The sequence below is a fragment of the Mirounga leonina genome, unplaced genomic scaffold (genome assembly GCF_011800145.1).
Source record: "Mirounga leonina isolate KUSES-001 unplaced genomic scaffold, KU_Mleo_1.0 Mir_94, whole genome shotgun sequence".
Lineage (NCBI taxonomy): Eukaryota > Metazoa > Chordata > Mammalia > Carnivora > Phocidae > Mirounga > Mirounga leonina.
In genome coordinates, this window is record NW_023270855.1 from 48,122,112 (window position 1) to 48,191,641 (window position 69,530).

Here is a 69,530-nt window from a genome sequence, read left to right on the forward strand (position 1 = left end):
CAGGCTAAGGGCTCTGAAAGCAAAGCCAGGGGTGGGATGGGGGCTTGGATTTCCTCCTGGGGTGATGGGCATGGGGAGGGACTGAAGCTGCACCTGCCCTAGGGCCTATTGACTCAGCACACTCACTGTGAATCAGGCTGCGCCCCTTCTTGTGCAACTTTTGTCTTTTTCGCTGCCCAATCCCCAGCCCCACCCCACCCCACCCCTCACACTCCGTGTGGCCTGGAGTCACTCAGACCTGGGTTCTTCCTCTAGAAAGCCTCCAGCAAGTCACCAGAAGATGGGCAGCTTCTCCCTCCCCGTGGGAGCTGCATCCAGATGCTGGGAGGGGCAGAACATCCTCAGTTCCTGTCCCCAGGGGCTGGCCTATTTATACCCGCCACGCCAGGCTCTGGCCAATCGTTCAACTTGCACCCTTGGCTCTTCATGCTTCTTCTTTCTTGCTAACAGTACTTCTCTGCCTCCTTCCCCTCTTCTTCCAGCATTTAAAAATCATCTAACCTATGAATGGATGGACAAGCAAAATATGGTATAACCATTCAATGGAATATTAGTTAGCTATGAGAAAATATGATGCTACATGGGGGAACCTTAAAAGCATTATGCTGAGTGAAAAAAAGCCAGACACAAAAGGCCCTACACTGTCTGATTCCATGTACACAAAATGTTTAGAACAGGCAAATCCGGGGTGCCTGGGTGGCTCAGTCAATTAAGCGGCTGCCTTTGGCTCAGGTCATGATCTTGGAGTCCCGGGATCGAGACCCACGTTAGGCTCCCTACTCAGTAGAGAGCTTGCTTCTCCCTCTGCTCCTCACCTCACTCACTCTCTCACTCGCTCTCTCGCACTCTCTCAAATAAATAAATAAAATCTTAAAAAAAAAAAAAAAAAGAAGAACAGGCAAATCCTTAAAGGCAGAAAGCAGATTGGTGGCTGACAGGGGCTGGGAGAGGGGCTGGGGAGTGACTGCCCTTGGGGATGCGGCTTCCTTTAGGGGTGATGGAAGTGTCTGGGAAGTAGATAGAGGTGATGCTTGCACTAAATGTCTCTAAGCTGTACACTTTAAATGGTAAGTGGTTAATTTTATGGTATGTGAATTTTATCTCAGTTTAAAAAAAACCTCAGGGGCACCTGGGTGGCTCAGTCGGTTAAGCGGCTGCCTTCGGCTTGGGTCATGATCCCAGGGTCCTGGGATCGAGCCCCACGTCGGGCTCCCTGCTCGGTGGGGAGCCTGCTTCTCCCTCTCCCTCTGCCTGCCTCTCTGCCTACTTGTGCTCTCTATCTCTCTGTCAAATAAGTGAATAAAATCTTAAAAATAAATAAATAAATAAAAAAAACCTCAGAGGAAATCATCAGTCCATGCCAAAACCAGTGGGTGAAAGTGTGATGGACACCAGGATATTCACATCGTCTAAGTATCTCCCCACATGATATTGATATTGATTTATTATGCGAGGAGGGATGGGAAGAGAATGGTACCTCAACTGTAGGAAAACCTGGCCAACTTCACTCAGGTGATCAAATTCTAATATCACCAATGTTGGGAACTGACATCAGGTACCTCCGGATACAAGGCACCGGAGAGGACCATCATCACCTCTGTGGTTCCAGACAAAGACACACACCCTGAACCGGGTCAGGAGGAACCAGCAGATCAGCCTGCTGGGGGACATTCTGTGAAACAGGTGATGTCCACTCTCCAAAAATGTTAATATCACAAAAGACGAGGAAAAGCTGAGGAACTGATTCAGATTACAGGACACCAAGAGACATGACCATTTCATGAAACATATGGTCAGGGATTAGATCCTGGACCAGTGAAGAAACATGCTATAGAAGATGCTACTGGGGCAACAGAAAACTTGGAACACAGACTAAGGGGGACAGCTGTGGTCTGGGTAAGAGAATGCACTTTTGCTCAGGAAACACACAGTGGTGTATTAGGGGGTAAAGGAACATCACATCCATAATTTGCTCTCAAAAATAAAAAGGCACATTGGGGCACCTGGGTGGCTCAGTAGGTTAAGCGTCTGACTCTTGGTTTCTGCTCTCGGGTCATGATCTCTGGGTGGTGATGTGCTCAGCAGGGAGTCTGCTTGGGATTCTCTCCCTCTCCCTCTGCCCCTCTCCCTGCTTGCAGAGGCTCTTCCACTCTCTCAAAATAAATAAAACCTTAAAAAAATAAAAAGGCACATGGATAGATAGATATGTTTGTGTGTCCATATATATATGATTATAAAGCAAATGTGACAAAGTGTGGAAAGAGTTGGTGAATCTGGACAAAGGGCATATGGAAATTACGTTATTCTACATTTGAAATTATTTTATTATTTTTATTTATTTATTTATTTATTTAAATAGCAACTCTCTCTCTCTCTCTTTTTTTTAAGATTTCATTTGTTTATTTGACAGAGAGAGACAGAGAGAGAGGGAACACAAGCAGGCAGAGTGGGAGAGGGAGAAGCAGGCTTCCCGCTGAGCAGAGAGCCCGATGCGGGGCTCGATCCCAGGACCTTGGGTTCATGACCTGAGCTGAAGGCAGACGCCTAACGACTGAGCCACCCAGGCGCCCCTGAAATTATTTTAAAATAAAAAGGTTAAAAGTTGCCTGAAGATCTCGGGGTGCCCTTGTGACTATCTCCCATTATGGCTTCCCCATTCTCAGTCCCAGTGTTCAGCTGCACATAGGTGACCCCCAGGCTCCACGGATTCATCACCTCACCTCCAAACCATTTCTCCCCCCTGTAGCCTCACCACCAAGCCAAATACCAGGGAGGCAGCCTGGCTTCCTCTTCTTCCTCCTCATTCCAGCCACTGTGACCCCTGGCCTGTCCACTCCTTCTCCTTTTTTTGCTCCCTCCTGTGGGTGCAGGCCTGTGTCTCTGCTGGGATGTTTCCCCTCTAGTTCATCCTTCCTGGCTGAGCTCCACTGGACCCTCCTCTGGGAAGCCCTCTCTGGGGGAGGAAGGTATACCCCCAGCCCCTGGAACAAAGTCAGACATAGAGCTGGAGTTTCATACCTATTTGTTGAATAAATGAATGAACAAATAAGTAACTACCCTCAGGCAGAGCCCTCACCAACCCCCCTATATACTCTTCCCAGACTCTGTCCCTCCCTCTGGCCCAGCTCTGAACCCATAGTGCTGGGGGTGAGGGACGGGGGTCTGTGTCCAGCTTTTTCTTCCCCAGACTGAGGGCTCCTCGGGCCTGGGCTTGGGGCCTTTTGGGGGTCCCCATTATCATCACAGGGACAGAGTGGGCTGCTCCGTGGCTTTGCAGCATGTCTGCTTTTGGAAAAGGCAGTTGATGAAATTGAGCAAGGCTGAGCTGCAAAGCTGGGTAGGGTATGGGTGGGGCTGGGGGCTGGGATGGACCTTCGGAGTTCACACAGGGTAGTAAGGAGCTTTCTAGGAGAGCTGAGAGTAAGAAGGTGTGTTTGTGTGTCTGTGTGTGTTTGCCCATATGCATGAGGCTCCTTCCTAATGTGTGTCTGAGGTCTGAGGCTGCAATGCTGCCCGGCTCAAGGCCTGACTGGGCCTGAGCTTTGGGTCTGTGTTTTGTATTTTAAGTCCCCATGAAGCTCTGTGCATACGTCTGCGTCTGTGCATGGTAGCTGTGTGTGCATGAGCTTCTCAGGACTCCCCCCAGGCTCCTGCTCAGGACGTGCTTGGCCTCAGTTTCAGGGTATCTGGAGGTCTGTATTTGTGCCCTGGCTCTGTGTGTGTCCCCTGCTCTGAGCGTGTACTGGGAGCTGGGGTGTTCACGAAGCCGGTGTGTCTGTCACTGAGGGTTCAGCCCACGCTTCACTGCATGGTCGGCCTGAATTTCCTAGGGTCTGCGGGTCCCAGGCTGTGTGGGTGGAGGGTGGGCAGAGACCCCGGGAGGCCGGGAGGTGGGGTGTGGGGGGGAGTGCGGGGGAGCGCAGGGCCGGCCCCGGGGCGGGGCGAGCCGCCCAGGGCTGGGGGCGGGGCGGCCCGGCAGCCTCACTTTGGCGAAGTTGGCGGCGCGGAGGCTGGCCCGGGACGCGCCCGGAGCCCAGGGAAGGAGGGAGGAGGGAGGAGGGAGGGTCGCGGCCGGCCGCCATGGGGCCGGGGACCCGGGGCCGCCGCTGCCGCCGCCCGATGTCGCCGCCGCCACCACTGCCGCCCGTGCGGGCGCTGCCCCTGTTGCTACTGCTAGCGGGGCCCGGGGCTGCAGGTGAGGGGCTGGGACCTAGCGGGCGGGACTGGGTGGGTGGGTTGGGGGAGGGTAAGAGCGGAGTTTAAGGACCCCCGAGTCTGGGGCTGGGGGGCTGGCCTAGGAGCCAAGGACCATAACGGGGGCAGGGAGCAGGAGCCCGGGGGCTACGTGCCAGTCCCGGGGGGGGGGGGGGGGGGGCTCAAGGGGGGGAAGGAGTAGGGCCCCAGAGGTCCGCAGAATAGGGGCTCAGGAGCGATTAGAGTTGGGGATGAAGGGACCCAGGAATGAGGGAGTGGGAGCTTGAGGTGCGGGGATCAGGGACGCAAGATCGGGGGGACCAAGAGTCTGGGGCTCGCTCCCAATGCCCGTCGGTCTGGAGTCCTGGGAAGGTCACGATTGGAGCCCAATGCCCCCAGGTTGGGAACCCCTCGCACAAAAGCCCCCCTACACACCCAGGGCTGGCCTGGCCGGGTGGGGGACGGGGAGGGGGCGCGAAGTTCTCGGAGCTCCGAACTCGGGGAAAAACTTCTCAGGCCGGAGCGCCGCAAGACCCGGAGCCGGAGTAGGAGCTGGAGCCACAGCGGCGCCCGCGCCCCTTTCCCCGCCCGCGGCCCCGCTCCCTCCCTTGGCCGCCGGGACCGGGCGGCCACGGGACCCCGCCCCCGTGAGGGGAGGGAAAGGGAGGGCGGGGGGCGCGAGCCCACGTGCTCCTCTCCAGCTCCAGAGCCCCGTCTCCGCAGCCCGAGCCCCTCCCCAGCCGGCCGGGGCCCCCCGCCCCTCCCCCTGCCCGTTCTCCCTTCCCCCGCTTGGGACAATGGCCGCGCCGTCTAGACACCCCCTCCCCCCCGGGCCGGCCTCGCGCTTTCTTTGCCAGACAAAGCGGGACGGGCGGCGGGGCCTGGGCGGGGGCTGCGGGGGCGCACACCCCCAAGGGAGGCCTGGCCGGCGGAAGAGGGGCGCGGGCCGAGAGGCCCTGGCCCGGGGTCCCGGGGAGCCGCTGTGGGCCTCGGCGCTGGGAAGGAAGGGCCTGCACCGCCCAGCCCGGTGCCCGACCGACCGGTGCCCGACCGACCGGGCAGGATCGGGCAGGAGCTGCCGCCCCCGCGGGGCCGGCGCGCACACACGCGGCCTATCACACACTCGCAGGCACACACAGCCCTGGGTCACACATGCAGATGGGGACGTGCGCACACACACGCACACGCACTACACCCGCAGAATGGATACGCAGCTCACACACTAACATACTGGTACGTACAATTACACATGTTCATACGTATCAGGGATCACCAGCCCAAGGCCCTGTACACGCTGCCTGCACACATTCAGACACATGCAGACAGACCCAGGGCATGCCTGCACCCAGTTTATACCCGCAGACAGGCGCATCTAACCCATACGCAGACACACCTGGGAATACACTGGTCCCGCAGAGACACACAGCTGTATACCAGACGAACAGTTCACATGCACGGGCACTCACGACAGATCCAGCATGCACACACACACCCGCGTCCTTCAAGCACACACACATGTCGCTCACATGGCCCACAGTTTGGCGAGGCCCACAGTCTGCATCACGTGGCTCCTAGTGTGAGTTCACAAACCCCCACAGGCCCCTCTCTGGGTGGTAGTGTCCTGTCTGCCTGTCCCCTGAGGAAGGGGACACATGCCATGTTGTCCTATTCTCATGTCCAGCTCAACTTCTGTCTCTCCCTCTCTGTCTCTGTACATCTCAGCCTCTCTGTGTCAGCCTGCGTCTGGTTTCCTTCTTTGTGTCTCCGTTTTTCTCTATCTCCCTCCATCTCTCTCTTTCCATCTCTATCTGTGACACACACACACACACAGTAGCCCCACACCTGCCGGCACACAGTTCTCCACTAGCTCACACCCAGCCGCACCCCAGACCAGTCTGACAGGACAGTTAGACTGCCACACCCCAGAGGGACACAGCCCTCAGGGATGGGGATGCTGGACAGGGCAGCACATGCCTAGTGCAAGATGCTCCTCCCTTCAACCCACACCCTATCCCTGCACCACCCAGTGCTGGCTGTGCATGGGGTACAGGCCTTGGCCCCTCTCACCAGAGCACCATGCAGCTCTGCCCAGCTGGAGTAGATGCCCGACATCAGGGCAAGAAAGACCCATGGCCCCAGGCCTCCTTGCCCCTGCCCTCTCCATTACCCTGGGATTTGGGCACACAGCCCCAGACCTCCCTTTAACACTCAGCACCCTCACTTCCTGCCTCTGCACCCCCCATTCTGGCAGCTTCCTGAGTCCCCACATCTGGCACAAGTCAGCACCTCCTCCTGCCCGCCCTTGCCTTGTGGTTCCCAGGGCTTGAGCTGGCAGGGACAGCTGCAGCCCTAACAGCTGGGGCCGGGGCGGGGGGCCGTGGGAACTGTGGATGCGGGGGCTCCATGCACCCACAGAGACACCCCCAGCCCATTGCAGCTGTTGCCTGGGGGAGGGAAGGATGGGCTCTGTCACTCTGAGCTAGGGTTCCTGGGTGCCTGGTTGACCCCCCACTTTCCTTTGTCCCTACACAGCACCCCCTTGCCTGGACGGGAGCCCGTGTATGAATGGAGGTCGCTGCACCCAGCTGCCCTCCCGGGAGGCTGCCTGCCTGTGAGTGCCTGGCTCTGAGCCATCAGTGGGTCCTGTGTGGGGAGGTTGTCTGTCTTCTCCCGTTGCCTCTGTGTCCACCATGGATGCCTTTACCACATCCTACATGTGTATGGCTTGGGTAACCTCTTGTTTCCCCCCTGGAATCGAGCAGGGTTAAGAACTGAGGAAGGTTAAGAGCAGGGGCTCTGCAATTTGTCTGGCCTGGGTTCAGATCCCACATTGTGTTGCTGACTGCCTGGGACCTAAACCCTTTAAGCTTTTGGTGTCCTGGTCTGGAAAACAGGCACACTAACCCCCACTTCACAGAGTTCTTGGCTGCCTGAGGTCACGTGTAGAGGCCTCTGATGGAGGCAGTTATTATTCAATCAACAGATCTTCAGGGAGCAATGGCTTGGCAGTAATGGGTACACCAATTGCATCCTCCCATGTCTCATCATTTAGTGGTGGGGGTACAGGGGACCTGTAATACAGCCCTGCTCTGTCACTTTCTTGCTCTCTGACCTTGGGTTAGTCACTTCTCTCTGGATCTCATTGCATCTGTGAAATAGAGGTGCTTCTCCCTGGCTTGTGAGCATGAAGGGGTTCAAGAATTCAGTTGTTGGATAACACAGGGAAAGGCAGAGGGTTGGAGTTGCTGAGTGGAGGCTGGGAAAGAACTGAGCAGAGGGAGACAGAACTCAATTTGAATTCTGGGCTCTGGGATACCTTGAGCAAGTGCTTTGAGCTCTCCGAACCTCAGTTTTTGCAACTGGAAAATGGGGCAATCATAGTTCCTCCTTTATGGGGTTGATTGTAAAGATTAAGAGACACTTCATATGATGAACTCAGCATAGTGCTCAGCGTATAGTCTCAAGGTTTTGGGGAAATGCTTGGTTCCTTTTATAATATCGTCATTAGTAATAGTAGCCATTGATTGATTCATTAATGTATTCGTTTATTCAACTACATGTGTGCCATGCTGGGCGGGTCTGGGGTGAATTTTGATCCCGGAGAGCCCCTTCGAAGTTACACACGCACTTTGACTGGAGCCCCACTTGGGCTTACCCAGGTGGGGGCTTAGCCTGGCCGAGCGGGTTCCTCGGGTTGGGAGTCTGCGATGGTGCGGGGTGGGGGAAAGTGTGACTTTATCTGGAGCCACTCACCTGCGAGGCGGAGCCGCCGGGCCCGGCGCCTGCGCAGTGGAGCTCTGCACCTGGAATACAGCCGACAGGTGAATGCTGCCACGGCTGCCCCGCCCCTCAACAGGTGAATCACCAGCGCGCGCGGCTGCCCGGAGCCCGGATTCCCCGGAGTGGAGCGGGCTGTTCCCAGAGCTGGGCCGTGGGAACCACTCCCCACGGGCCCCTCAATCGCCTTCAAGGTTCTAAATACTCGTGTCTTTTCAGGAACGCCCCAGTATGTCACCCCTCCTCGGATCCCCCTTAGCCTCTTCCGTCGTCTCTGTCTCCTAGTCCTCGCCGCAGCCCCTCCCCTCCCGCTGACCCCCAACCAAGTGTGCTCTCCCCCCTGTCGGTTTCCCCCGAAGCCCTGGCTGTGAGGCGGGGCGCGGGCGGAGGCTGGAACCGGCCCGACCGGTCGGCAGGGGAGCGGGGCGCAGAGCGTGGGAACCCGCCCGGGGCGTCGGGAGGGGGCCGCGCGGCCGCGCCCTGCCTGGCGGTGGGACCCGCAGTCCCCGGCGCCCGGCGCAGCGCGCCCCCTCTCGGCGCGCAGTCGTGACGGACGTCCTCGCCCAGCGGGTCTTTGGGGAGGGGGCTGGGAGCCTGGCCTTCCTTTCTTAACACCGTGGGCACCCCTGCCCTGCCGTGTCCTGGCCTGTTTTGCTGGGGGCCGGGGTGGTGGGGGGATTTTGTGGGTGACGCTAGGGACTGAGTCAGCTGCCTGAGGTTAGCCCCAAGCGGCTGGGGCGAGCCAGAGGGAGGAACCGCGCGAGGGGTGGGCAGCGTCGGGGGCGGGGCCTTGGACCCTCTTGCCAGTCCAAACCCTTCCCTCCCACCCCGCCAGTGTCCCTCTGGAGGTTTCCAGTCTCAAGGCCAACCGCCTTATTTCCCTCCTACTCAAGGTTGCCTTGGTGGGTTTGGGGAAGGGTCTGCAGGCCGAAGGACTCTCCACCTCCTCCTCCCGGTGGCAGGAAGGGTTGTATGTGCCTCCAGGAAAGGAGTGGAGGATTTGTGAGAGTTACCCTGTCTGTCCACATGAGAGCTACCCATCTGTGAACTGCGCTGTGGATTTGGGTCTGAATGTTCGCCAGGCCAGTATGTCGAATTGGCTGTCCCGCTGTGTTATCTGTGTATGTTTCTGAGTCTGTCTGTCTGTCTGTGTGTGCCTGAGTGGTTGTCTTCTGGAGTCTGAGACTTTGCATTTGCTAATTCCCTCTGCCTGGAAGGCTCTTCCTCACACAGCCCCATGGCCCCCTCCCTCACCTTCTTCAGTCTGAAAATATCCTGTTTGCCTTTCTTCCTTGCTCATCTCCCTCATCCTGTGTCCTAGTTTCCTGGCTACCATAACAAACCATCAAAAACTGGGTGGTTTACAACAACAGAAATTTATTCTCACAGTTCTGGGGGCCAGAAGTCTGAAATCCAGGTGTTGGCAGCCATGCTGTCTCCAGTGGCCTCTTCCACCTCCTGGCAGCTCCAGGCACTCCTTGCCTTGTGGGGGAAGCACTCCAGGGTCTGCTTCTGTCTTCCACATGGCCTTCTCCTCTTTCTCCCAAATCTCCCTCTGCCAATGGATTTAGGGGCCCATTTGGAAAATTCAGGATGATCTCATCTTGCTATCTGTCACTTAGTTACATCCGCAAAGACTCTTTTTCCAAATAAGGTCAGAATCACAGGTTCTGGGACATGGGCATTTCTTTTCTGGGGCCATCACTCAAAACCCACTGAACTCTTCATGGCCCTTACCGTCCCATGCTGGCATGTTATATAATTCATTATTAGTGTATCTTCTCTTTGCCCAACTTGGCTGTGAGCATAAAGAGGGTGGGGATGACTTTTAATGTATTTGCAACTGTATTCCTATTGCTAAAAACATAGTAGGTACTCAGTGAATATTGGTTGCACGAATGAGCGGGTGTGCCTGTTTGTTGGGCTGTTTGCTTGTGTGTTTCTTGCCTGTCACGTGTGTGTCTGGGATGCACCTGCCCGGTACCACCCTGGTACCGCCCTGTACTAAGCTATCTCTGCCCACAGGTGCCCACCAGGATGGGTGGGCGAGCGGTGCCAGCTGGAAGACCCCTGCCATTCGGGCCCCTGTGCTGGCCGTGGCATCTGCCAGAGCTCCGTGGTGGCAGGCACCGCCCGGTTCTCCTGCCGCTGCCCCCGTGGCTTCCGAGGTAAGGGACGATCTGGAGGGGAGCCCAAGACAGGCAAGGGTGTGAACAGCCTAAGCTCACCCTCTCCTGGTCCCTCTAGGTCCCGACTGCTCCCTGCCGGACCCCTGCCTCAGCAGTCCCTGTACCCATGGTGCCCGCTGCTCGGTGGGGCCCGATGGCCGCTACATCTGCTCCTGCCCACCTGGCTACCAGGGCCGCAGCTGCCGAAGCGACGTGGATGAGTGCCGGGTGGGAGGGCCCTGCCGCCATGGTGGCACCTGCCTCAACACGCCTGGTTCCTTCCGCTGCCAGTGCCCAGCTGGCTACACGGGGCCACTGTGTGAGAACGCTGCGGTGCCCTGCGCCCCCTCGCCGTGCCGCAATGGGGGCACATGTAGACAGAGTGGCGATCTCACCTATGACTGCGCCTGCCTTCCTGGTGAGGGAGCTGTGCCCTGGGGAGGTGGCAGGAGTGCAGGGACCGCGGGCCAGCCTGGCAGTGACCATCTTTGCGTCCCCCTCCCATGCTAGGGTTCGAGGGCCAGAACTGTGAAGTGAATGTGGACGACTGTCCAGGACACCGATGTCTAAATGGGGGGACATGTGTGGATGGCGTCAACACCTACAACTGCCAGTGCCCTCCTGAATGGACAGGTGAGCAGCAGGGCCGGCGACAGCCAGGTGGCAGGCCCTGGGTGGGCAAGCAGCGGGTGTGGACTGGTGCGTCTGTGTGCCACAGGCCAATTCTGCACGGAGGATGTGGACGAATGTCAGCTGCAGCCCAACGCTTGCCACAATGGGGGCACCTGCTTCAACACTCTGGGTGGCCACAGCTGTGTGTGTGTCAATGGCTGGACAGGCGAGAGCTGCAGTCAGAATATCGATGACTGTGCCACGGCTGTGTGCTTCCATGGGGCCACCTGCCATGACCGTGTGGCCTCGTTCTACTGTGCCTGTCCCATGGGCAAGACTGGTGAGTGGCTGTTTTCCTTATAGGCAGCAGGGCGCCGTCGATGGTTCTGCAATGGGGGCAGGGATGGGGTCTGACTCGAGTGTTAGAATGATTATGCTGGAGGCCAGGTTTGGGGTGCAGGGTGAGCCTAGGAGGGGCCTAAGCAGAGGCTGGCCCACAGTCCAGGGCAGTAGCCGTGGGAACAGAGAGCTATCCTGTGACTGAGAAGGAGACGGGACCTCTGCAAGTGGCAGAGGTCAGGGAAAGTGTTTGGGAGGGGGACTTGGCTATGGAGGGCAGGGCATGTCAGGCAGAGGATACTGCAGAAGCAAAGGCTTGAGGGTCTATAATCAGAAAAGGAGTCTACAGATTTTAAAACAATATGTGGCTGTTCCCAACTCATTTACAAATGGTTCAGAAAAATAAAAAATAGGTAAGGCTTTTTTTTTTTTAAAGATTTTATTTATTTATTTGAGACAGAATGAGAGAGAGAGAGAGCACATGAGAGGGGGGAGGGTCAGAGGGAGAAGCAGGCTCCCCGCTGAGCAGGGAGCCCGATGCGGGACTCGATCCCGGGACTCCAGGACCATGACCTGAGCCGAAGGCAGTCGCTTAACCGACTGAGCCACCCAGGCGCCCCAGAAAATAGGTAAAGCTTAACAAGAGTTGAATCTAGGTGGTGGGCGTATGAATCAACTTTGCAGTACGTTTGACAGTTTTCATCGTAAATTGTTGGGGAAGATAGCTACTAAATGCACTGCAGGTTAATAAAGACAAAACACAAAACGATATGTGGGGCATGTGGGACATTTGGGCAGAGCTGGAGGGTCCACCCTTGGACTCTGCCTACCCCTTTTCAGGGCTTCTGTGTCATCTGGATGACGCTTGCGTCAGCAACCCCTGTCACGAGGATGCTATCTGCGACACGAACCCCGTGAATGGCCGGGCCATCTGCACCTGTCCACCAGGCTTCACCGGCGGGGCATGTGACCAGGATGTGGATGAGTGCTCCATTGGTGAGGGGGGTGCGGTCCGAGAGTTGGGAGGGAGGGGAGAGGCAGGTCCTTAGCCACCCACACTCACACTGGCGATGCCCACTCCTGCAGGTGCCAACCCATGTGAGCACCTGGGCCGGTGCGTGAACACACAGGGCTCGTTCCTGTGCCAGTGCGGCCGTGGCTACACTGGCCCGCGCTGTGAGACCGACGTCAACGAGTGCCTATCCGGGCCCTGCCGCAACCAGGCCACGTGCCTCGACCGCATAGGCCAGTTCACCTGCATCTGCATGGCAGGTGCGTGGTGGGTGTGGCCGGGGCGGTGGGCGAGGCTGGGGCGGAGCCGAAGCTGGGGGCGAGGCAAGGGAAGCCTGCAGGCCACACACCCCCACCTCCCTTCTGGGTGAAACTGTGTCTGGAACGGGACCCTGAGACGAGGTGGAGGCTGGGCCATAGCAGAATCTTTGTGCGAGGCTGGGGCCATGGTCAAATGGAGTCTGTAGAACCTCAGATGGGCTGGGAGTGGAGTCTGTGCCTTAGGACCCACTGGGGCGGGGGGAGATGATATGAGGGTGGGACCAGGAGCTGCAGTGGGTCAAGGTGGAGCCTGCAGACCATCTTTCCCTAACGCTGGGGTGGGATTGAGGCTGGGCCCAAGGTTATAGTGGGCCCTGGGGCTGGTAGCTGAGGACCTGGTAGAGTGTGAGGACTACAGAGGGAGGAAGGTGGTCTGAAGGCAAGGCCCATATGGAATCACATAAGCCTTGGACCAGTTGGATCCACAGCGGGGTGAGGATGAGGCCACTCATGAGGCCAAAAGCTGAATCTGGGATTGGGCTGGTGGGTGGGGGGCAAGGCCAAGCAAGGCTCAGGGGAGCTCTCTATGGGTGGGAAAGGGAGTACCTTCCCATTTGCTCTCCCTTTATAGAAGAGGCTAAGCCCCACTGCTCTAATCCTCCTCCCTCACTCCCTAGGCTTTACAGGCACCTATTGTGAGGTGGACATGGATGAGTGTCAAAGCAGCCCGTGTGTCAATGGTGGGGTCTGCAAGGACAGAGTCAACGGCTTCAGCTGCACCTGCCCCTCAGGTGAGGATGCTGGGCCAGAGAGCCTGAAAAAGACAGGTCCCTGCAGAGGCAAAGGCTCTAGGGGAGCCTGTAAGACCATGCTAGTGGATAACTGTCATAACAGAAACCACATACTATGAAAGACATTGAAATTAATTTAAAACTAAGTTGGGGCGCCTGGGTGGCTCAGTTGGTTAAGCATCTGATTCTTGATCTCAGCTCAGGTCTTGATCTCAGGGTTGTGATTTCAAGCCCTGCGTTGGGCTCCACGCTGGGCATGGAGCCTATTTAAAACACAAACAGACAAAAAAACACACATACAAAAAACTAAGTAAATGATCATCCCACTCATCCCACCCAAACAAGGCAGGGCTGGCAGGGGGTGACTTCTCTGACCCTATCCGGGCCTCTGCCCATCCCACTCCCCGCCCTAAGGCTTCAGTGGGGCCATGTGTCAGCTGGATGTGGATGAGTGCGCAAGCACACCCTGCCGGAATGGAGCCAAGTGCGTGGACCAGCCCGATGGCTACGAATGCCGCTGTGCAGAGGGTGAGAGAGGGCCAGTGACAGGCCAGCAAGAGTCTGGAGACGGGGCAAGGGAGGGGGAAGGCAAATAACAGCCTTGGGGAAAATTTGGGGGCGGGGCTGCAGCAAGGCACGAGTAGAGCCAATGACAGAGCCATGGGAGGGAGCCAATGATGGATGTAAGCCCTGGTAAGACTAGGGGTGGGGCCAGTGGGGTGCACCTTGGTAGAGGGGGCGTGTCCAAATCCCTCTATCTCCAGGCACTTCCCATGTGTCCCCATTTCCAGTCCAGAGTGGAGAGTGAGGCGGAACAGGGCTGATAATGTAAGGATTGGAGGCGGGGTTACGGTTGGGGATGGGATTTATCTGTGAAAGTGTCTTGGCCAGGGGCGAGTCCTGGAGCTTGTGGCTGGATGGAGTTAGGGGGCGGGGCCTGAATTGAGCCCACCTCCTGCTGGCTAGGTGGGCGGGGCCTGAGGTAGAGCTGGGCCAGGATTGGGCTGAGGCCACGGCTGTGGGCAGGACCTTGGCACGTGGGTGGAGCCTGACCCTTTGGTCCTCCAGGCTTCGAGGGCACGCTGTGTGAGCGCAACGTGGACGACTGCTCCCCGGACCCGTGCCACCATGGGCGCTGTGTGGACGGCATTGCCAGCTTCTCGTGTGCCTGCGCCCCGGGATACACAGGCACGCGCTGTGAGAGCCAGGTGGACGAGTGCCGCAGCCAGCCCTGCCGCCACGGGGGCAAATGTCTAGACTTGGTGGACAAATATCTCTGCCGCTGCCCTCCTGGCACCACAGGTGGGGCTGGAGGCTGGGCTGGGGCAGAAACAGTACATCTGGAAGGGCACAGAGGGCTTGGGAATGGTGCTCCTGGTGGGGCTCACTGGTGGCTTCCCCTGCGGTGTTCCCCCTCCCCAGGAGTGAACTGCGAGGTGAACATTGATGACTGTGCCAGCAACCCCTGCACCTTTGGAGTCTGCCGGGATGGCATCAACCGCTATGACTGTGTCTGCCAGCCTGGCTTCACAGGTGGGCAAGTGGCTGCCATGGGGAGAGGGTCTTTATTGGGTGAGAGGGTGAGGGTGAAATCACCCTATTCTTGGCTGAGTTTGCCCCTCTCTTTGCATTCGCTTGTCCAATGAGATTGTCCACACTTAGCCCTGCGGTTGTGCTCTCTCCCACTGGCCTGAGGTCGTCCCCATATCAGCTCAAGGTTATCTTGGAACACACATGAGGGTGTCCAGTCTCAGGGATGGGGGTGTTTCTGCAGGGGGCCAAAGTAATCCTTGGTGAAAATGAAGGTGACTTCATGTAAGTTTGGGCACGAGTATGATCTGGGGCAAGGCAGCTCTGGGTTGAGGAGGTGGCTGTCTTAATTTGTACAAGAGCTGATGTGTTATGAAATGAGGTTGTTCTTGCTCAAGGGCCATGCTAAATTCAGCAAGGTTGCCTTTCCCTGTTGGCACCATCGCCCTTGTCCAGGGATGAAGTTGCCTTCGTGCTCTCCAGGGCCCCTTTGCAACGTGGAGATCAACGAGTGTGCGTCCAGTCCGTGCGGTGATGGAGGTTCCTGTATGGATGGGGAAAATGGCTTCCACTGCCTCTGCCCTCCCGGCTCCCTGCCCCCACTCTGCCTCCCCCCGAGCCATCCCTGTGCCCAAGAACCTTGCAGTCATGGTGTCTGCCACGATGCACCCGGAGGGTGAGGCTCCTCCCCAGCCCCTGACCCCCTGCTGCCTCCCTGCCCACGGGCATTCCCTGACTGCCTTCCCCTCCAGGTTCCGCTGTGTGTGTGAGCCTGGCTGGAGTGGTCCCCGATGCAGCCAGAGCCTTGCTCGAGATGCCTGCGAATCGCAGCCCTGCCAGTCCGGCGGCACCTGCACCAGTGATGGAATGGGCTTCCATTGTACCTGTCCCCCTGGTGTCCAGGGTGTGTTCCCACCCCAGGCTCTCCCTCCCCACTTCTTCCTGCTCATTTCCTTTCTGCTCCACTCTCCCTCCTCTACATTTGCCTTTTTTTTTCCCTTTCCCTCTGCCGGCCCCCCTCCCCCGCCCCAGGAGCCTTGGAGGTGGGTATCAAGGTGGGGACCCTGGAGGGAGATGGGGACAAGGAATCTGTCAAGACCGTCTCACTCTGCCTGCCCACCACAGGCCGTCAGTGTGAGCTGCCATCCCCCTGTGCCCCGAACCCCTGTGAGCACGGGGGCCACTGTGAGTCTGCCCCGGGCCAGCTGCCTGTCTGCTCCTGCCCCCCTGGCTGGCAAGGTACACCACTTGCTCCTTCCTCCTCCTCCTCTCCTTCACCTCCTCTGCACCCCGCTGCATACTGGGTGGTGCTGGGGACCCAGAGGGAAACGTACCCTTGGCTCTGTCTTTTGAGGGGGCTTCTTTTTAGGAAGGGACCGAGCTGGACACGGACACCTGCAGCCTGTGTGGTCAGTTCTGGAGAAGACGAACGGATATGGTGGTGGGGAAGCTAGGACTCAGGCGGAGGGTTTGGGGACAGCTTCCTGGAGGGGCAGACCTCATCAGAATGCATTCACTACTCACTTAAATAAGGGGAAGGCAGTTTGGGAACCGCATGTGCAAAACACCCAGAGGCAAATGACCGCATATCTTGTATTCACCCACCTCAGCCTTCTTACCCACCTCAGGTTCTTCCTGAGTGCCAGGTACTCTCAGGCCCTACCCTGCACCCTCTAACCCTAGATGTTACCTTGCTCCCCATCCCCAGGCCCACGATGCCAGCAGGATGTGGATGAATGTGCTGGCCCCTCACCCTGTGGCTCCCACGGTACCTGCACCAACCTGGAGGGGAGTTTCAGCTGTACCTGCCATAGGGGGTATAGTGGCCCTTCCTGTGATCAGGACATCGATGACTGTGACCCCAGTGAGTTCAGGGGAGCCCCCAGGGGTGCTGCTCTAGAGAACATGTTCCTCAAGCCCATACTGTGTACCCAGAACTGAGCTTTCATCTTCATACTTCTCTTAACTTTTCCCATTTTATTCTTGAAAACCGAGGCCCCAAAGAGGTTAGGTGACTTGCCCAAGGTTGTGAAGCAAGAGGGATGAGGTGGGATTGGAGCCCAGGTCTGTCTGAAGCCCGTAGACTGCCTCTGGCAACAAGCAAGTTAACATTATGTGTCAAGTATGACATAATAGGCCCCCAGTGAGTCCTCCTGGAGCATTAATAGACCAGTAACGCAAGCCACATAGATACTTAAAATTTTTCTAGTAGCCACGTTGAAAAAGTAAAAAAAAAAAAAAAAAAAAAAATTAAATTTAATAATATTTTTTTATTTAAACTAATATATAAAAATGTTATCTTGACATGTAATCAATATAAAATTATTGAGATATTTTACATTCATTTTTTTTCATACTAAATCTTCAAAATCAGAAATCGAGGGTTTATTTTTCACTTATAGCACATCCCAATTTGGGCCAGCCACATGTCAAGGGCTTAGTAGCCACACATGGCCAATGGCCACCATACTGGCGGGCATAGGTCTGGAGGAGGCCTTCTGTGCTGTGCCCAGCAATTAAATAGACACAATAGCAGCATGTGCTTGGCAGCTCAAAGGGACCTTTTGGCTCCCCTATCTCTCTCCTCCTTGCACATAGGTGAGGTTTCCAGATAAGGGAGGAGATGAGGCCACAGAGGGGACAGAATTTGATCCCTCTGATCAAACGTGCCCCTCCCAGTTAAGCCTGGTTTCCTCCTGATTCCCTGCTATGAAAGGCATGGTTGGGTCAGGTTGGGCTGATGGGGGGTGAAGGGTATGACCAGACCTTCTCCCTTTGGACCTTAGACCCCTGCCTGAATGGTGGCTCCTGTCAGGATGGCGTGGGCTCCTTTTCGTGCTCCTGCCTCCCTGGCTTCGCTGGTCCCCGTTGTGCCCGAGATGTGGACGAGTGTCTCAGCAGCCCCTGTGGCCCGGGCACCTGCACCGACCATGTGGCCTCCTTTACCTGCACGTGCCCACCTGGTTATGGAGGTTTCCACTGTGAAAAGGACCTACCGGACTGCAGCCCCAGGTGTGTGGGGCCTCTACCGGGAGCTTAGGGACCCTGGCATCGGATGGGGTGTGGAACATGAGAAGGGGTGGGGACAGGAAGGGGGTTCTCGGCGTGGCACCCACCTCACAGCTCTGATTCGTGATGGAGCAATGTCCGGGAAGGGTCAGAGCATCTGTTTGGAGGTCACCTTAGAGATGCTGGTTCCTAAGGGAGTGAGGCCAGGCCAGGCCAGAGCCTCCACGTGTCTCCCACCTTAGGTCTGAAGTACTTGGTAAATTGGGGCTAAGGGAGAGGAAGGGGCGGGACCTCTGCTGGGGCTGCGGCTTCTTGTGGCAGGTAGGGGTCAGAGAGGAGTGCCCTCTCCACGCGGGGAGGGGCCGGGAAGGCGGGGCCTGCATGGGGGCGGAGCCTGACCCCTCCCTCCCTTCCCCTCCAGCTCCTGCTTCCATGGCGGGACCTGCGTGGACGGCGTGAGCTCGTTCAGCTGCCAGTGCCGCCCGGGCTACACTGGCGCACACTGCCAGCACGAGGCCGACCCCTGCCTCTCTCGGCCCTGTCTGCACGGGGGCGTCTGCACTGCTGCCCACCCTGGCTTCCGCTGCACCTGCCCGGAGGGCTTCACTGGCACGCAGTGCCAGGTGGGCGGGGTCACCGGGGGCCCCGAGGAGGAATTTGGAGGGCTGTTCTGGGGTAGGGGCCTGCCCGAGACCCTGGAGAAGCTGGGGTGCGGCTCCTCGGGAGTCCTCGAGTGCTGACGCTGACAACTTGCCCTCCAGACGCTGGTAGACTGGTGCAGCCGCGCGCCCTGTCAGAACGGGGGTCGCTGCGCCCCGACCGGGGCCACCTTCTACTGCCTTTGCCCTCCGGGGTGGAGCGGCCGCCTCTGTGACATCCGGAGTGTGCCCTGCAGGGAGGCCGCAGCCCAGCTCGGTGAGGGGGAGCACAGAGGCGGGGTGTGGGGCTCCGGAGGGGGCGTGTGCACACCTTGCTAATGTGAATACAGTAAGGTATGGCAGAGCGTGCGGGCGGGATGGGGTGTGTGGCTGAGTGTTGGTGGATGTGTAACGTGGCACAGCTGGTCAGGGCCAGGATGGTGTATGCCTCGGTCACCACGAGGTAGCGGGATGATGTCGGTGATGCCATGTGTGACCGAGCTAGTGCGCGCAGCAGAGGTGTGGGTATGTGTCGGTGACTGAGCCCGTGCCAGTTTGGGGGGTGGCTGTATGACAACCCGATGGGGTGTGCGTGAGACCCTGGTGACTGATGGCCGCAGGGATGTTCAGTGATGCTGGGAGCGATGCCGGCAGGGAGGGGCAAACCCGTGCCTGATCCGGCTCTCCTCTGCGCAGGGGTACGGCTGGAAGAGCTGTGTCAGACAGGTGGGCGGTGTGTGGATAAGGACAATTCCCACTACTGCGTGTGCCCAGAAGGCCGCACGGGCAGCCACTGTGAGCAGGAGGTGGACCCCTGCTTGGCCCAGCCCTGCCAACATGGGGGCACCTGCCGAGGCTACGTGGGGGGTTATGTGTGTGAGGTAAGGGGCACCCAGAGTCGGGGAGAGGGGAGCTCGTCATGCTGGGTGTGTCTGCACACACATTGCCGTGTATCTGTGACCTGGTGTGGGTGTGTCTCTCTAGGCATGTCTGGGTTTTTGCTTTTGTGTCTCTGGGTATAATCTTGTGGGTGTATTTCTTGGTTGATCTGAGGGACTTTCTGTGTGTCTGGGTGTGCCTCTGTCTTTGGTTGTTTCCTGGATGTATCTATCCCTCTGTGCGCCCCGTCTTTGGGGTATGAATGCACGTGCCGGTGTCCGAGTGCATCTCTGGTTGTATGTGCATGGGGAACATCTGGGCCTCTGGATGGTTCTCCTGTGTGTCCCTTTGCACTGGCTGTGTCTCCAGCCCTCTGTGTCTGGGTGTCCTCTGTGAGTGGGTGTGTTTCCTTGTACTTGTGTGTGTGTGTTTCTGCGCACAGGGCAGTCCTCTGTGTGTTGGATGAGACTGTATGTCCTTTTGTCCTGTGATCTCTGTGTCTTCATGGGGAGTATCGGTGTCCCTCTGGGCTTAGAGGTCCCTGTCTCACATCACTGCAGTGTCCAGCTGGCTACACGGGGGACAACTGTGAGGATGATGTAGACGAGTGTGCCTCCCAGCCCTGCCAGCACGGTGGCTTCTGCATTGACCTTGTGGCCCGCTATCTCTGCTCCTGCCCCCCAGGAACACTGGGTATGCCAGGGCCAGGGTTGGGGCACAGGGTGGGAGGCTGGGTCTCCATCCCCTCCTGACTGCTCCCCCACCCTCCCTTCCCCAAGGCGTGCTCTGTGAGATTAATGAGGACGACTGTGGCCCAGGCCCACCCCTGGACCAGGGCCCCCGGTGCCTGCACAATGGTACCTGTGTGGACCTGGTGGGTGGCTTCCGCTGCACCTGCCCCCCCGGGTACACTGGCTTGCGCTGTGAGGCGGACATCAATGAGTGTCACCCGGGTGCCTGCCATGATGCACACACTCGGGATTGTCTGCAGGACCTAGGTGGGGGCTTCCGCTGCATTTGCCGAGCAGGCTTCACAGGTAAGCATGGGAGAGGCGGCTGCCCTGGGACCCTGCCTGTGTGCCTACGCTGTGGCTGATCCGCTAGCTCCTGCTTGTCTAGGTCCCCGCTGTCAGACTGTCCTGTCTCCCTGCGAGTCCCAGCCGTGCCAGCACGGAGGCCAGTGCCGTCCCAGCCCAGGCCCTGGGGGTGTGCTGACATTTACCTGTCACTGCATTCCGGTAGGTCACATCGGTGTCTCTGGGGGAGGAGTGCGAGCATGGCCTCGCTGGAGGGCGTGGCTTTAGGGGAGAAGAGGTGGAAGGGAAGGGGGTTCCTGAGAAATACTGAAAATACCTGGAGAGAGAGAGAGTGTGTGTGTCTTTGGGGGCAGGGAGGCACTGGGGTTTGGAGACCTGGCCTCCTGGGGAAGGCGGGGCTTTTCTGCAAGGTGGGGCCTCCAGTGGGCAAGGGAGAGGTTGGGCGGGACCGGGGAGATTGGAGGCTCAACCTTCTCAAGCCTTGACCCCCTATCCTCCCCCCTCTCTCTTCTCCTCCCTTCCAAATCCCTCCCTGCCCTCTCTTTCCCCAACCGGATCCCATCTCCAGCCGTTCTGGGGCCCGCGTTGCGAGCGGGTGGCGCGCTCCTGCCGGGAGCTGCAGTGTCCGGCGGGCGTCCCGTGCCAGCAGACGGTCCGTGGGCCGCGCTGCGCCTGTCCCCCCGGGCTGTCGGGGCCCGCCTGCCGGGGCGTGCGGGGGTCGCCGCCGGGGGCCGCCAACGCCAGCTGCGTGGCCTCCCCGTGCCTCCACGGTGGCTCCTGCCGCCCAGCGCCGCTCGCCCCCTTCTTCCGCTGCGCGTGCGCGCCGGGCTGGGCCGGAGCGCGCTGCGAGGCGCCCGCGGCGGCGCCCGAGGCCCCGGAGGAGCCTCTGTGCCCGAGCGCAGCCTGCGAGGCCAAGAGCGGGGACAAGCGCTGTGACCGCGAGTGCAACAGCCCGGGCTGCGGCTGGGACGGCGGCGACTGCTCGCTGAGCGTGGGCGACCCCTGGCGGCAGTGCGCGGCGCTGCAGTGCTGGCGCCTCTTCAACAACAGTCGCTGTGACCCCGCCTGCAGCTCGCCCGCCTGCCTCTATGACAACTTCGATTGCCGCGCGGGCGGCCGCGAGCGCGCCTGCAAGTGAGCCCCTCCGTCTGTCTGTCGTCCCTTTGACCGGTCCTCGGTCTGCGTCTTCTCCGTCCTGTGTCTTCTCCGTCCGTGTGCCACACCTGCCCATCCGTGGGTCCCGCCCCTCTATCCGCCCCTTCACTGACCTGTTCAGTCCACCCTTAGACTGTCTGTTGGATGTCCACTCATTGGCCCCCTCGGTTTCTTCGTGTACCCTGTCTGCCTGGCTGAGTGCTGTTTGTCTGTCTCTGCGGCTCATCTGCCCACCCATGTGCCACTGTTGTCTGTCCCTCCGTCCACACACGACATGACCTTCTCAGTGAGCTTCTCCCTGGCCTCCCCCAGTACTTCCCCTGCTTTATTTTTCTCCTTAGCATTTAATTCCATGTAGCACCGTGTGTGTATGTGTGTGTTTATATTTAGCTTCGACTGATGTGTAATTGAAATGCTGTGTGTTCAGCTGCTCATTCATCTCTCTTAATGTCTGTCTCTGCCCACTGGAATTCCTCCTCTTCCTGGGCAAGGATTTGTGTCTGAGCCATATCCTGGAGGCCTACAGCAGCATCCAACAGACAGCGGGCATCTGTCAGTATTTATTTATGACTAGTTCCTGAAGGAACGGCCGGATTTGCAGAAGGCCTGACACCTGTCGGATGCCTTCTAGCTCTCTGTGCTCTCACCGTCTGTCCCCCTTGTGTCTCCGGAGTCTGGGTGCTCTCCGGTGTGTGTGCAGGGGTGTTGGATGACCCTGACCCCACTCCTCCGCTCCCTCAGCCCAGTGTACGAGAAGTACTGTGCGGACCACTTTGCCGATGGCCGCTGCGACCAGGGCTGCAACACGGAGGAGTGCGGCTGGGACGGGCTGGACTGTGCGGGCGAGGTGCCGGCCCTGCTGGCCCGCGGCGTGCTGGTGCTCACCGTGCTGCTCCCGCCCGAGGAGCTGCTGCGCTCCAGCGCCGACTTCCTGCAGCGGCTCAGCGGCATCCTGCGCACCTCGCTGCGCTTCCGCCTGGACGAACACGGCCAGGCCATGGTCTTCCCTTACCACCGGCCCGGTCCTGGCTCCGAATCCCGGAACCGGCGGGAGCTGGCCCCCGAGGTGATCGGGTGAGTGCTCCACCCTGGAGGAGCCGTGAGGTTCCTTGGGGTGCTGAGCGGGGAGGGGAGGGTCCCTGCTCATCAGGTCTTGTGTGTTTCACTTCCCTTAACATCTTGGGGAGCCTTCCTGTGATGTGACCAGCGCGTCCCACCTTCGGCGCCTCTGTCATTTGGGGTTGGGTCATTCTTTGCTGTGGGGGGTTGTCTTGTGTGCCCCAGGATGCTCAGCAGCAGCGTGCTTGGCCTCCACCCACTCACTACGTGCGGGTGGCAGCCCCCCCCCCCCCCCCCCCCCCCCCCCCCCGCAAGATGTGACAACCAGAAGTGCCTCCGGGTACCGGCAAGGGTCCTCTGGGGAGCAGAGTGGTTAAGGGCATGTGTAGTTTTTGCTTTTTTTTTTTTTTTTTAGAAATGGAAAACAGAATTGTCCTGGTGGTGGCCTGGGAGAGAGGCCAGAAGGGAGGTGTGGCCTCTGAGCGGGGGTGCGGGGGGGGGGGGCGCCTGACAGAGGAGGGCTGGATTCTAGAGATGGAGGACAGGGGCTCTGACAGGGACAGCTGGAAGGGAGGAGTGGATGGAGTCGGGTGGCTGACCTACCAGTCCCTGGATGTTCCCTGGGTGTGGGGATAGGGTATCTGGGGGCGGTGGGGCCGGGGGGGGGGGGGGCGTGTCTCATCAAGATAAGGACACAGGATGTTAAACAGGGGTCACATTCAGGCTTGCAGAATCTGAGGAGTCTGGGGGTATCGTGGAGCCTCCCCCCCCCAGGAGACAGCCAGAGGCTGAAGACATGGACAAGAAAGATAAAAGGGTGTTGAAGCCATGGGAGGAACTCAGAGAAGTGGAGACAGAAGAATGATCTGGGGACATTGAGACCTAAGGATTGGTTGAGGGAAATCAGCTCAAAAAAGAGGAGAAGGAGTAGCCAGAGAGATAGGAGGAGAACTGAGCCATGCGGCACTAGGGATCTCAAGGCAAGAGGGAGTTTGGAGAGTCTGAGATGGGGATTCAGATGTATGTGCCGCATGGAAGGGGTGCTCTCAGGAGAGAGGGGATGAGGGACGCAGGATGGGGCAGGAAGGGGTCTCAGTCTGGCCTCAGTGTGATCCCTCAGGGAGCTCTAGAGTGTGAATAGCACCCCAGAGTCAGTCCCCCCTTGAGACAGAAGGGCCACTTTGTATACCCTGTACCCGCCAGTCATGCGCTGAGGGCTGCCCTAAGGGGTGTCACCTCCCAAGTGAAGAGGTCCCCACTTTGCTGAGGTCAGTTTTCTGGAGAAGAGCGGCTGTCAGCTGTTAGAAGCTGCAGACCTGGGTGGGCGCCAACGGCATCCACTAGAGGTGCTGACATGAAAACAATGCCCACTGGGTTCATGGCCAAGGGGACACTGGTGGCCACAGCAAGACTGGTTTCGGGGTGTGGTGGGTTGGATGCCAGACTGGGGGCAGGTGGGCCCTGGCAGCATGGTGAGAGGAGAGGACTCCTCTGAGCCCCTGGGATGGGGCTCCGTGCCTGGCTTACAGCAGGTGCCCCATGGAACCTGCCTGTCCTTCCCTCGTGTCCCTGCAGCTCTGTGGTGATGCTGGAGATTGACAACCGGCTGTGCCTGCAGTCGCCCGAGAATGACCACTGCTTCCCCGATGCGCAGAGCGCGGCCGACTACCTGGGAGCGCTGTCGGCCGTGGAGCGCCTTGACTTCCCGTACCCGCTGCGCGCCGTGCGGGGTGAGGCCCGGCCCGGTGGGTGGCGGGGGTGGAGCCGGGGCTCCGCGGGGGGGCGGGCCCTGGCCTGTGGTTGAAGCCCCGCCCCCCTGTTCCCGCCCACAGGGGAGCCGCTGGAGCTGCCAGAGCCAAGCGTGCCCTTGCTTCCCCTGCTGGCCGCCAGCGCCGTCTTCCTGCTGGTCATCCTCGTCCTGGGTGTCATGGTGGCCCGGCGCAAGCGCGAGCACAGCACCCTCTGGTTCCCCGAGGGCTTCGCGCTCCACAAGGATGTGGCTGCCGGCCACAAGGGCCGGCGGGAGCCCGTGGGCCAAGACGCGCTGGGCATGAAGTAAGGACCCTGCCCACTCCCCATGCCTGTGTGTGGGGGGCGGTTCTCGGGAGCCCTTGAGCCCACTTTGACCTGATTCTGACCTCTCATCCCCAGCAGACCCTAACTTCAGACTCCGGCCCAGACCCCTGTGCTCATCCCCTTGACCACTGACTGACTCCATGATCCCTGGGGATCACCCCGACTCATGACCTCCCTCACCCCATTTCCTGTATCTCAGTTCCCTTGACTCAAATCCTACTCTGACCCCACCGTGACCCTGCCCTGATCCTGGCCTCTCTGACTTCACCCTAATACTCAAATTTGTTCCCACATGACTGCTGGCCTCATGATCCCTGTTTGCACCTCAACGCCTCACTGACCCCTGACCCTATCCTCTGTGACCCCCCGGTACCACCTCTAACTCTAACTCACTCTGACCTTTGACCCCATTCTGACCCTCTTTCCACCCCCAACTCAGTGTTCATTCTCCATGATCCTCAATCCTGGCCTTGGCCCTGGGCCTTGCCTCCAACTCCCTGATGTGTCCCTCAAGACCCACAACCCCACCCTACCTAACCCCTGAATTTACCCCTCTCCTGTGACCCCATGACCTCCTTACTCCTCAATACAGCCTCCTTGATCCTGGCTGCATCTCTCACCTGTGGTGAGGACAACTGCATTCTCATGTCATCTTCTATAATCCCTGCTACATGCTTGTCACCCTCACCTATCCCATAGCCTACTGTTCTGACCCCTGACCCCACTCCTGTCCCTTCCCCAATTCTACTTTAAGACCCTGGCTGCCACCCATCATAACCTCTGACTGTGACCTTGACTTCATCCTGCGTCCCCTCTTTGGACCCTGTATCTTGACCCTGTCTCCTGTGCCTACTGACCCAGGACCCCAGAACCCAACCCCAGACCCAGACCTGGCCTCTGGGAGCTCTTCTCTGACCCCACCCCAAATCCTCCTATCAGGTTGCACATCTCCATTTTCTCTTTTCCCCTGCCCCCTTCCCATTGTCCCCACAGGAACATGGCCAAGAGCGAGAGTCTGATGGGGGAGGTGGCCACAGACTGGATGGACACGGAGTGCCCAGAGGCTAAGCGACTGAAGGTTGTGCCCCTTTCTCTGACCCCTGCCCTCAGGGTCCTGGGTGGAGGCCCCAATTGCCAGGGGGAGAGTCAGGGGAAATCTCTGCTCTCCTCGGCTCTGGGGAACAGTCATGGCATCCGCCCCATCCTGCCCCTCTCTAACCAGGCCCCTGCTCCCAGGCCAGGGTGGGGGTCTTCCTTGAGGGGAGCCCCTGGCCCAGACAGCGACTCTGCTTTCTCTCTGCTGGGTCCAACTTTGTCCAGTGTGCCCGGGCTGAAAGTGCTCCTAGCTGGTTTTAAACACCATGTCCTCTGCTGGGACCACACCCATGGACTCTGTCTTAGTCAGCTTGGGCTGCCATTATGAAATACCACAGACTGTGGGGCTTAAACAACAGATCCCTATTTTCTCACAGTTCTGCGGGCTGGAAGTCCAAGATCAGGGTGCTGGCAGGGTTGGTTCTTGGTTAGGGCTCTCTTCTGGCCTTGCAGACAGCTGCCTTCTCCATGTGTCCTCACACGGCATTCCTCCGTGTGCCTGGAGGGGGAGAGCCCTGGTGTTTCTGCCTTTTCTTACAAGGATGTCAGTCCTATTGCATTAGGGCCCCACCCTTATGCCCTTGTTTCAGCTTAATTACCTCCTTAAAGTCCTACGTCCAAATATAATCATGTTGGAGGTTAGGGCTTCAACATATGACTTTTGGGGAAGCACTGTTCTGTCTGTAACAGGTTCCTGCTAGCATTTCTTTCTACTTGCTGAATGTCTTGAATATACACACGAGCATCTTATTTCATCTTTATGAGGACCCTATAAAGCAGCTATTAATATACACCTCAGTTCTCAGCTGCCTCTCCCTGCCTAGAGGCAGTTCTCAGCCTGCCTCTCCCCTTTATTTATGAGAGAGAGAGAGGGAGAGAGAGAGCGCCAGTGAGCGAGAGTGCACGCACAAGCAGGGGAGGGGCAGAGGAAGAGGGAGAGAGAATCCAAGCAGACTGTGCTGAGCTTGGAGCCCGATCTGAGGCTCAATCTCACCACCCTGAGGTCGTGACCTGAGCCAAAACCAAGAGTCTGATGCTTAACTGATGGAGCCACCGGGGCACCCCCTGCCTAGATTTTAATGTTTGTGAAATGGAGACATCTATTACAGTTGACACCTGAAGAAATCTGTTCACCTTAGGCTTTTCTTTTTCTTTCTCATCCCAAAGTGGGTATTAAGTAGATAGTGCAATATGTTTTTGATGGCATTTTTGGATTGCAGAATGACAGCATTATCCAGATTTTGCTAATGAGAAGCTCAGAGCTCTAGTGTGATTTGCCAGCTGATGGACAGCTAACCAGAAAGGGTGAGGGAGGATGGGACAGCTGTCCATCACCTGGCTCTCCCCTTCCATGAAATTAAACTCTCTAGCTGGGTCCTTAAGCTTAGGTCTGGCTTGATCAGGCTGTGTTTGGTGCCTGAAGGCTCTTAAATGTCCTGGCAGGCTAGTTAAGAATACTCTGTCCTGTTTTCATAACATCATTATGCCTTTTGGACCCTGAGCCTGAAATTTGTCAAGCCCCCGCCGGGGCCCAGGTGCTCTGCTTGTGAAGGTAAATCGATACATTTGTGTATGACTGTTCTGACCTGATACCTCATGTTCATGTTCATGGTACTGGGTAGGAGCCCCACAAGGTATCCAGAACTTCCCCCTGCTTCTCTCTTTCCCTCCCACCCAATCACCCTTTTCTCAGATTAAAATTGATCCATAAAGGATCACCCCTCCACCCCCACATTTCTTTTACCAGTGTGATTTATAGTTTCCAGAATACAAGTTTTGCATTTCTTCTGTTAAATTTAATTCTAAGTATTTTGTTCTCCTTGATACAGTTGTCATGGGATTGTTCTCTTGTGGATAGACAAGTGTGTGCTGACAGGTGCTATGCTCTGGGTCTCTTCCTTGATCACCTCCTTGGGTTCCTAGCCCTCCCCACTTCCAACCCAGAGTAGAATCCCAGTTCTTCCTTTTACGAGTTTTGTGACCTCCAGTATGTCAATTTCCTGTTTCCGTATGTATAAGAGAAGCAGGATATTCAGGGTTTCTTGGGGCTGTGAATGCGCACCTCCATGAGAGGAACCTGTGAGGGCGCCCAGACTGTCCCTCTGACTGTCTCTCTCCCAACTCTTTGTGAGAGCCCTGGTCCTTGTTCCTCCAGGTAGAGGAGCCCTGTGTGGGGGCTGAGGATGCTGTGGATTGCCGCCAGTGGACCCAACACCACCTGGTTGCCGCAGACATCCGTGTGGCACCAGCCATGGCGCTGACACCCCCGCAGGGCGATGTGGATGCTGATGGCATGGATGTCAATGTGCGAGGCCCAGGTCAGCCATGGGGCCTCCCCGCCAAGGATGCCCCTTCCCCATCCTACTTCTGAAAAGTTGCATCAGGGTCTGGGTTCTGGGGAGAGTAGGGTGTGTCCAGCATCCGTCTGTGGGGGTGTGTGTTAATCAGGACTCCGGGTTGTGATGATAGCCCAACTCAAACTAGTTTACTGGCTCGGGTAACTGGAAGCATCATGGATATTTGGGTCCAGGACTCACGGCCTCGTGGCTCCAGCCTGGGGAGGCTTTCTCCTGGGGGTACTGTAGCGGCAGGCCAGACCAGTAGGGGCACCAGCAGACGTCCCAGATGACTTCTGATTGGATGGGCTGCAGTCACATGCCCATCCCTCAACTAATCAGTGCGCCCTGGGGGCTGGAATATGCAGATTGACTGCAGGGGGCGGGGCTAAGAACTCTCCTCGAGCCAAGGACTGGGTTTAGCGCTACCCAGGGCTTGAAGATGGGGAATGGGGTGCACGTGGCTCCCTAAGGGAAACAGGTGCAAATGCTCATGCGGAGGGTAGCAGATCACATTATTTGGATCCTCTTGGATCCGTCTTTGCCACATTTCAAGGTAGTCCTCCCCCAGCTCATTTTGCTTTTGTTCCAAACGGCCTGCATCTATGGCTCTCTTTTGAAATTCCTCAGGCTACCAGGGTCTGAGGTGCCTGGGATTTTATGTCCCTGGGGTGGCTCTTAACCAGTGGGTGGGGGCGTGTGAAAGGCACAGCTCCTATGCCTGGAGCCAGATTACAGCTTGAGGTACAGTTCAGCCTCCAGAGTCCCCCTTCAGGATCAGGCTGAAGTAACCCCTGGAAATTTGCCTGAGACTGAATGCTTGCTCCTCCCTCCCTCCCTCCTGGATCCTCTACTGTGACAAATCACGGAAGGGCTGCCTGTGAATCCTCATCCTGGGTTGGTTTCTGGGGTACCTGACACAGGTGTGTGTATGTGTGTGTGTGTGCCCACGCGCATGCCATTCCCTCTTGTGTTCCCATGTGTCCCACTTCCTCCTAATGCAGTGCCCTCAGTAGTAGTCCCTGGAAAGGCCCCTGTGCCCACCTCCCTTGTGACATACTCCTGGTCCCCGCAGATGGCTTCACTCCACTGATGCTGGCCTCCTTCTGTGGGGGGGCCCTGGAGCCAATGCCCACTGAGGAGGATGAGGCAGAAGACACATCAGCCAGCATCATCTCAGACTTGATCTGCCAGGGAGCCCAGCTTGGGGCACGGACTGACCGCACAGGCGAGACAGCCCTGCACCTGGCTGCCCGCTACGCCCGGGCTGATGCAGCCAAGCGGTTGCTGGATGCTGGGGCAGACACCAATGCCCAGGACCACTCAGGGCGCACTCCTTTGCACACTGCAGTCACCGCGGATGCCCAGGGCGTGTTCCAGGTGAAATGCACCTGCCCCTTTGGACTTTGGAGCTTGCACAGGCATCAGGCAGACCTGGGTTTGAGCCCTGGTCCTGCAAAATAGAGCTTTGTTTTTCTCATTTGTTAAGTGGTGATATACGGTGGCTGGCAGGTAGCTGCTTCCCGAACTTCATGGAGTCTAGGGGATGGGGGGGTCGGGGAACTCAGAGGACTTTCAGATGCTCCTGGTCCCTCTGTTTCTGCCATGACCCTCCCTTCTGCATGCTTTCTCTTCTAGATTCTCATCCGGAACCGCTCCACAGACCTGGATGCCCGCATGGCGGATGGCTCTACGGCACTAATTCTGGCCGCCCGCCTGGCGGTGGAGGGCATGGTGGAAGAGCTCATTGCCAGCCATGCTGATGTCAATGCTGTGGATGAGCTTGGTAAGCTGTGGGGAGTAGCAGTGGGTGGAGGCTGAGAGGGTATCACCTGGGCCCCGACTGTCTTGTATGGTATGTGAATTATGTGAATTATCTTGAGACCCGATCACTGAAACTCATGCACATATAATAGGGCTTCGACACGGACTTAAACTCACATGCTTTTTTTTTTCTTTTTTTATGGCATCCCCTAGCCCATATGACACCTCAGTGACTTAGAAAAAGGTGGCCTTCCCCAAGACACTTCATTTCCATCTGCTTTGTCAGAAGAACTTACTCTGCTGCCCTCTGCTGGACAGCTGGCATACTACGTTTGCACATTGGCCAAATCCCCACGTGATGTAACTACCTCTGTGGAGGCGGCTTGCCGGCCCAGGTCCCCGCTGGTGCAGATTCATAACCTGCCCTCATGACCACAGCACCTCACATAGCTGCAGACACACCCAGATGCTCATAAACATCCTTTGAAGCAGGTGTTCTCAACCTCTACACCATTTACACTTTGGGTTGGATGATTCTCTGCGCGGAGGGCTGTCCTTGCAATGTAGGGTATTAAGCCGGCATCCCTGGCCTTGACCCGCTAGATGCTAGCAGCACCCCACTCCCTAGTTGTGACAACCCAAAATGTCTTCAGACATTGGCAAATGCCCCTGGGTGGGGGGATCACCCCGGTTGAGAACTGGGGCTCTGGAGGACCGCTGTCCAATAGAACTTCCTGTGAAGATGGAACTATTCTTGGTCTCTGCTGTCCAGTGTGGTGGTTTTGGGCCCTTGAAATGTGGCTAGGGTCAAGGAAGAGCCAAATGTCTTATTTCATTTAGTTTTTTTTTTTTTTAAGATTTTATTTATTTATTTGAGAGAGAGAGAGAGCGTTGGGGGTAGGGGCAGAGGCAGAGGGAGAAGCAGACTCCTCGCTGAGCAGGGAACCCGACACGGGGGCTCGATCCCAGGACCCCGGGATCATGACCTGAGCCGAAGGCAGACGCTTAACCGACTGAGCCACCCAGGCGCCCTCATTTAATTTTTTAACCTTTCTTTTGCCTGCCTTTTTTTTTTTAAGGCTTTATTTAGATATAATCCACATACCATACAATTCAGCCATTGAAAGTATAACATCCAGTGGCTTTTAGTATAATCACATAGTTGTGCTACTATCCTCATAATACATTTTATAACATTTTCATCACCTGGAAAACAAGCTCTCACCGTTAGCTGACCCCCTCCAATCTTGTCTTCCTAGCTCTGGGCAACCACTAACGAACGTACTTTCTCTCTCGATGGATTTGCCTACTTTGAATATTTCCTCTAAGTGGAATCAAATAATATGTGGTCTTTTTTGACTGGCTTCTTTCGCTCAGCATATTGTTTTTAAGGTTTACAAAGTGCGGTAGCAGGGACCAGTACTTTTAATTTGTAATTTTTTAATGATCAAATAATATTCCGTTGTATGGATATACATTTTGTTTATCAGTTTATCCGTTGATGGACACTAGGGGAGTTTCTACTTTTTGGCTATTGCTGCTATGAACATTTGTGTACAAGTTTCGGTGTAGACATGTGGTTTTCATTTCTCTTGGGTAAACATCCAGGAGCAGAATTGCTGGGTCTGGGTTGTATCGTATGGTCATGTGATCACTCTGTGTTGAACCTTGTGAGGAGTGGCCTGACTGTTTTCCATAACTCCTGCCCCTGTTTGATGTCCCTGCCAGCAGTGTATGAGGGTTCCAGTTGTTCCAGTTTCTTCACATCCTCCCAAACAGATGTTATTGTCTGTCGTTTGTGCTAGCCTTCCTCGTGGGTGTGAATTGGTATCTCATTGTGTTTTTGATTTTTATTTCCCTGATGGCTAGTGATATCGAGTGTGTTTCCCTGTGCTTATTGGCCATTTGTAGATCTTCTTTGGAGAAATGTCTATTCTGATCCTTTGACATTTTTAAATTGGGTTTTTGCCATTTTTTGGGTCTTTTTATTTTATTTTTATTTTTATTTATTTATTTATTTTTAAAGATTTTATTTATTTTTTTTGACAGAGAGAGACACAGCGAGAGCAGGAACACAAGCAGGGGGAGTGGGAGAGGGAGAAGCAGGCTTCCCGCCGAGCAGGGAGCCCGATGCGGGGCTTGATCCCAGGACCCTGGGATCATGACCCGAGCTGAAGGCAGACGCTCAACAACTGAGCCACCCAGGCGCCCTATTTTATTTTATTTTATTTATTTATTTTTTTAAAGGTTTTATTTATTTATTTGAGAGAGAGAGAATGAGAGAGAGCACATGAGAGGGGGGAGGGTCAGAGGGAGAAGCACACTCCCTGCCGAGCAGGGAGCCCTATGTGGGACTCGATCCAGGGACTCCAGGATCATGACCTGAGCTGAAGGCAGTCGCTTAACCAACTGAGCCACCCAGGCGCCCCGCCCTATTTTATTTTAAAAAAATTTTTAATTCCAGTATAGTTAACATAGTGGGTTTTTGTCTTTTTATTATTGAGTTATGAGTTCTTTATATGTTCTAGGTGTAAGTCTCTTATTAGGTACGTGGTTTATAACTATTTTTCCCATTTTGTAGGGTTTCTTTTCACTTAGAAGCACAAACATTTTAATTTTGGTGGTGTCCAATTTATCTATTTCTCTTGTTATTGCTGCTTGTTTTTTGTTATCATATCTGAGAATCCTTTGCCTAATTCAAGGTCATGAAGTTTTACTCCTATGTTTTCCTCTGAATGTTTTGTAGTTTGAGCTCTTACGTTTAGGTCTTTGATTCATTTTGAGTTAGTTTTTGTATTTGGTGTGAGGTAGGGATCCAACTTCATTCTTTTGCATGTGGAGAGCCAGGTGTCCCAGACCATTTGTTGAGAAGGCTCTCCTATTCTCATTAAATGGTCTTGGCACCTATGCTGTTTAGTTGTAATTAATTTAAATCTAAGGAGCAGTATGTGCCTGGTGGCTACTGCACTGGACAAGCACAGCTCTAGCTACAACCAGCACCCCCATAGTACTCCCCTGTGTATGGACAGTCACACGCTGTAGGTCCCTTGGAGAGAGTCACTCCACATACATGGACACAAACGCATGTTCAGACACTCTGTGGCAGGTCTTCTCCCCCGCCCCCCCCCCCGGCTATATTCTAGATACTTCCTTTTCCTCTGCCATGGGATTCTAGCAAATGAACCCAGTTCTTTTTATTTATTTATTTATTTATTTATTTATTTATTTATTTATTTATTTGAGAGAGAGAGAATGAGAGACAGAGAGCATGAGAGGGAGGAGGGTCAGAGGGAGAAGCAGACTCCCTGCTGAGCAGGGAGCCCGATGCGGGACTCGATCCCAGGACTCCAGGATCACGACCCGAGCCGAAGGCAGTCACCCAACCAACTGAGCCACCCAGGCGCCCAAATGAACCCAGTTCTAACTCTGACCTCTCCCCCCACCCCCCAGGGAAATCAGCCTTACACTGGGCAGCAGCCGTCAACAATGTGGAGGCCACCTTGGCCCTGCTCAAAAATGGAGCCAACAAGGACATGCAGGATAGCAAGGTGAGCCCCAGCCCTTGACTCACCAGGCAGTTAGCCCTGGCACAACCCCCTAAATGTGGCAAAGAGCAGGGTGGGGTAGGTTAGTGGGGGTATTCATCCTGCCTGCAGCCAGGTTTCGGGGATAGGATTTGGACCTACCAGCCTCCAACAGTGAATCAGAGGAGAAAGCGTCTGGCAGTTGCTTTGTGACCTTGGGCAAATTGCTTAACATCTCTGAACTTTATTGTCCTCATCTGTGAAGTGGGGAAGCACCAGTACCCACCTCACTTTTGTCTCCTGAGGATTCAGTGAAATTTGTAAAATGCTTAGCAGATCCTCAGTAAAACATAACTGTTATGATCATTGTTTTAAAACCCTTGCAAGGTGGAATTACTCTCCTCATTTTATAAATGGGAAGAGTGAAGGTCAGAGGGGCACAGGGTAGATTCTGTCCTCATCTGACATTTTGATATTTTATTCATTATGGATTTTTTTGCAATAATCTTAATTTAAAAAGTAATGCATTAAAATATCATTTATTTTGATGATTGGTTTTTGACACCCCTTAAATTTTGTGCCTAAAGCAAGTGTCTCACTTTCCTTGCCCTAGTCCTGGCTCTGGGGCATGGTGCTTAGTAGGTCCTGGATGAAAGTGCTTTAAAAGAAAGAACTTGCCCAGTTTTCCCTTAGCAGAGCTGGGATTCCAACCAACCCTGTTGGGCTGGAGAGTGTGAATTCTTCGCTTTTAGTGTCCACCAGGGGCTAGTGTCCACCTGAGACCTTAGCCAGGGGTTAATCCTGGCTCTTGCAATGCTGACATTTCGGGGGTTCTGCACCCCACCCCGCTTAGGAGGAAACTCCACTGTTTCTGGCCGCCCGTGAGGGCAGCTATGAGGCTGCCAAACTGCTGCTGGACCACTTTGCCAACCGTGAGATCACAGACCACCTGGACAGGCTGCCGCGGGATGTGGCCCAGGAGCGGCTACACCAGGACATCGTGCGTCTGCTGGACCAGCCCAGTGGGCCCCGCAGCCCTCACGGTCCTCATGGCCTGGGGCCCCTCCTCTGTCCACCCGGGGCCTTCCTCCCTGGCCTCAAGGTGGCACAGTCGGGGGGCAAGAAGAGCCGGAGGCCACCGGGGAAGACGGGTCTGGGGCCACAGGGCACCCGGGGGCGGGGCAAGAAGCTGACACTGGCCTGCCCGGGTCCCCTGGCTGAGAGCTCAGTCACGCTGTCGCCCGTGGACTCGCTGGACTCCCCGCGGCCCTTCGGTGGGCCCCCTGCGTCCCCTGGTGGCTTCTCCCTCGAGGGGCCCTATGCAGCAGCCACCGCCACGGCCGTGTCCCTGGCTCAGATTGGTGGCGCGGGCCGGGCGGGTTTAGGGCGCCAGCCCCCTGGGGGCTGCGTGCTCAGCTTGGGTTTGCTGAACCCCGTGGCTGTTCCCCTCGACTGGGCCCGGCTGCCTCCACCTGCCCCGCCAGGCCCCTCATTCCTGCTGCCGCTGGCGCCGGGACCCCAGCTGCTGAATCCCGGGACCCCCGTGTCCCCCCAGGAGCGGCCCCCGCCATATCTGGCAGCCCCGGGACACGCCGAGGAGTACCCGGCAGCCGGCGCCCACGGCAGCCCCCCCAAGGCCCGCTTCCTGAGGGTTCCGAGTGAGCACCCTTACCTGACCCCATCCCCCGAGTCCCCCGAGCACTGGGCCAGCCCCTCACCTCCCTCCCTCTCGGACTGGTCAGACTCCACGCCCAGCCCAGCCACTGCCACCGGGCCTACGGCCACAGCCGCTGGGGCGTTGCCTGCCCAGCCGCTCCCCCTTTCCGTCCCAGGCCCCCTAGCTCAGGCCCAGACCCAGCTGGGGCCCCAACCGGAAGTCACCCCCAAGAGGCAGGTGTTGGCCTGAAGGCTCTTCAGTTCCTGGATTTTGGGGGGCTGAACAGATATCCCATCCTGACTCTCTCCCTTTCTTTTTAGACCTTTCCATTCTCTTCTCTCTCTCCCAGCCCTCCTGTATGCCTCCCACCCCCCTTGAAGCTGACTGAGATAGGTCACCAGCCTAGGCTTTTTCAGTCCTCCTTATTTATAGGGGGTGCGGGCTGACCCCCGCCCTCTGAGCCTTGTGATGAGCCTGGGACCTCCTCCTGCACTCCCCTTCCCCATTCTTCCTTCCCTCCTTCCCTTCCTGCCTCCTCTGGTCTCTCTCCTTACACTCTGACACGAGTGGATTATTATTATTTTTTTTTTACATTTTGTATAGAAACAAATTCATTTAAGCAAACTTATTATTATTATTATTTTTTACAAAATATATATATGGAGACACTCCCTGCCCCTGCAAACCCCCCAGTGCCCCCGTGGGGCTGAGTCTGTGGGCCCATTCGGCCAAGCTGGATTCTGTGTACCGAGTACACAGGCATGACCAGGATCCTGTGTACCGAGTACACAACCCTGGTGTGTACCAAGTAGGCACCCTTGGGCGCACCCTCCGGGGCAGGGGTCGGGTGAGACTTGGGAGCCTCTTTCCTATCCCACCTCCCTCACTTCACTGCATTCCAGATGGAACTTGTTCGATAGCTTTGCGGGGGGAAGGGCCCTTCTGGCCCGGAGAGCCTGCCCCCGGTCCCCCAACCCTGGAGCCTGGGCCACTCCCTTGGTGAACTGGGTGGGGGAGGCTGGTGAGAACACGAGGACCAGGGGAGATGTGTGCGTTTCACTTTGTTTCCCTGTAAATATGGGACGGCAGGGAGGGAAGGAGCCGCCTGGGTGGCGCCCCCCTCCTCCTGGCACTCCCCTGGCCCAGCCCCGGGGCAGAATAGAAGTATTTTTAGGCTATTTTCGTAATGTGGCTTCGGGTCACAATCCCCGTGTAGCTAAATTCCCGGGCCTTGCATTGTACAGCCCCCACTCCCCTCACCACCTAATAAAGGAATAGTTAACACTCCGTGTCACTGGTCTGCGTCCAGGTAAAGTGGGGGGTGGTACTGGTGGGCCTTCCGTATCTCCAGGGCCAGCGTGTGAGCTCCCCCCCGCCTTGGGGTGAACCTATTTGGCTTGTGAGCTTGCTCCGGCTTCCGCCTTTGGCAGATGACTCCACTGATTGGCTCAGAGGTGGTCACCTGACTCAAGGTGAGCCAATCAGAGTCCCTTGCCCCGGAAGTTCTTTAATGGAGATGCTAAGCAAGCCGTCAGTTGTTGGAACTTCTACGGCCAAGGGCAGATGGAGAAATATGGGTGGCCAGTTTGGGTGGTGAGTACAGATGAGCAAACAGAGCAGAAGAGTGGGGCTGCAGTGCAGGGAAAAGGTGAGATGAGCTCCAGGGAGTTGGAGGCGGTATCTCAGTTCCAGAGGGAGCGTCAATTCCGGTTAATTCAGCATGTATCCCATTGACATCCACAGGTACTTATTCATTGCCTCCTAAATGCCCGATGCTGGTTCTGCAGGGATCTCACCTCTACCTCATGCTCCCTTGGGTTCTGGAGACAACGCTGCACCGCGGAATAGAGATTCTCCCTTACATATACCAGCGTGGGTGGGTTTCCGTGTCTTGCAATCATTCGTGCCCCCAAACGAGGTTGTGTTTACACCGGGACCCTCCAGGAAAGGAGGATGGGATAACGTTCATTGATTCCTCCTGTCATTTTGTCATTGGCCGGGTCCCTTCCCTGCCTCTCCACGCTGACCTCGGTTCTTGGTTCTTGAGTTTGGCTGAGAAAGGATTCAGAGCTAAATTCTCAAGCAAGAGTTTGACAGCAGTTAAAGAGGAAGTATACTCTCAAGAAGGGAGAGCGGGCAGGTCCAGAGGGGGCAGCTGTGCCAGGGGTCAGGGTTGTCTTGCTTTTGTACTTGCATGGGTCATAGGTCATAGCTGGGGCGGTCTCCCTCCCTCTCTCGTTTTCTGGTTTCCGGAGTTTGGCTTTATTTTGCAGTATAAAATCATTTGGAACCATTTTGAGACAGACATCCCTGAATTGGAGGTTCCGTCAAATCAATACTACATTACAGCTTGGTCGGTTGAGGAAGACACACTTGGGATACAAAAGAAGCCTCTCCATTTACCTGCTTTATAATAGGTTTCTTTCCCTTTTGCTCTCATCAATTTTATAAGGTTAAAACATGGCACACAGCTAGGGAAGTCTCTGCCGGGGGCTGCCTCCCACCATCTAAGTGACTCCTACTTGTCAGGTGGGGGGACTCGGGGCCCCCCCCCCCATGATCCTTGTGGAACCGTCCTGGCAGCTCTCCCCTGCAGAGGGTGTCAAAACCGCAAGGTAAATGTATTTTTTTTTTAAAAAGATTTATTTATTTGACAGAGAGAGAGCGAGAGAGGGAACACAAACAGGGGGAGTGGGAGAGGGAGAAGCAGGCTCCCCGCGGAGCAAGGAGCCTGATGCGGGACTCGATCGCAGGACCCTGGGATCATGACCTGAGCCGAAGGCAGACGCTTAACCGACTGAGCCACCCAGGCACCCCTCATCTGCTAATTCTATGTTTAATTTTTTTGAGGAATTTCCATCCTGTTTTCCACCACAGCTGAACCATTTCACATTCTCATCAGCAATGCACAAGGGTATTAGTTTCTCTACAACTTTGCCAACATTTGTTATTTTCTCTCTCTTTCTTTTTTTTTTTTTAAGATTTTATTTATTTATTTGACAGAGAGAGAGACAGCGAGAGCAGGAACACAAGCAGGGGGAGTGGGAGAGGGAGAAGCAGGCTTCCCGCCGAGCAGGGAGCCTGATGCGGAACTCGATCCCAGGACTCTGGGATCATGACCTGAGCTGAAGGCAGTCGCTTAACCGACTGAGCCACCCAGGCACCCCAAGGTAAATGTATTACTAGGAAGCTAGAGGTTACCGGAGGGCAGCAGTTGTAGGGGAGAATGCATGCGTATCCCCTCTGCCCCCCACCAGGCTTTCTCTGCTGCTTGGAACTTGGTTTCGCCCTTTTGATCAGTTGGAAAGCATTTGTTCCCCTCCCACATCTAGCTGACTGCTTACTCTGTCCATTTGGAGTGCTCTTGGTTGCAAGGGACACAAAAGCCAACTCAATTGGCTTAAGCAGAAAAGGAATTTATTAGCTCATATAGCTAAAGAGGCGCAGCTTCAGGGGAGATTTGATCTAGTGGCTCCAATGAGGTGAACAAGGGCTGAATTTCTCTTGATCTCTGGGCCTCAGTTTCACCCTCAGGCTCCACATAAGACCCAACCTAACATCTCTTCCCACCCACACAATTCTAACCCTCCTTGTGTGTTAGCAAAATAAGTGCAAAGAACATAGACCCTGTTGCACTTTCCAGAGAATCAAGAAGCTTCTAGGTTTTTTTTTTTTTAAGATTTTATTTATTTATTTGAGAGAGAGAGAGAGAGCGAGAGAGCGAGAGCACAAGTGGGGGTGGGAGGGGCAGAGGGAGAGGGAGAAGCAATCTCCTTGCTGAGCAGGGAGCCCAACATGGGGCTCAATCCCAGGATCCCAGGATCATGGCCTGAGCTGAAGGCAGATGCTTAACCAACTGAGCCACCCAGGTGCCCTGAGAAGCTTTTAGTTTTGAGGTTGATTTTGTTTTGGCCCCAATTGGATCATGTATCTGTCCTCTGACTTAGGGTTTCTCAACATTGACAGTATTGACATTTGGGGCCAGATCATTCTTTGCTATGGGTGCTGTCCTGTGCATTGTAAAACTTTAACAGCACCCCTGGCCTCCACCCACTAGATGCCAGCAGCACCCTCCTCTTCCATTGTGACAACGGAAAATGTCTCTGGACGTGGCCAATTGTCCCCTGGGAGGGGGGGGGTATGGCTTTTGAGCACCACGGCACTAACCAGTTACTATGGCAATGGGATGTGGGATGTGCTGATTTCTTAAAGCAATCAGTCTCTGCTCTGAAACTGGAGTGGGGCGTGGTAAATTTAGGGACAATCAGGTTTGCAGAAGTAGGCATTCTGTTGAAGCAACTAATACATGTTTACTCTACCTCCCTCCCTTTGGCTAAATCTTTGGAGATTTGGAGATGAAAGACAATCTCTTTCATCGTTGTCTTAAGTGTAGTTTATGTATGTTCATCTATCCTCTGCTTGCTTGTTGGGCACCTACTGCATGCCAAATTCTGGACTAGTTGTTGGGAGTAGAATGGTGAATTATATGGCCCACTCTCTGCTCTTATGGAATTTCAGGCGAGTTAGGGGATGTATAGTGAGCATGCCAATATGTCCCTTTGGATCTTACCATTCCAGATGTTGACTGAGTTTCAGGACCCCTAAAACTCTCTACCTGGGAGCTTTCTCTTGTGTGGGGCAGGAATTGCCCTCAAGAATGTGGGGTGGATGGGAGTTAATGGATAAATACCCCAGTTTCCTTGCTCCTCTGTGGGGGGCAATTCAGAGGTATGTTCTATAGACTCAGAGGATGTCCATTGGGATTGAGCCCCATGGCCCATGGCAGCAACTAATTCTTCCTCACTGGGACTTTCTGGGATGTTCCTTTTTGGAATGTTCATACTGGATATTTCTGGAATAATTTTTCAAATAAATTCTTTGCACTTGAATCCTTGGCTCAAGAGAGGTCCATCTTAGCTGTGTGTATGAGTTGACTCAGGGGGAGAAACAAAAATATCTGTTGGGGTGCAAGCAAGTTTGGGGATCCTTCTTCCTGAGTGCTACTCAAAGGAGGAGAAAGTCATTCTCTTCACCCACTTTGCTTACTTTATCATGCAACCCTGACTTTATATAAACAGGGCATTGGAGATGCTTGTCCCACAAGGGGGAACCTACTTGCATGTCTGGTGGAGCCAACTTTTTGTAAGTACACGTGAGACTTCTCTGCTCTGGGGGCCCGCTGGAATGGTTAGGGGAGCGATATCAGGTGGGAGAACAGGAAGCCTGCTCACTGCCTCAATGAGCTGGTGAGATTCAAAGATTCATGTGCATGTGACTTTACTGGTACCCACCAAGTTCAGAGACATTTGGATTCATTATCCTAGTTGATTTCTTCTTCTTCTTCTTTTTTTTTAAGGTTTACTTATTTATTTTAGGGAGAGAGCGAGCGAGCATGTCTGTGTACGGGGGTAGGGGCAGAGGGAGAGAGAGAGAATCTCAAGCAGACTCCTTGCTGGGCATGGAGCTTGATGAGAGACTTGATCCTATGACCCTGAGATTGTGACCCGAGCTGAAATTAAGAGTCGGACGCTTAACCAACTAAGCCTCCCAGGCACCCCTGTCCTAATTGACTTCTTGAATGAAAAGACAGTGATAGAACAGCTGTGTGTCTGCTGTTTGCCCCTCCAGATCTATCCTCACCCTTCACTCTGTTCTGTGCTTGGGAGGATGATTCAAGTAGGTGGCATCATTGGGCTCCTTTATCCGCTGGCTTCTGCTTGGGTTTGGCCAATGAGATGGAAGATTAGAGAATAGAATGTATTTCTGGCTCCTCTCCTGTAGGGTGGCTGTGGTGCTCTCCATCTAGCTGCCCTCTGTGAGTCTGGGTATTTATTCCCTCTCCCTCTCCTTGGCCCTTCTGGCCTAGGGGTGGTAAAGTCTCTCTACCATTGCAAGTTCCAAGGTCCAGCAGCAGCCTTGCCTACATCCTGCTCGCTTGCTTGCTTGCTTGCTTGCTTGCTTGCTTGCTTTCTTTCTTTCTTTCTTTCTTTCTTTCTTTCTTTCTTTCTTTCTTTCTTTCTTTCTTTCTTTTCTTTCTTTCTTTCTTTCTTTCTTTCTTTCTTTCTTTCTTTCTTTCTTTTCTTTCTTTCTTTCTTTCTTTCTTTCTTTTCTTTCTTTTTCTTTCTTTCTTTCTCTTTCTTCTTTCTTCTTTCTTCTTCTTTCTTTCTTTTCTGTCTTTTTTTCTCTATCATCTATCTATCTATCTATCTATCTATCTATCTATCTATCTATGTATCATCTATTTATCATTTATCCATTCATTCATTTTTGTTCAGCTTTATGAGTTATAACTAACATATAATAAATATATTTTTAAAGGTTATTATTATTTTTATTTTATTTATTTCTTTTTTAAAAGATTTTATTTATTTATTTGTCAGAGAGAAAAAGAACAAGCAGGGGGAGTGACAGGCAGAGGGAGAAGCAGGCCCCCTACCGAGCAAGGAGCCTGACCCAGGACTCAATCCCAGGACCCTGGGATCATGACCCGAGCCGAAGGCAGATGCTCAACTGACTGAGCCATCCAGGCATCCCAAGATTTTTATTTATTTATTTGGGAGAGAGAGAGAGAAAGAAAGAGAGGGAGAGAACAAGCAGGGTAGGGGCAATGGAAGAAGCAGACTCTCTGTTGAGCAGGGAGCCCAATGCAGAGCTCGATCCCAGGACCCTGAGATCATGACCTAAGCAGAAGGCAGACGCTTAACTGACTGAGCCACCCAGGCTCATATAATAAAGTTAATCAATTTTAAGTGTAAAGCGTGATGAGTTTTGACAAATGCATACAGTCATAAAACCACTACCACAATCACGTTTTCTCACATCCTTGTGTAGTCAATCCCCTCCCACACCTCTGGCTCTAGCAATCATGGATCCGCTGTCTGTCACTACAGTTTTGCCTTTTGTAGAGTTTCATACACATGGAATCATGTAGTGTGTTGCCTTTTGAATCTGGCTTTTAAAACTCAATGCTGGGGCACCTGGGTGGCTCAGATGGTTAAGCGTCTGCCTTCGGCTCGGGTCATGATCTCGGGGTCCTGGGATCGAATCCCGCATCGGGCTCCCTGCTCCTTGGGAGCCTGCTTCTCCCTCTGCCTTTCTCTCTCGCTCTGTCTCTCATGAATAAAAAAAAAAAAAAAAAAAAATCTTTAAAAAAAATAAAAAATAAAACTCAATGCTTTTGAGATTCATCCATGTTAATAGATACGTCAATCATTATGTGTATCACGTGTATTCCTTTTTATTGCTGACAACAGTATGCATGATGTATGTTACAGATATGCAGCAATTGGCTTATCCATTTGTTAGTTTAGGGACATTTTGGTAATTTTCAATTTTGGGTGTTAGGAATGAATTTGCTGTAAACATTCATTGGGTGGACATGTTTGCATTTCTCTTAGGCATTTTTCTTAGGAGTGAGATGGCTAAGTTTTATGGTGTTTGTTAACTTTATAAGAAACTATCCAACTGTTTTCTCAAATGGCTGTACCATTTTGCATTCCCACTGCGATGTATGAGAGTTCCAGGGGCTCCACATCTTCGTTAACACTTGATATTGTCAGTTTTTTTTTTTTTTAATGTTAGCTATTCTGGTGATATAGTGGTATTTCATTGTGTTTTTAATTTGTGTTTAATTTAAAAATAAGCACATCTCTTCATGTGCTCATTTGAGACTCATATCATCTTTGGTGAAGTATGTGTTCAGATCTTTTTCCCATTTAAACTTTTTTTTTTTTTTTAGTTTTCAGTATAACATACTATAAAATTTACTTTGTGTGTGTGTACAGATCTGTGTTTTAACACATATGTGGTTTTACGTCTAACCCCACCACTCCAAGAAACTTCCTCACTCTGCGCTTTTGTGGTCATGCCTTCCCACCAGTGCTAACCCTTGGCAACCATTGATCTGCTCTTCATCCCTTTAGTTTTGTCTTTTCAAAAAACAAAACAAAACAAAACAAAAAAATGGAATCATACATTCTGTAACCTTTTGAAATTTGCTTCTTTCACTCAGCATAATGATCTTTGAGATCCATCTATGGTGTTGTGTATTCCAATAGTTTCCTCTTTCTCTTACTGAGTAATGCTCCATCATTGCAAGGGTGTATTGCAGTGTGCTTGACCATTTACTCATTGATGGACTTTTGTGTTGTTTCCAGGTTTTGGAAATTATGAGTAGAGCTGTTATAAACACTATGTGTACGGGTTTTTGAGTGGACACATGTTTTTATTTCCTAGCTTTTGGTGTCGTGACTAGGAACTTCTTGCCTTATTTCATGGGGTAGGACCTCAGGATGATATTGAATAGTAGTGGTGAAAGGAGACACCTTTGCCTTGTTTTACATCTTAGGGGAAAACATTTAGTCTTTTTTTTTTTTTTAAGATTTTATTTATTTATTTATTTGACAGAGAGAGAGTGAGCATGAGCACAAGTAGGGGGAGCAGGCAGAGGAAGAGGGAGAAGCAGGCTCCCACTGAGCAGAGAGCTGGATGTGGAGCCCGATCCCAGGACTCTGGGACCATGACCTGAGCCGAAGGCAGACACTTAACAGACTGAGCCACCCAGGCACCCCAAACATTTAGTCTTTAAGTAGAATGTTAGCGGTAGGTTTTTGTAGAAGCAGCACGCCAAGTTGTGGCAACCCCTTCTATTTCTAGCTTGCTAACAGTTTTTATCGTGCATGGGTGTTGGATTTTGTCAAGTGCTTTTTCTGTGTCAATTGATACAGTTATATAATTCTTTCTTTTTTTCCTGCTTGTTAATATGGTGGATTACATTGATTGATATTTATTTATTTTTAAGATTTTATTTTATTTAAAAATTTATTTAAAAAATTATTTATTTATTTATTTATTTATTTATTTATATCACATGAGTGGGTGGGAGGGGCAGAGGGAGAAGGAGAGAGAGAACCTCAAGCAGACTCTGTGCTGAGTGTAGAGCCTGACTTGGGGCTGTTCTGTGCTTGGGATGATGACTCAAGTAGATGACATCATTGGGCTCCTTTATCCTCTGGCTTCCACTTGGTTTTGGCCAATGAGGTGGAAGATTAGAGAATAGAATGTATTTCTGGCTCCTCTCCTGCAGGGTAGCTGTGGTGCTCTCCATCTAGCTGCCCTTTGTGAGTCTGGGTAATTATTCCCTCTCCCTCTCCTTGGCCCTTCTGGGGCCAAGGGGTGGTAAAGTCTCTCTACCATTGCAAGTTCCAAGGTCCAGCAGCAGCCTTGCCTACAACCTGCCTTTCCTTTCTTTCTCTCTCTCTCTCTCTCTTTCTTTCTTTCTTCTATTATCTACCTATTATCTGTCTATCATCTATCTATCTATCTATCTATCATCTATCTATCATCTATCCATTCATTCATTTTTGTTCAACTTTATGAGGTATAACTAATATCCCATGACCCTGAGATCATGACCTGAGCTGAAACCAAGAGTTATATGCTCGACCGACTGAGCCACTCAGGTACCCCTTTAAGATTTTATTTTAAATAATCTCTACACCCAATGTGGGGCTCAAACTCACAACCCTGAGATCAAGAGTTGCATGCTCTACCAACTGAGCCAGCCAGGCACCCCACATTGATTGATTTTTAAATTGAGACATACTATAAAATTCACCACTCACCATTTAAACATAAATTCATACATTCACCATTTAAACATGTACAGTTCTGTGGATTATAGTATATTCACATGGTTGTGCACTCACCTTCACTGTCCAATTCCAGTTTTCTCATTGCTTTCTGAAGGAGAGAATATTTGGAGGTCATCACCCTGGGATTTTTGCTGACATCATCCTCATGTTGATTGACTTTTGATTGTTGGTATTATGGGTCTGGCCTTCGGAGGGAATGACTGATGTAGAGTGTAGATTTGGGGAGTTCTGGCATGGGGATGGTATTTACCTCCATATGATTGTACTGATCAGCTAGGGAGAGAGGAGAGAGTCAAGATGGAAGCCTGGACAGCTGCAGTGTCAGGGTTGGGGAAGAGAAGGAGACTGGGAAGGAGTGGTTCAAGACCAAGGGGGAAAACCACGTGTAGTAGATGCCGTCAGTATCCCCTGTCCATATCGCCTTGCTCTGACCACGTCAGTGCACATCAGCCTGACTTCCAACAGCCCGTGCTCACGTCTGTCTGAGGGCTTTCTCTGCTTTCTACTCCCATGTGCAGTGGGCCAAGATTACTGGGGAATTAACGCCCCCAGGATCAGCCCTCGACAGTGACCAGCTGGGTTTGGTGTCTACATACCTCAGCTCTCCCACCCCCCTGAAGTGAATGTTATAGGCTGTATCAACAGAGAGAATGAACCCCAGCTGCCACAGTGAGAGCTTGCTTGAGAACACATGCTTTAGTAGCTGCTTTTCCTTTCTTTTCTCCTTTCTCCACTCCCCTACTTGTGTTTTCTGGGCTCACCTCCCAAATTAACTTACCTCCACTGAAATCCTTGTCACAGAGTCTGCTTTTGGGGGAACCCAAACTATGACCGGAGCTGTTGGTCCAAAGCAGGTACGCAAAATCATGAGACTGTGCTCATGTACAGTTATGAAATTTTACTCATGAGATTAAATGTCTCACTAGGACTCCCATATTCACTGCAGCTCTATTCACAATAGCCAAACATAGAAACAACCTAAATGTCAATCAATAGATGAATGGATACATATGTGTGTGTATGTATGTATACGTTGCATATACAATATACATCGTTTACAGTGTTACGTGTGTATGTGTATGTGTGTGTACACATGTGTGTGTTATTCAGCCACAAGAAAGAAGGAAGTCATGCCCTATGTGACAACTTGGATGAGCCATTATGCTAAGTGAGATAACTCAGAGAAGGACAAATACTGTGTGATATCACTTATATGTGGAATCTAAAGCAGCCGAACTCAGAAAAACAGAGAATAGAGTAGTGGTTACCAGGAGTTGGAAGGTGGGGGAAATGGGGAGATATTGGTCAAAGGGCACAAACTTCCAGTTATAAGATTAACAAGTTCTGAGGATCTAAGGTACAGCATGGTGATTATAGTTAATAATACTGTATTATATACTTGAAAGTCGCTAAGAGAGTAGATCTTAAATGGTCTCACCACAAAAAAAGGAATGGTAATTATGTGATGGGCTGGAGGTGTTGGTTAACACTTTGGCGGTAATCATTTTGCAATATATAAATGTATCAAATCAACAGGTAGTACACCTTAAACTTACACAATGTTATATGTCAATTATATCCCAATAAAGCTGGGGAAATTTAAAATAAAACCAAATTTCTCAGCTAGAGAGACAGAAGAGGGTCTAGGACTGAACTCTGGGGAGTTTTTAATTTTAGGAGCTGTGAGAGAAAGAGACTGAGAAAGGGTGGTGTATGGAGGTGGAGAAAAAGCAGATGCCCTGGAAAGCAAGAGAGCGGCCATGGCAAGGAGGGAATTCATCATTTGGGTCTGAAGCTCCTGGAAGGTGGAGTAGGATGAGGACAGTTCCAGGGAGCTCACAGGCTAGGGGCAGACACACAAGGACACAGACAGTATGAAGAGGAAACCCAGGATGTCTGGGAGTGTGGATGCTGCAGGTAGCTTGGAGTGATCAGGGAATCACAGAGATGTGTCTTTCAGGAGGAGTAGGAATTTGCAGGAAGCTAGGAGGAGGGGAAAAGAAATTCTTGAGAGAATAGCGTGGTGGGAGGGGAGGGGAAAAAGGATGTAAAACAACATGGAAATCTCAGAGGAAGGGTCAGCAGGTTGGAATGGCTGGGTCTATACCTCACTTCCTTATTATTAATCGGATAAATGGATGTATGTCAGTTTGCATGGAACAATGGCTGGATTTGGAACTAGAGAAGATAGCAGGGGCCAGATCACAAGGGTCCTGAATGTGAAAATGGGGAATTTTAAACTTTACTCTGGGGGCAATGGGGAGCCACAGAGGTCTCTGAGTAGAGAGGGGACACAGCCAAAGCCTTCTATTCTGGTGGCCAATACAGAGGATGGACTGGAGAGAGGTGGAGCTGCAGGCTTTTGCCAGGTGAGAATGATGCACTTGAGTTAGGGTGCGGCTGGGGCGGGGGGTAGTATAGAAAAGGAGGAAGGACAGAGAAAATATTTCACTATTAATTCTGGGGAGAGTAGAGAGAGGGATTGAGGGGGCTGGGGTCACTATGAGAAGTTAAGCCTGGGCAACATTTGTATAACATCAAGTGATCCACTTCTTCCTTCCAGCCCTGGGAGCAGGGAGTGTGCGTGCATGTGTGTGTGTGTGTGTATGTGCACGCACGTGCACACACACATGCATCTTCCTCGGGGCAGCAGCCTTGCCCAGCACACGGTGAGCACTGATGGGTACTGGGGAGCACGGATGGAGTGAGGAGTGTGTTTGTGATCTCCGCCACAAAAATAAATCATAATTAGTTCTTCCCCCACTTTTTGCCATCGGAGCCTGGGGGCTGGGGAAGCAGACCCTGGGGTCTCTAGTTTCCAGTAGGGAGAAAATCTGCAGGGCATCACCAGCCTGAGCACTGGGGTGCTTGTTAGTGGCTGGGAAGCCCCTGGGACAGGAGCTCTGGGGACCCCCTGCATAACAGGATCTGGGTCCTCAGCCCCTCCCTTCACAGGCTGTGAGCAGAGAGCGATGCAGGCAGGCACTGTGGGAACCTCCCTTGGCCATGGTGAGTATGGATTCAGAGACTTTGCAAGGCAGAAGCCACTCCAGCCCATCCCTGGCCCTATGGGTGAAATCTGAAAATGAGTCGGGGGAGAGAGAAATGCCAGAGTGACTGAGTGTTAACCTGAAAACAGCCAACGGTGATGGGCTTGGATGGCATTTGCCCTAAAGGTGTTCAGTTCTGTTTTCTGTGGATGGCAAAATGTAGAGTGGAAGAGAATATGACATCTGCCCAGGAAGGGAAGGAGAGACCTCTGGGGGAACCTCAAGGAGAACCCTCCAAAGCCACAGACGCTCACCCGTGCACAGAATGCTAGTATGCACAAGTGTGCTAGCAGACCGTGGGGCCGTGGTCTGAGCACATGGGGTGTGAAATGCACACGTGTGTCCTGCAAGCAACACACACACATGCACACACACATACCCTGAAGTTTCATGGGCGCAAATGCACACATTTATATAGCAGTGAGGGCTCAAAGGTGGTGGGGAAAGGGCTCCTGTTATTTTTTTTTTTATTTTGGGGGGGATTCCCAAAGAAAAGGAAGAGGAAGGGAAAAGACTCTAGATCCTAATCCCATGTGCTCCTGTCTGTCACCCTCACCATGAAGGTGGCATTGGGCAGAGCTCCAGAACTCACCATCCATGAGCTCCTGCTAACTCCCTCTCCAAGAAGCAGCTGGCCTGGAGTTTTTTCTGTGGCTGCAATTTTCTCAGGTTTCAGGTATGCAAATAAGTTACTTTCTAGTCCTGCAACCTCATTTCGTTTGATTAAGCACTCTCACCTGTCACATTTGGAAAGCGGAATTTGGACGTGTTGAGGCAAAAAGTCACAGCTTCTCAGCTGTTGTAGGGTTAAGTTTCAGCCACGTTCAAGGTTTCCTGCTTTCTTCTTCCCCCTCTGGGGTGGGGTGCTGGGGGTTGGAGCAGATGGAGAGGGGCCTCCTGTCTGTATGCGTCCCTCACGCTCAGCTCAGCGTGTGTGTGCCCCCAGCATTCCCTGAGATGACAGAGTCCCCTCCGCCCCCTGGCTAGACCGGTCTTACCCAGCATACTCCTGAGGCAGCTCTGCCAGCTCTTTTTTTCACGCCTGCTCTTTTTTTCACGCCTGCATCCAACCTGTCAGGAAGTCCAGTGGGCTCCACCTGCACACCTGTCCAGAATTGGCCACCTCTCACTGCCTCCATGGCCCTCGCCCTGGTCCAGCTCCCATCATCCCTCACCCTGGATCAGCTCAGCCACCTCCTCCTTGGTCTTCCGACTTTTACCTGTGTCCCCCCACCACACTCTGTTCTCCCTCAACAGTCAGAGGGTGCCTGGGAAAACCTGAGTCGGGTCACATCCCTCCCCTGCTCAGAATCCTCCATCGGCCTCACACCACTTGGCATAAGAGCTGAAGTCAGCCCTGTGACCACAAGACCCTAGCAACATGCCCCTGTCACTCCTGTGGCCTCACCTCCTTTCCCCCTCTTGCTCCCTCTATCACTCTGTTCCTCCTGGCTCTTCCTGTTCCAGGCCCAGCCCAGCCCCAGAGCCTTTGCACGGGCTGATGCCTCTCCCTGGTCTTCCCTCACATATCCTCTGGGCTGATTTTAAAAATTTCTTTCAAGGGCGAATTTGGGGGCCATGGCTGCCCTGCTGAAGCCACCCTGGCCCATCCCCAGCTATAGAGGTGAGATCTGAAAAGGAAGGAAGGAAGGAAGGGGAGGATTCCCGAGGGACTGACCGTCCTACATGGAACACTTCCCCTCAAGGAGCCTCTAAGTACTCTGCTTTTTCTTTCCTGCAGTACTTCTCTTCTAACGTACAGGCTCACTTGTTTAAGTTTTCAAGTGTGTTGCTTATTGCCCAACACCCTCCCTCTAGAACCTTCTGCTCCTCCAAGGCTGGGATCTCTGCCTCCTGTTTAGCTCCCTGCTGGGTCTACAGCAGCACCTGGCTCAGAGCAGATACTCAGTGAACATGAGCAGGATGAAAGGTGAGCCTGTAAAACAGCCCTCAAGGCAGAGCATCCGGAGACACCCTTGGCTTCAAGTCCTGGCACCATGCCTGCAAGAATGTGAGCAGATTATCCCCCTAGACCCTGCTTCCCCAGAGGTGCAAAGGCTCGCAAGGAGTCCGAGACCAAAAGGGTCATAGCACTGTTCCGGGAATCTTAACTGACTATTATCAATCTCAACTCTCACAGATGAGGTGCGGAGGCGTCAAACCAGCGGCCCTCGGTCACACTACCTCGAGTGAGTGAAGGCACCAACATTCAAGTTCAGGCTTGTCTGATTCTGGGGCTCATCCCTGTTGTTCCTGCAGGTCACTGAAGGACTGCCTTGAGCACAGGACTTCTGCCCTAGGTAATGGGGATTTTTTTTGTCAGATAGTGACCTCCCCATCACTGGAGGCATGCAAGTAGAGGCTGTATAATTGCAGTAGAGGAGACTCCTACACTGAGTGTATATTGAGGGGGGTGGTTTCCTTTTCAATCCCCTTCTTTAAGATGCCCAAGATGGGCTGGCTTACTGTTGGAGGAAGCTTGTTTTAATACCATGAAGGGCCCCTTCCCTATATGGCAACTAACAGTTGGGAGTCCATCAGCCTGGTCTTGACTTCTCCCTCTAAAAAGCATCAGCTCACTTTGGAAGGTTCCTCTAACTCCCTTATTCCTCATACTCAGCTTCCTATGATCTTCCTAAAAAGTCCGCCTCATGGCTTATCAAGAAGCCTTGTCACCTACTGATCTGTAGTTTTAACTAGACCTTTGCTGTTCAGGTCACATGTTGAAAAATGTTAATCAGAAATGGTGTTAGCATATTTTACATTCAGAAAGGAACCTCTTTATCTCTACCCTTAGCTTCCCCTGTCAAAATCAGATTGATTAAACTCCTTGAAGAATAATACAAAAATTTACCAAGAAAAGAAAAATCCCTCTAAGAAATTTTTGTTTCTTTTACTTATAAAAATTCCTACTTGAGGTAGAAAATCTGGGACATACAAGAAAAAAAAAAAAGAACACGTTCATATGTAGTCAGTTAGAATCTTACTGTCTTGTTTTCCATTTTTTGCAAAACAAATAAGAATTCTCATTTTATCAATTACTCTTTTTTTTTTAGATTTTATTTATTTATTTGAAAGAGAGAGTGAGCTAGAGGGAGAACATGAGCAGAGAGTGGGGGAGAAGCAGACTCCCTGCTGAGCAGGGAGCCCCACATGGGGCTCGATCCCAGGACCCTGGGATCATGACCTGAGCCAAAGGCAGTCGCTTAACCGACTGAGCCACTCAGATGCCCTTCAATTACTCTTTTTTAATTTTTATTTATTTATTTTTAAAGATTTTATTTATTTATTTGACAGAGAGAGACACAACGGGAGAAGGAACACAAGCAGGGGGAGAGGGAAAGGGAGAAGCAGGCTTCCCATTGAGCAGGGAGCCCGATGTGGGGCTTGATCCCAGGACCCCGGGATCATGATCTGAGCCAAAGGCAGACGCCTAATGACTAAGCCACCCAGGCGCCCCAATTACTCTTTTTTTCAAAAAGATTTAAAAAAATTTTTATTTTATTTTTAAAGATTTTATTTATTTATTTGACAGAGAGAGACAGAGAGAGCGCACAAGCAGGGGGAGCGGCAGGCAGAGGGAGAGGGAGAAGCAGGCTCCCTGCTGAGCAGAGAGCCCTGTGTGGGACTGGATTCCAAGGCCCTGGGATCATGACCTGAGCCGAAGGCAGACGCTTAACTGACTGAACCACCCAGGCACCGCATTAAAAGATTTTATTTTTAAGTCACCTCTACATGGAACGTGGGGCTCAAACTCATGACCCTGAGATCAAGAGTCAAGAGCTCCATGGATTGAGCCAGCCAGGTGCCCCAAGTTATTGATTCTTCTTCTTCTTTTTATTTTTTTTTTAGAGAGAGAGCGTGACTGCGAGTGCCTGCATGTGAGTGGGGGGGAGCAGAGGGAGAGAGAAGTTTCAGTTGTACGACATAATAATTCAGTGTTATTATATATGGCAACGTGATCACCATCATACATAGTTACAAATTCTTTTTCTTGTGATGAGAACTTTTAAGATGTATTCTTCAGCAACTTTCAAATAACCATTACAGAATTATCAACTATGTTCACCATGCTGGACTTTATATCCCATGACTTACTTATTTTATAACTGGAAGTTTTCATTTTCTTCTTAATGATTTGTAAGAGCTAAACATATTTTAGGGTCACAACCTTTTCTAGTTTGTGATTTGCCTATACATTTGTTTCAATTTAACAATGCTTTGTGATATTTGGAAATTACATTTTTTTTAATGGTCATATCCAGTTATTTCATGAAGTCTTCCAGGTCATTGAGTTTCTATTATTCTCACTCTCTAAAAGCTCTGATGTTCTGATACTATTTAATTTGCAGTAAAGGGGCTTCTTTTAGTCACATGCGTCTCTGCCCAGTGTGCATTTTCTCAGATCTAGATTTCTTAAGTGGAGTCCAAGATTCTTGGTTTTTGAATTTCATTTTGCTTTAGTTTCTGCAGATTTCACAGTAGGCTTTGCTTTTATCATAGCACAAATTCCTCAGAGGAGCTCTTTGGAGTTTCCCTAAGTTGAATATTGTTTTAGTTTTACTTGTCTACAGTCTGAGGACCAGATCTGGCCCGCTGCCTGTTTTTATAAATAAAGTTTTATTGAAACAGCCATGCACACTTGTTTGTACATTGTCTATGGCTGCTTTCACACTAGAATGGCAGAGTTGAGCAGTTATGGCAGAGATCGTGCAGCCCATGAAGTCTAAAATATTCACTATCTGGTCCTTTACAGAAAACTTTTTCACCCCTGTGCTCGATTGACATGGCTGCCTGTTTCTTCCTTCCCTCACCATCTTTTCCCTCCTGTTAAGTTCGTCGATGGTCCTGACTCGTCTTTTCTTCATAACCAGAATATCGATCAAGAACATTTTTGTTGTTTTTCTCTATTATATCTTCAGAACTAAAATCTAAAATTTATGTTTCCTAAATTAAAATTTCAGCAAACTTCTAAAACATTTAAATGATTATTCTCAATTTCTATGGCCCCATTGTTGGATGAGAATTGTCAGGTGTACAGCCATTCATTTTTTCTCCTCTTAGAAGTCACTGGCTTGCAGGTTACCCAAAATGCCACTAGGTGGCTCCTGAATCAGTACTGTCCTCTCCACTCTCCTTCCCACCTGCCTTGTCTGAGTTGGTATTTGAGGAACTCAAGACTGAGTTTTGCTTATCTAAGCCAATGAACTCTTGATCAGCAGGGAAAGATGGCATTGGGGGGCATTTTCCTTAAAAAAAGTCCCATGTTCCAAGTGAGTGCAAAATACTCTGAGGAAAATTTCAATATAGGTATTTTTTTTTCTGAGCTAGTAGGTTAATCCATCATAAAACAATTAAGCTATCACCAATCCAGGATTTCTACTAAAGCCTCATCATTTGAATTAAAATGGTCAATAATTTCAGAGTCATTTCCCATTTAATTAACACATGTAGCCATTAGCACAATGCCTAGGGTCCACAATACTATTGGGTGGGTGTGGGGGGCCATGAAATTGTGTTAATTTCTCAGATCAGAAGAAATAAATAAGCTTTGAGGGTTGAAGAATATATTCATCTTTATACCAACACAGTCCTATAACATACACATTTAAAATGTTATAATATTTAAATTATTTTAAATAAAATTTAGATTTTATTTGATTCAATAAACTTTATTTGAATACAATTTAAATAAAAATAAAAAATATAAAAAATATAAAAAAAATTGTATGGGGAAGGCAGAAGTGCCTAGGGCCCATAGAAGTCAGATTCCTAAAGGTGTTACTTTGTTCATTGCAGATATCACTGTTACAGGCTTTGTCTTTCTGGGGTGTTCTTTTCACACGGACTGCAGCAGACCTTGTAAATTCCTCTCCCACATCCACTTGACCCTTATATGTTTTTTTCTCATCAGATGGGGACTTTGAATTCCCTGTACATGTCAAGTGGGAATTACTGGGAAATTCATGCCTCCTGGTAGAAACTCTTTTAAAAATTTTAAAAAAAATTTATTTTAAGTAGGCTCCATGCCCAACATGGGGCTTGAACTCATGACCCCTGAGATCAAGGGTTGCATGCCCTACTGACTGAGCCAGCCAGGCATGCCCCTCTTGGTAGAGACTCTTGAACAATGACCATTTTACTCTCTGTTTTTTTTTAAGAGTCTGGCTCTTTTAGATTCCACCTATGAGGGATATCATACTGTATTTGTCTTTCCTTATCTGACTAATCTCACTTAGCATCATGTCCTCAAGATCCAGCCACATTTAGTTGCCCACGGCAGGATTTGCTTCTTTCCCAAGGCTGATTAATATTCCATTGTGTGTATATAGCCCTTCTCCTCCTTCTCCTTCCTCTCCTCCTCCTCCTTGTTCTTTTTAAGTAATCTCTACACCAAACATGGGCTTGAACTCGCCACCCCAAGAGTCGCATGCTGTACCAGTGAACCAGCCAGGTGCCCCATACCACATCCTTATTTGTTCATCCATTGACTGACACAGGTTGTTTCCATATCTGTGATTTTCTTGTCTATTGAAGAGACACTGGCTAGCTGGGTGATATTTAGGAAAACAAGTGACATAATTTCTGAGTCTCTTTCCTTTTTTGTAAAACAGGGATGATTTCCTACCCTACCGGTACCAGATGCATGGCAGATTCGTTATGAAATTGTCCCATTCCATTCACTCTGTCCTCTCCTCTCAGGCTCCTGAGAAGCAGCAGGAAAATGTCACCTGGCTGGTGACTGAGTTTGTGCTGGTGGGTTTCTCCAACCTCCCAGATCTGAGAACTACCCTCTTCGGGCTGTTCTTTCTCACATACCTGGTCACCCTCAGTGGCAACATCACCATCATCACCATCATCCAGGTGGATCGGACCCTTCACACTCCTATGTACGGCTTCCTGGCGGTGCTGTCCCTCTCCGAGACCTCCTACACGCTGGTCACCATCCCCAACATGCTGGCTCATCTGCTCATGGAGAGCCAGGCCATCTCCATCCCCGGCTGTCGGGCTCAGATGTTCTTCTTCCTGGGCCTGGGATGCAGCCACTGCTTCCTCCTTACCCTGATGGGTTATGACCGCTATGTGGCCATCTGCCACCCCCTGCGGTACTCGGTGATGATGAGACCCACAGTTTGCCTCTGCCTGGGAGCCCTGGTTTTCTGCTCCGGCTTCTCGGTGGCCTCGATCGAGACCAGCATGATCTTCTCCTCGCCTTTCTGCGGCAGCGACCGCGTGGAGCACTTTTTCTGTGACATCGCCCCGGTCCTGAAGCTCAGCTGCTCCGGGAGTGCCGGCAAAGCTCTGGCCATCTTCTTCCTGAGCGTCCTCGTGGTGCTGGTCTCCTTCCTCCTCATCCTCCTCTCCTACGCCTTCATCGTGGCCGCCGTCGTGAGGATCCCCTCCGCGGCCGGCCGGCGCAAGGCCTTCTCCACCTGCGCGGCCCACCTCACCGTGGTCATTGTGCATTTCGGCTGCGCCTCCGTCATCTACCTGCGGCCCGAGTCCGGGGGAAGGCCTGACCAGGACCGCCTGGTGGCTGTGTTCTACACGGTGGTGACGCCGCTGCTGAACCCCGTGGTGTACACCCTGCGCAACAAGGAGGTGAGGGTGGCTCTGAGGAGGACCCTGGCGCGGAGCCGCGGGGTTTTTAAATAGACGCTTGATCCACATTCCCCTTCTAGCTTTTTCATGAACGCATGTTCCGCCTGACGCTCAGTTTCCCCCCCTTGGAAAATAGGGGCCGCTCGCATACCCTTGAATCAAATAGCCTCTTCAATGAAGCAGTTGACAGTGGCTGAGACCCACCATAAAGTCCAGAAAGGCTGCCTCTTCCTTTGGTCTTTGCGTCTTTGACTTTGCGGGGATGCACCGCCCTCTGCAGTGCAGATGGTCACCTGCAGGTGGCGCCACGAACCCTGCCAAGGTTTGGCGGGCGGAGCAGGGTAGTGTTGGCAGCGAGCAGGAAGGGCTGCTTCCTCCTTACCCTGCTGGGTTAGGACCGCGTAGCCTTCTGCCATCCCGGCGGTACTCGCGAGACCCATAGTTCACCTCTGACCGGGAGCCCTGGTTTTCTGCTCCGGGTTCTCGATGGCCTTGAACCAGCAGCCCCAGACTGTCTTTGTTCTTCTTGTCAGAATCACATCCTTAAATGTAGTGGGAGGAGACAAACAATAAACAAGATCTTCTTAGTGTAGTGATAAGTATTTGGAAAAAATAGAGTGTCATGATGATTAGAGTTGATTTCTTGATGATTTTCTAGGAAAGTAGGGGGATTTAATAAATCATTGTGGTAAAACTTATATAACATAAATTTTGTCATTTTAACCATTAACGTTTTTATTATTGAGTTTTATACATTCTTTGTCTATTTTGGATGACAGTCCTTTATCAGATATGTTTTTAAAAAGTTTTTACTTAATTCCAGTTATTTAACATACATTGTTATATCGGTTTCAGGTGTGCAATGTAGTGATTTAACACTTCCACGCGTCACCCGGTGCTCATCATGACAGGTGCACTCATTCATCCCCATCACCTCCTTAACCTATCCCGCCACTCACCTCCCCTCTGGCAACCACCAGTTTGTTCTTTTTAAAATTTTTATTTATTTTAATTTTTAAAAGATATTTTATTTATTTATTTTTTATCAGAGAGAGCGAGCGAGTGAGAAAGAAAGAGAGCACAAGCAAGGGGAGTGGCAGGCAGAGGGCGAAGCAGGCTCCCCCCGAGTGAAGAGCCCAATGCGGGGCTCGATCCCAGGGCCCTGAGCCAAAGGGAGACACTCAACCAACTGACCCATCCAGGCATCCCTAATTTGTTCTTTATAATTAAGAGTCTGTTTCTTGATTTCTCTTTCTCTTATTTTTCTCCCTTTGTTTGTTTTGTTTTGCTTCTTAAATTCCACATGAGTGAAATCATATGGCCATTTGTCTTTCTCTGATTTTACTTAGCATTATACTCTCTAGCTCCAGCCACATCATTGCAAATGGTAAGATTTCATCCTTTTTTGTGGCTGAATCATATTCCATTGTTTATATATACTACCTCTTCTTTATCCATTCACCAATCGATGGACACTTGGGCCACTTCCATCGTATCAGATATGTCTTTTGTAAATATTTTCTCCCAGTCTGTGGCTTGTCTTCCCATTCTCTTGACACTCTATTTTTTCCAAATATTTATCGCTAAGATGATCTTATTGTTTATTGTTTGTCTCCTCCCACTACAGTGTAAGATCCACAAAAACCTTTCTGTTTTCTTCTCTGCTGTATTCCCAGTGCATAGTATGGTGTCTGGTGTTTTGGATACACCTGACAAATATTTGTTGAGTGAATGAATGAATAACGACTCATAACATTTTTAGTTTGTTTTATTCTTAGTGAAAACGGTATTAAGCTGGTTTAAATTCTCCCATCTTTTTTTTTTTTTTTAAAGATTTTATTTATTTGAGAGAGAGAGAGTGAGAGCAAGAGAGGAGCACTAGCAGTGGGGAAGGGCAGAGGGAGAGGAAGAAGCAGACTCCTCACTGAACAGGAAGCTGGATGCAGGGCTCGACCCCAGGACCCTGAGATCATGACCTGAGTTGAAGTCAGACACTTAACTAAACTGAGCCACCCAGCTGCCCCTCTTCATCTTTTTTTGACTCAATTTCAAATTGTCACCATTTTAATCTTCAGAATTAAGAATAATAGTCATTTACAACTGTGTGAGATGATCGCCACCATTTAACCATATTAAAGAGTACAATTCAGTGGCATTAATTATGTTCCCAATTTTTTGCAACTGTCACCAAAGAAGCAATGACTCTTCATTCCTCCCTACTCCCAGCCTCTGCTAACCTCAAACCTACTTTCTGTCTCTATAAATTTGCCTATTCTAGATATTTCACGTAAGTGGAATCATATAATCTTTATACTTTTATGTCTGGCTTATTCATTTAGCATAATGTTTTTAAAGATTTTTAAATTTTATTTTAGAAAGAGAGAGAGCAAGTGAGGGGAGAGGCAGAGGAAGAGGAAGAGAGAAAACCCCAAGTAGGCTCCTGGCTGAGCCCAGAGCCTGATGTGGGGCTCCACCCCACAACTCCAAGATCATGACCCCAACTGAAATCAAGAGTTGGGCGCTTAACTGACTGAGCCACCCAGGCGCTCCTCATTTAGCGTAATTTTTAAAAGTTTTTTTTCATGGGGCGCCTGGATGGCTCAGTTGGTTGAGCGGCTGCCTTCGGCTCAGGTCATGATCCTGGAGTCCCGGGATCGAGTCCTGCGTCGGGCTCCCTGCTCGGCGGGGAGTCTGCTTCTCCCTCTCCCTCTGCCCTGCCGCTCCCTCTCTCTCTGACAAACAAATCTTAAAAAAAAAAAAAATCTGACAAATAAATAAATCTTAAAAAAAAAAAGAAACCTATGTTCAAAAGTAGGCAAGTAGCTCTTTGCAAACCCACGTTCATTTCATTGCAGCACTATTGGTAAAAGCCAAGAAGGGGAAGCAATCCCGATGTCCATCAACATACGACTGGATTAAGAAAATGTGGTAAGTATGTACAACAGAGGGTGCCTGGGTGGCTCAGTTGGTTAAGCGACTGCCTTCGGCTCAGGTCATGATCCTGGAGTCCCGGGATCGAGTTCCTCCCTCTGACCCTCCCCCCTCTCATGTGCTTGCTCTCTCTCATTCTCTCTCTCTCAAATAAATAAATAAAATCTTTAAAAAAAAGGTTTTTTTCATTTATTTGAGGGAGAGAGAGAGCGCATTAGTGGGTGGGGAAGGGACAGAGAGAGAGGGAGAAGCAGACTTCCCACTGAGCAGGGAGCCCAAGGTGGGGCTCAATCCCAGGACCCTGGGATCATGACTTGTGCCAAAGGCAGATGCTTAACCTACTGAGCCATCCAGGCACCCCTAGCATAATGTTTTGAAGGTTTGTCCAAAATGTAGCATATGCCAGAACTTCATTCCTTTCCATGGCTGAGTAATATTCTATTGTATGGATTGATCACCCTCTGTTCATCTATTCACTTGTTAATGGATATTTGGTTTATTTCCATCTTTCAGCTATTGTGAACAGTGCTGCTATGAACATTCTTGTATAAGTATCTGAGTCCTTGTTTTTAACCCCTTTGGGTATGCATCTAGGACTGGAATTGCTGGATCATAAGGTAATTCTATGTTAACTTTTTGAGGAATTAACAAATTGTTTTCCATTGAGTCTGCACCATTTGACATTCCCACCTGTAGAGAACAAGGGTTCCAGTTTCTCCTCATTCTTGCCAAAATTTATTTTCCATTTTTAAAAATTATAGCCATCCTAGTATATGTGAAATGGCTTAGTGATTCACTTTTGTCTAATTAAACACTGATGATGGATTGAAATCATCCCAAGTATCTTGTCTGACCACTGTGGGATGAAATAAGAAATCAGTGACAGGAGGAAAACTGGACACTTTCCAAATATGTAGCAATTAAACAATACCCTCTTAAACAATGGGATCAAAGGAGAAATTACAAGTTAAATTGGAAAATAGTTTGAGATGGATGAACATGAAAACACAACATACCAAAACTTCGGGATACAGCAAAAGCAGTGCTCAGAGGGAAATTCATAGCTATAAGTGCTTCCATTAAAAAGGAAGAAAGATGCATAATCAACAACCTAACTGTACACCTCAAGGAACTAGAAACAAAAGAGTAAGCTAAACACTGAGGGTGGGGTTTCCACTTTGAGATTCTCCAGAAGAATATGGTCTGTGTGTAATATGCTGTATCTTCCATTTATCAGAGCAAGACCACTCTTTTGTGCTCATCTCTGTCTCAGGAGATCAACCTGCGTGGATCACATTGATGGGTTCTGCCTTCTGGCTTCTGGTTGGGTTTGGCCAATGGGAGGCACTGTCAGGAGATGGAGGGTAGGAGGAGAGAAAGGCCAGGGTATTACTCTTCCCAATCTCTTTCTACATGTGCCAATGGGTGGCCACTCTTAGTCAGAGGCCACAGTGCATTCCACACAACCAATGTTTCTGGCTATAACCACTGTTTCCTTTGTTTCTTCAGGCATGTGGGTGCTAAGAGCTCTCTAGTGCTGCTAGCTCTGGGGTGCTGTCCAGCCCCTAACTCTGCTCACACCTTTACAAACAGCCCCTTTTAAAAACTGCCCCTGCATTACCCAGAAGGAGTGAGTCACCCATTTCCTGTTGGATCCTGTTGATACACTTACAAGTGGAATCCCTTAAAAAAGAAGGAGAGTATGGAGGTTCCTCAAAAAGTTGAAAATAGAGCTACCATATGATCCAGCAATTACACTACTGGGTATTTACCCCAAAGATACAAAAGTAGGGATCCGAAAGGGTACGTGCACCCCGATGTTTATAGCAGCAATGTCCACAATAGCCAAACTGTGGAAAGAGCCAAGATGTCCATCGACAGATGAATGGATAAAGAAGATGTGGTATATATATACAATGGAATATTATGCAGCCATCAAAAGGAATGAGACCTTGCCATTTGCAACGACGTGGATGGAACTGGAGGGTATTATGTTGAGTGAAATAAGTCAAACAGAGAAAGACATGTATCATATGATCTCACTGATATGAGGAATTCTTAATTGCAGGAAACAAACTGAGTGTTGTTGGAATGGGGGGTGGGGTGGGAGGGATGGGTGACTGGGTGATAGACACTGGGGAGGGTATGTGCTCTGGTAAGCGCTGTGAATTGTGCAAGACTGTTGAATCTCAGATCTGTACCTCTGAAACAAATAATACAATATATGTTAAGGAAAAAAAAAGAAGAAGAAGAAGGTAGTGGGAGGGGAAGAATGAAGCGGGGGAAATCGGAGGGGTAGACGAACCATGAGAGACGATGGACTCTGAAAAACAAACAGGGTTCTAGAGGGGAAGGGGGTGGGAGGATGGGTTAGCCTGGTGGTGGGTATTGAGGAGGGCACATTCTGCATGGAGCACTGGGTGTTATGCACAAACAATGAATCATGGAACACTTCATCTAAAACTAATGATGTAATGTATGGGGATTAACATAAGAATAAAAAATAAATAAATATAAAATGGCAAAGAAAAAAAAAAAGAAGGAGAAAACACCTCAGAAAACTTTCCCTATCCACGTACCTCTGATTGCTCTGGGGAAACCAAGCCACTGTCTCTGACAACACTGACTTCTCATGCAGACCCCTGTGCCTTGCCTCAGAGCTGCCTCTGCTTCTTCTCTGTTTTCTAACTCTGCTACTCATTCTGTGTATTTAAACTTGTACATGAGGGGCGCCTGGGTGGCTCAGTCATTAAGCATCTGCCTTCGGCTCAGGTCATGATCCCAGGGTCCTGGATGGAGCCCCGCATCGGGCTCCCTGCTCAGCGGGGAGCCTGCTTCTCTCTCTCCTTCTCCCTCTCCCCATGCTAGTGCTCTCTCACTCTCTCTGTCAAATAAATAAAATCTTTTAAAAAATAAACTTGTACATGATTATGTGATTCTTTCAGGGATAAGATTTAAAAAATGCCAAACAGATGTGTTTATTGAAATCCTCTGCATTCCCCCAGAATGATTCTGCCATTGTGGTCCTGCAGAAAAAAAAGGGTGATGCCTACTTCAGGAAGGTGTCAGTGGGGGTGGGGGTGGGGTGGAGAGTGCCTTTCCAGTAGCAGGAGAAGAGAAGGAGAGAGGGTTCAGGTAGAAGTTGGGAAAACAAATGGTCAAGCACCGGAGTCCTGAAATCCAGAAGAAGGCACAGTATGGCAGGGATCCTTGAAGATGATCCTACCTCCTGGTGCTCATGACCTCATGTAATTCCCTCCCCTTGAGTAACTTGCTTCTAACCAACAAAGTATGAAAATATTGAGGGGATGTCATTTCCATGGTCAGGTTACAAAGACTGACTTCTATCTTGCTACCAGACTCTTTCCCTTACTGGTTTGGATGGAGCAAATTGCACACAAGAGTTGGAGAAGCCCATGAGAGTAGCCCTCAGCCAACAGTGAGGCCCTGAGGCCCTGAGTTCAATGGTTCTTGAGGAACACAATCCAGTCTGAAACCAAATAAGTGAGCTAGGAAAAGGATCCTTCCCCAGTTGAGTCTTCAGATGAGACCTCAGTCCTAGCCAACATTCTGATCACAGCCTGTGAGAGGCTGTGTCACAGAGGTCCCCTTTAAGCCTTTCTCAGATTCCTGATCTACAGAAATATTGAGATAATAAATATGTGTGGTTTTAAGTCATTAAGTTTGGGTAATATGTTATGCAGCAATAGATAACAAATAATTAGTAGATAACTAATAAGGGTATATTTGTTGGGGTTAAAATAGTAGACCTTCTTTTCTTCTCCTTGGAATGAGCTCTTGGAAGAGCCTGCCATGCATGGTGGTCCACCCAATATCTATTTTTCTTCCTTTAAAAAAAAATTATTTATTTATTTATTTATTTATTTATTTATTTATTTATTTATTTAGGGGGTGGGGAGATAGAGGGAGAGGGAGAGAATCCTAAACAGACTTTCCACTGAGCATGGAGCCCAACACAGGGTCTCATGACCCTGAGACCATGACCTGAGCTGAAACCAAGAGAAACCAAGAGTCCCCCCAGCCCAATGGACTGAGCCACCCAGGCGCCCCCTATTTTTCTTCTTATTTCTTGCTAACAAAAGCTTGTTTTAATTTGGTTTCAGGGAAATCTTGGAAGCTGGGTTCCTGCTAGCTCCAGAGTTGAGAATTTTGATTATTATAAGCCAATTATAAGAACTCCATTCTCTTGCTAGAGAGTGATGTAGAAGTGGGCACAAGACTCAGCTCTGGCCAATAAGAGTGGGAGGGAAGTCAGCACAGGGGGATTCTGAAATTTTCTTGCATCTAAAAATGTGAGAACATTTTCTTTTCTTGCCTCTGTCTGAGTCTGTGTGAGATGGTGATGTCTGGAGCTTCTGCATCTCTATTGCGACATAACACCTGAGAATGGCAGAATAGAAAAGAGGAAAAAGCTCTGTGTCCTTAATGACATTTCTTGACTTGTGAAAGAATAAATTGTCCATATCATTTAAACCCACTTGCATTTGGTTTTCTGATATTTGCAGCCCAGAGCCCAGCCCTCAAACTGAAACAGACGTTTGAAGCAATGTTTTGCTTTGCTGCCACACTACCCAGGGGCCAAGGACTGAGGGGCAGGATTTGAAAAGTTATAGAGAGCAAAGCTGGCCCATTTTCTTTCCAAATCTAGTTTTGTCTTATGAGAGTCTCCTCACTGTCTTCTGTCTCCCATAGCCACTCCTGAAGCTTTCTCAGCTCATTTCCTGCTAGTACAATTTTCGGGGCCTGGGGATTGTTCTAGAAACTGATTAGTTACAAATAGTACATGAACATCATGTTGGGAATCATAGACTGTAGTGTTCCTTTAGTGTTACTGCACTGCCTTAATCCCCCTTCCCAGGGAAAATGGAAGTTTATTATGTGTGTTTGTGGCAGTATAGGGCTTTCCTCTTCTCTTTTTTCTGAGGAAAGCACTGGCAAAATCCAAGAAAGAATGAGTCTGGACAAAATGATGAATTAAAAATTGGGCGCCTGGGTGGCTCAGTTGGTTAAGCGACTGCCTTCGGCTCAGGTCATGATCCTGGAGTCCCGGGATCGAGTCCTGCATCGGGCTCCCTGCTCGGCAGGGAGTCTGCTTCTCCCTCTGACCCTCCCCCCTCTCATGTACTCTCTTTCATTCTTGCTCTCTCAAATAAATAAATAAAATCTTAAAAAAAAAATAAAAGTTATGCAAGTACATCCATGGGGATGGTTAGTACAACCACCCCCCACCCCCCGCCCGAAGATAACAAGTGTCGGCAAGGATGTGGAGAAACTGGAACCCTTGTGCCCTATTGGTGGGAGTGGTGAAATGGTGTAGCTGCTGTGGAAAACATTTTGGTAGTTCCTCAAAAAATTAAATGTAGAATTACCTAGTGGTTCCACTTCTGGGTGTATTTCTAAGAGAATCAAAGCAGGGTCTAGAAGAGTCGTTTGCATGCTCATGTTCATAGCAGCATTATCCACAATAGCCAGAAGGTGGAAGCAATTGTTCACTGACAGATAAATGGATAAACAAAGTGTGGTCTATCCATATGATGGAATATTATTCAGCCTTAAAAAAGAAGGAAAGTCTGACCCAGGCTGCAACATGGATGCATGGATGAGCCTTGAGGACATCATGCTAAATGAAGTAAGTCAGACACAAAAGGACAAAGATTAGGGGATTCTGCTCGTCTTGTCAAATTCATAGAGACTGGAAGTAGAACAGTGGGAGCCAGGGGCTGAGGGACGTGGAGGAAAGGGGAGTTGTTGTTTCATGGGGACAGAGTTTTGGTTTTGCAAGAGGAAGAGTTCTGGAGATGCAGAGTGGGAATGGCTGCACAACCCCGTGAATGTGCTTAACACCCCCGAGCTGTACACTTCACAGTGTAAGTGGGTTACGTGTTAAGATGGTAAATTTTAGGGGTGCCTGGGTGGCTCAGTTGTTAGGCGTCTGCCTTCGGCTCAGGTCATGATCCCAGGGTCCTGGGATCGAGCCCCGCATCGGGCTCCCTGCTCCGCGGGAAGCCTGCTTCTCCCTCTCCCACTCCCCCTGCTTGTGTTCCCTCTCTCGCTGTGTCTCTATCTGTCAAATAAATAAATAAAATCTAAAAAAAAAAAAAAAAGATGGTAAATTTTATGTTATGTGTATTTTACCATAACTAAAATTGAAAAGTGGCATTGAAGCAGTTATGCTGAGAGTCAGTCGATACTAGCGAGAGAAGGATTTGTTGGTCTTGCAGATATCTTCGTGCTGACGGATCCGAAAGCACCTCCCTAGACTAGCAGAACCAGAAGGACCAGTGCTGTTGATCTCAGCATCATATAAAATGCACACACCATTCCTTCTCTTGTATCCAGCACACTTGCCCGGGGATGTAGCCTAATGAGTCATCTGTTTACTGCATAGTGTTCGTAATAGGAGCCCTGTTCTTCAAGCCCTGCAGTGGCTTCTCGAATTCTGGCAGCCCACGTCTCTGCGTGAAATAGATGTTAAAACCACAGTGAACTATAACAACAAAAAACAACAAACCTCAGCAGAAGCATGGGAAGCCCACGGAAGTCCCTGAACTTAGCAACTTAACATTTTTGTTAAGCTCCTCCCCTCGCTGTAAGCCAGTTCTTTGTTCACTGTCTTCTGTGGTCCTGGGCTCCGTCTTCTGTGGTCCTGGGCTCTGTCTTCCGTGGTCCTGGGCTCTGTCTTCCATGAGGCTCCTCACTGTCCCGTGCCCTTCATCACCGCTTCTGAAGCTTTCTCAGTGCATTTCCTGCTGCTGTGGTTTTGGGGACCTCATGGTGCAACCCTGGGGTATGGTTTTATGAACCAACTAGTCAACAGTCTTTTTAAAACTTTTTTAAAGGTTTTATTTATTTGACAGAGAGACAGAGCATGAGCAGGGGGAGGGGGAGGCAAAGGCAGAGGGAGAAGCAGACTTCCTGCTGAGCAGGGAGCCCGATGTGGGCCTCGATACCAGGACCCTGGGATCATGAAATGAGCTGAAGGCAGACGCTTAACGACTGAGCCACCCAGGCGCCCTTTTTTTTTTTTTTTTTAAAGATTTTATTTATTTGACAGAGAGAGACATAGCGAGAGAGGGAACACAAGCAGGGTCAGTGGGAGAGGGAGAAGCAGGCTCTCCGCGGAGCAAGGACCCCGTTGTGGGGCTCGATCCCAGGACCCCGGGACCATGACCTGAGCCGAAGGCAGACACCTAACGACTGAGCCACCCAGGCGCCCCTGTCTTAGCCATTTTTTACCTGTACGGTTCAGTGGCATTAAATACATTCAGAATGTTATGCAACCATCCCTGCCATCCATGTCCAGAACTCTTCATCTTGTAAAATCGAAACTCTGTCCCCATTAAACACTAATTCCGTTCCTCCCTCCCTACCAGCCCTGACAACCATGGTTCTATTTCCTGTCTTTATGAATTTGACGACTATAAGGACCACATGTGAATGGAATCATACATGAGATGGGGGAGGGTCAGAGGGAGAAGCAGACTCCCTGCTGAGCCGGGAGCCCGATGCGGGACTCGATCCTGGGACTCCAGGATCATGACCTGAGCCGAAGGCAGTCGCTTAACCAACTGAGCCACCCAGGCGCCCGCTGGCAGTATTTCAAACCTTCTCACTACCACTGTGAGCTGTGCTCAGCTATCTTTGATGCCTACCACTGTAATTGTTTTGGGGTGCCATGAACTGTGCCCATACAGGTAGGTAAACTTAAACACCTCCACTGCTCAGCTGGTCCCCCATTTTGCTCCTCTCCTTGGGCCTCCCTGTTCCCCGAGCCACAACAATATTGAAAGTAGGCCAGTTAACGACCCTACAGTAATTTCTAAGTGTTCAAGGGAAAGGAAGAGTCACACGTCACTCACCTAAAAGCAAAAGCTAGGACGATCAAGCCTAGTGAGGAAGGCAGGCTGCAGGTAGAGAGAGGCTGGAGGTGAGGCCTCTTGTGCCAAACAACTTGTGATGCAAAGGAAATTAAAGTGCTAGCCCAGTGAACAAACACGGGTAATAAGAAAGCGAAACCGCCTTATTGCTGATGTGGACTAAGTATGAGTGGCCTGGATAGGAGATCAAACCACAACAACATTCCTTTAAGCCAAAGCCTAGTCCAGAGCAAGGCCCCAACTCTCTTCAATTCTGTGAAGGCTCAGAGAGGTGGGGAAGCTGCAGAAGGAAAATCTGAAACCAGTGGATGTTGGCTCATGAGGTTTAAGGAAAGAAGCCAATTTCATAACCTGAAAGTGCAAGGTGAAGCAGCAGGTGCTGATGTAGAAGCCACAACAAGGGATCCAGAAGATGTAGCTGAGATAATTCATGAAGATGGCTACACAACAGATTTTCAATGTAGGCCTTCTATTGGAAGAAGATGCCATCCAGGACTTTCATAGAGAGAAGTCAATGCCTAGCTTCAAAGCTTCAAAGGACTGGCTGACTCTTGTTGGGGGCTAATGCAGCTGGTGACCTGAAGTTGAAGCCATTGCTTATTTAACATTCCAAAAGCCCTAGGATCCATGGGGCGCCTGGGTGGCTCAGATGGTTAAGCGTCTGCCTTCAGCTCAGGTCATGGTCCCAGGGTCCTGGGATCGAGCTCAGGTCATGGTCCCAGGGTCCTGGGATCGAGCCCCGCATCAGGCTCCCTGCTCAGAGGGATGCCTGCTCCTCCCTCTCCTACTCCCCCTGCTTGTGTGCCCTCTCTCACTGTGTCTCTCTCTGTTAAATAAATAAATAAAATCTTAAAAAAAAAAAAAGCCCTAGGACCCTAAAGAATTATGCTAAATCTACTCTGTCTGCTCTAGAAATGGAACAACAAAGCCTAGAAGATAGCACATCTGTTTATAGCATGGTTTACTAAACATTTTAAGTCCACTGTTTGAGACCTACTGCTCAAAGAGAGAGAGAAAGAAAGAAAGAAAAAAAGAAAGAGAGAAAGAAAGAAGAGAAAGATTCCTTTCAAAATATTACTGCTCGGGATGCTGGGCGGCTCAGTCAGTTAAGTGGCTGCCTTTGGCTCAGGTCATGGTCCCAGGGTCCTGGAATCAAGTCCTGCAGTGGGCTTCCTGCTCAGTGGGAAGCCTGCTTCTCCCTCTCCCTCTCCCTCTCCCCCTGCTTGTGCTCTCTCTGTCTCTCTCTCTCTGACAAATAAATAAATAAAATCTTTAAAAAAATATTACTGCTTGTTGACAATGCACTCACCCAAGAGCACTGATGGAGATGTACAACAAGATTAATATTGTTTTCATGCCTGCTGACACAACATCCATTCTACACCCCATAGACGGAGGAGAAATTCTGACTTTTTAAAAAAGTTTATTTATTTATTTGAGAGAGAGAAAGAACACAAGCGAGCAGAGGAGCAGAGGAGCAGAGGAGGGGAACAAGCAGACTCCACGCTGAGCGCAGAGCCCGATGTGGGGCTTGATCTCACCACCCTGGGATCATGACCTGAGCCGAAGGCAGACGCTTAACCATCTGAGCCACCCAGGCGCCCCTACAATACAATATTGTTAAGTGTGGTTTCCAAGCTGTAAATTACATCCCCAGGACTTATTTATCTTTTAACTGGATGTTTGTACCTTTTGACCAGTTTCCCTCCTATTCCTTCCTCCCACCCTGCCTTCTGGGAACCACAATCTCTTCTCTGAGCATAATTATTTTGAGATTCATCCAAGTTGTTTTGTGTTTCAATAGTTTGTCCTTCTATTGTGAGTAGTGTTCCATGATAGGGACGGACCACAGCTTGTTGAACAATTCACCTACTGAGGGCATTAATTTTAAAGATAAAACCATCAGCTATTTGGGCTTATTGAGGGATAGCAGAAAATTACAATTCAGGATACACAAGCTCAGCAAAATTATACGCAAATCTGGAGAACACAGGCAAAGTATGTTTTTTATAGAGGAAAAGGGAGGTTTGGGAGGAGCTGTTATAACCCAAAAGCTCATTGGAGTAAACTGGGAGTTCCAAGAATAGTGACTTTTCGTTGGCTGAGCTGTCACCTTCCCTCATTAGCTGGGTTGTTGCTGGGGGCGGAGGAAAACCTTTCTTTCTCCTGCTGGAGTAGTACAATAGTATCTATTCTCAAGACTTACAAGGTAAGTCTCTTCCTGCTAGGTCTGCAGTTGATGATGAGTGGTAGGGCGTGTGAGCTCCCGTTCTAGCCTCTCAGCTCCTTTTAAATGAGGTTTCCTTTTATTGATTTTCACAAGGGACATTTGGTTTTTCCAGTTTTTGGCTATAACAAATAAAGCCCCTGTGAATAACAGTGTGCAGGTTTTGTGTGACTTAGGCTGTTCAAAATCTTCTCCGCCTTCCAACTCATTTAGAATAAAATCCAGTGTTAAGTGCAAGGGTGTCTGGGTGGGTCCCAAATGTTACACCCTGTGACAGGCATGGGGAAGCCAAGTGGCTGAAGCACAGCACCTGTTCCTGAGGTACTCCCAGTCTGCCAGCAGCATTGCTTGAGCTCACGTTGTGCCTCTTTCACTTACAAGCTGTGTGAACTTGAGCAAGTTCCTTAACCTCTTCCGTTTCCTCATCCGTAAATGGGGATAGTAATAAAATAAACTACCCTACAGGGCTGTTGTGAGGATTAAATGAGTTGATGTGAAGAGTGTATGGAACAGCCCCTCGTATGTAGTAAGTGCTTAATGAAAAGTAATGATCGCTATTTCATTATTGGCTTTGGGAATTTAATTGGACCTAGAAGGCCTTTCTAGGAAGTTTGCATTTTATCCTGTTAATTATAGGCAGGGAGAGTGGGGTTGAGCTGGTAGATGAGAGATAGAAGGGAGAGGGACAGGCTTGGAGACTGTTGGAATACTCCTAACAGCTCTCATAGAGTGGCAGGGAGAGACTGTTTGGAGTGGGTTCAACAGGGAATAGAAGGAGGGCTCATGAGACAGCAAGTATAGATAAGTCACTGGAGGAATTTTGCTAAAAAGAGGTGCAAAGGGATAGTAATAAGTGGAAAATGTGGGGCAAATAGAGTATTATTTTCTTTTTTTAAATGGGTGAAATGAAAAGTAGGAATGATTCAACAGAAGATAAAATTAACAACGGGGTGGAATCCTCAGAGGGAAATTCCCGAAGTTGACGAGGGATGGGAGCCACTGTTAAAATGGCAAGATTCGTTTTGGAAGGTAGCAGGGTGCTTAGCACTAGAATTACTTCCCCTTCGCTGATGGGGAGATCATTTTCCAGAGGCCAGACGGCTGGAACCAGGCCCCTCCGGCTTCGGAATGTCCACCACCCTGCGCTCTGAGCTGAGAAACCCCAAGGGTCGGGAAAGAAAGCGGGGTAACAGCAGAGGCGGGCCTACGAGCGAGGGGGCGGGGCTTGTCTGGGACGTGGTCCCGGGTGGTGGCTTC

General features: G+C 51.2%; 2 protein-coding genes across 3 annotated transcripts; both read left to right on the top strand.

Annotated features, from left to right (window-relative positions):
• Nucleotides 1-4,032: 4,032 nt before the first annotated feature.
• NOTCH3 (notch receptor 3) lies at nucleotides 4,033-36,199 on the top strand. 2 transcript variants are annotated; one of them, XM_034998676.1, is made up of 33 exons: nucleotides 4,033-4,195; nucleotides 6,727-6,805; nucleotides 9,997-10,139; nucleotides 10,219-10,557; nucleotides 10,650-10,772; nucleotides 10,858-11,091; nucleotides 11,931-12,086; nucleotides 12,177-12,362; nucleotides 13,040-13,153; nucleotides 13,568-13,681; nucleotides 14,222-14,455; nucleotides 14,576-14,686; nucleotides 15,140-15,359; nucleotides 15,436-15,587; nucleotides 15,809-15,922; nucleotides 16,392-16,547; nucleotides 17,470-17,695; nucleotides 18,114-18,315; nucleotides 18,454-18,607; nucleotides 19,027-19,211; nucleotides 19,770-19,902; nucleotides 19,989-20,246; nucleotides 20,329-20,447; nucleotides 20,815-21,380; nucleotides 22,143-22,475; nucleotides 24,036-24,190; nucleotides 24,293-24,515; nucleotides 25,530-25,614; nucleotides 27,787-27,949; nucleotides 29,043-29,347; nucleotides 29,606-29,753; nucleotides 33,182-33,279; nucleotides 34,109-36,199. In XM_034998676.1, the coding sequence occupies exons 1-33, from the start codon at nucleotides 4,081-4,083 to the stop codon at nucleotides 35,159-35,161; spliced, it is 6,996 nt and encodes a 2,331-aa protein (XP_034854567.1). In that variant the 5' UTR covers nucleotides 4,033-4,080; the 3' UTR covers nucleotides 35,162-36,199. The 2 variants fall into 2 exon arrangements, with proteins under 2 accessions (XP_034854567.1, XP_034854568.1); XM_034998677.1 differs by having other exon boundaries at nucleotides 15,167-15,359.
• An 18,076-nt stretch (nucleotides 36,200-54,275) lies between these two features.
• LOC118005584 (olfactory receptor 10T2-like) lies at nucleotides 54,276-55,679 on the top strand. The gene has a single exon (XM_034997551.1). The coding sequence runs from the start codon at nucleotides 54,276-54,278 to the stop codon at nucleotides 55,269-55,271; it is 996 nt and encodes a 331-aa protein (XP_034853442.1). The 3' UTR covers nucleotides 55,272-55,679.
• Nucleotides 55,680-69,530: the final 13,851 nt, after the last annotated feature.

Bases quoted from the DNA above. Each gene is read 5' to 3' on its own strand.
- NOTCH3 (XM_034998676.1), top strand. From the start codon at position 4,081: ATGGGGCCGGGGACCCGGGGCCGCCGCTGCCGCCGCCCGATGTCGCCG. The intron at 20,247-20,328 runs GTAAGCATGGGA...CTGCTTGTCTAG, and splicing joins TTGCCGAGCAGGCTTCACAG to GTCCCCGCTGTCAGACTGTC. The intron at 25,615-27,786 runs GTTGTGCCCCTT...TTGTTCCTCCAG, and splicing joins CAGAGGCTAAGCGACTGAAG to GTAGAGGAGCCCTGTGTGGG.
- LOC118005584 (XM_034997551.1), top strand. From the start codon at position 54,276: ATGAAATTGTCCCATTCCATTCACTCTGTCCTCTCCTCTCAGGCTCCT.